Below are 72,089 nucleotides of genomic sequence, written 5' to 3'. Positions count from 1 at the left end.
ACTTCATGTTAGTTTTTATGACTTATTTTTTTGTTACAAATATGAATTTTACACTAAATCTTTAAAAATTAGTTTTACAATATTTTTTTTAATAGAAAATATTTTATCAGTCTAATTTTAACACATGTTTATTTACAGTTTTTATTTGTTGCATTCTATAAAAAAAATATTTTGTGTGTGTAACATATTTGTTAAAATAATTAGCACTATAAAGTAGGTGTATATTAAAGCAGGCTCCCTAATCTTTTTAGCTTAAACTTTTTAATATTATATTACTTGTATATTTTTTAACTATTCAATCTCTAATTTAAAAAAACTGACCTAATTGCTTTAGTTATTAGGATAATGACTAGGTTTTAGTGATATTTTTATTTTTTTAATAAATTTTACATCTAATTAAAAATTAAAATATTTTAAAGTTTTTATTAAAAACAGGGTTGCCACACACTCAGGGAACTCAGGGAATCTCAGAGAATTTTCAAACTGTAGAAAATCTCAGGGAATTTTGGCATTTTTCTTTTAACTCAGGGAAATTCAGGAAAGTTTTGATTTTTCTCTAAATTTCAGGGAAGTTTTTGAAAATCTCAGGGAAATTTTATATTATGCAAACAGTCTAGAACCAAGCACAGTTGAACTAAGTTCTGAATTGTTAAAATTTGTAAAATCTTCTAGGGCCCAATATTTGGCATATCTTGAGCAACAGCGCTTCGCTAAAAATGTTCCAAATAAAGGTGATGTTTTGAGCAAGTTAGGAGAACAAAAAAGTAAACTTACAAAGCAACTCAAATGTTTGAATAAAGACTATGACAAATATACTGCAGATGCCAACAAACAGTCTGATTTAGAAGCAATGAAAGAATTATTAGCAAGAGGAATAGCTGCTAAGGACAACGCAAATAAACTTGAAAATAAAATTAAAACTATTGATTTAGAAATTGCATACTTAAAAAAACAGTATTAAGATTTTTTATTAGGTAATGTGAAATTTTTTTAAAATCAAAATTATGTTTTCAGTTATTTAAAATAGATTGTGTATGAACATCTAAAAGACATAAAAAAAAAATTAATATTAGATTATTTTGTATCAGTTGTTAGGTATTAAGTTGTACTTTGATATGAGATATTTCTTTAGCTATTTCTTTAAACTTTCTTTTTGCAGGTTTTTTTACAATAATGTTAAGCTTTACTGCATTCAGAACAGTTGCTAGGAAAGACATACAAGTCATAATGAGGTTATTATGTATGCATTTAAGTGAGTTCTTCATGTGAAGTTATTATTATAGTATAATTAAATTTTGTCAATTAAAATGTCAAACAAATTAAACTTTATTATTTTATGTAGAAAGTTAACTAACAAGTTTACACAAAGTTGCGCAAAAAATTAGTTTTTAATTTTTAATTGGTTTAAACCTTTTAAGATTGAGTTTTTGAAAACAGTTTTTTTTTCATAAATATAATGCAGAAGCTTACACATACAACCTTCCTTTTATTATTAAAGAAGAAAAATGAGAATGAGGTATTAATAATTTGTGTTAGAAGAGAAATTTTTTTTTTAAGATTTGAAAAATACTCAGGGAAACTCAGGGAAATTTAAGGTTACCCAGGGAAATTTTTGGTCACTAAGGGAAGATTTTTTGGCTCAAAGAGTGGCAACCCTGTAAAAAGTTAATGTTTAAAACAGCAATTTTTATGGTTGTGACATGTTAAGTTTACAAAATAAATGAGTACTTGATCTAATAACTGAACAAATAACTAGCTATATCTACTAAAGTTTTCTAAATGTAAAGAAGTACACTCAAATATTTGAAAAAGGTTCCAAATGTTACTTAAATATATGCTACAAATTGTTAATATGATAGGTAAAAGATACAAATAAAATATCAGTTGTAATCAAATATAAACTTATTAATCTATTTTATAAAAAAATTTCTTTACGAAGTGTTTTTCATTTAGATTAAACAGTGAATGTTAATATATGTATTTTTTGTATGCTCTTATTTATGTATATAAATAACTGCTTTATATTGGAAAATTTCTAGGTATTTCTTTGTAGATTTGTTGACAAACATTTTTTTTAGTGCTGAACTTTAAAGTAATTTACTTTTGTATTTTTCATACTTTAATTAATTTAAAAGTCGTAATAAATTTTGACAACTTTTTATCCAGTACCCCAAATTAACTTCTTTTTTAGAAGTTAAGTCCTAAATTCAACAAAAAAATCAGACTTTTGTTTCAAAAAGTTAATTAGTATTACAAAGTCTTCTAAAATATTTATGAGTGAAACCAATAAGGAACTCCAATGAGAAATATTATTAGAATAAAACTATGTTACATAACAAGGCATTAAATTAAATTATTTATAACTAAGAAACAGGAAAGACACATATTCAGAATACTATTGACACTCAAAACAACTCAAGATATTTTAAACTTATGAAAACCTCAGGGTGAAATAGATTAATACAGGATATTGTGATGTTTTTGTTTAAACTCAGGATGAATCAGTTTGTATAAATAAACTCATTAGTTTATTTTTATAAAAAAATTAAAATACTTTAAATATTATGATCATAGTAATCTAGAGTGAGTTAGATTAATCCACGATGGATGACTCAGGATATTACAAGTTTTCTATTTAAATCAGGATGACTACGGCTAGTTTATGTCTTTATAAAAAACTTTGATAAATATTAGATTTCTAAATATTAACCCCAGTGTTTTCTTAATTATATTTGATTTAGTTACAATTAACTTATAGATATAATGAGAAACTCAGGGTGTCTCTGGACAGTCTATATGACCAAAAAAGGGGCAACCCTGTAAAACGGCTAAGAGTAACAGAGATAAATGGATACTACAAATATAAAATATAATAAAAGTTGCTTTAAAAAAAAATCACACAGTTAAGTATGAAAATATAAGTTAAGTGTACTGTAGTGGTAACTTTTTGTTGCTAATTGTTATTAAAATTTTTAGTTTAAAATACTGATATGTTATTTAATTATTATATTTGACTATGAAAAAAATATAATTTAGTACAAAACTTGATTTAAAAATTAATCAATAGGTTAAATAATAAAGTTTTTATTATTAGTAAATTTTCATAAAATTTTAATCAAAACTTTTTTGTACAATAACTGTTAGTATATAAAAGATATGAATTAGTTAATCTAAACTTATAACGTTAAAATCATATCAATATCGTTTTTAATATATTGCAGAACTGCTAAGTTTATTAAAATTGCACACAAAATGGACAAGTCTAATCCTGATAAACCTCAACCCATGGATGGAGTTGACGAGGAAAAAGAGTTCCTGAAAAAATTGGAATCAATGGCAACCACCTCTCCCGTGCCACAAGTTACCAAAAAACCTACTAGGGTAAAACTTGAAGAAAAATTGGGTGTATCACCGGTTGTCAGAAGATACAGGTGCAATTTCGCAAGCCACAAAAACAAACCTGGCGTTATAAAAATAAACAAAAGTATTGTAGAATACAGAAGCATGCCGTTGAATCAACCAATCAAAATCAGGGCTGTGAGTAGCATCGGTCCGTACGAATTGAGCCGCGAGTCGCCACGCTTCTCCCCGATCAGCAGGCCGGTTGGTGGCGGGAAAACCGAGAAGGTGTCTGACGTCAAATTGACCGCTAAGCAAAGCAGTTTTCTGAAGATGTGCCAGAAGAAAGGAGAGACGAGAATTGAGCAAGACAAGACTGCGAGAGTGTTGGAAAATCTTCATTTGTAAATTATTTCAACAATTGCACGTCTAGTAGTTTAAATGCAACAACAGTTTTTTTTAAAAACTGCACTTCTAGTCTTTACTAGCTCGCAATTGCTTGCAATTTTATTAGATAGTTAATACGCTCTATTACTAAAAGGTTAAGATATATTTTCATGCCTTTCTTCATTTAGTGTCTATAAAATTATTGTTTTATGTAAACTCAATTTAACGTTGTTTCTTTTTCTCTACAAAAGCTTTTTTCTATAGACTTATTTAGATCGTTGTATAAATGAAGATATTAGAAATAAAATTTGTTACCTCATTAGTGTTGTTTTTTTTAATCAATTTTTAAAAGTTAACTAATTTTCATATACAGAGATACGCCACAAATAAGAAACAATAATAAACAAAGAAAATTATTTTTCTTATTTAAATTCCTTGCATAACCTAAATTCTTAGCTGTTATATATTGCTTTTAGGCATTAAGTTATCATTTAAGATTAAAATAAGGACAGAGTATAAAAAAGACTATTTGTATTGCTTTGTTAAAATTGCTGAAAATTTTTCTAAGGCAAGTACAATCTGAATAATAAAAAACAGTATCCTAGAGAAAACAATGTCCGTGCAAACTGGTATTTCTTATAGTATTAAATAAAAACTTAGGTAGTTATCTGCTTTTAATGACTTTTTACTTTTAAGTAGTAACAGTTATGACTACTGATGAGTCCTAATTAGGACGAAACCGGTCTCAGTCTACGGAAGCTTGTGGTCTGATGATCGAATTGGTACGATCAACTCTTTTGTTAAACTTGAGATTGTCTCACGACGTACGAAAGTCCAGGTTTCTGTTCTGCAAACTTAAAGTTTTTGTCGATCAAGTACTAACAGGAAATATTTTGTACAAAAAAGCTAAACTTGGTTTGTACAAACCATCAAAAACACTTCGCGGGCTAGATAAACTAGGAGCGCAAAACTTTACCAGCAGATCTTGTTGTTTCACTAATAAAATTTCAAATAGGTAAAAAACTTTCAAGATTACCTTAATAGGTAATAATACTATGACAAAATTTCAATATTGTACTTGTGGAGTGTGATATAACAAAACCATAAGTAAAATAACAAAGTTCAAGCCAAGTTAATAAAAATAAAGTTATATTTCGAAAAATTCCAAAATAATAAAAATACTGCAATTAATGAATATTTTTTATATGCCGCCGTTAACTTAATATTAAAATTAAAAAGAGCAAGTTTACAAGTTAACTAAGTTTCATTTACAGAAGATACGCCTTAATTAAGAAACAACAACAAACAGAAAATTATTATTGTTATTTAATTTCCTTTTCATAACTTAAAATCTTAATAATTAAATTCTTAAAATATTCTTTCTTAAAATAAGGTCAGAGTATAAAAAAACTATTTGTATTGCTTTGTTGAAATCACTGTAAATTTCATCTAAGGAAAATACAAACTGAATGATAAAAAACAGTGTCATAAAGAAAACAATGACCGTGCAAACTGGTATTTCTTATAATATTAAATAAAAACTATAGGACTTGAGTTGTTATCTGCTCATAATGACTTTTTACTTTTAAGTACTAACAGTTATGACTGTCTGATGAGTCCTAATTAGGACGAAACCGGTCTCAGTCTACGGAAGCTTGTGGTCTGATGATCGAATTGGTACGATCAACTCTTTTGTTAAACTTGAGTTTGCCTCACGACATACGAAAGTCCAGGCTTCTGTTCTGCAAACTTAATGTTTTCGTTAAGTACTAACAGGAAATATTTTGTACGAAAAAGCCAAACTTTATTTGTACAAAGGCTCAAACACACTTCGCGGGCTAGATAAACTAGGAGCGCAAAACTTTACCAGTAGGTCATGTTGTTTCACTAATAAAAGTTTAAATAGGTAATATAAAGTATGAAGAACTTTCAAGATATCTTTTATAGGTAAGAATAGTATGAAAAAATTTTATGATTGCACTTGTGGAGTTTGATATAACGAAACTACAAGTATAATAACCAAAGTTCAAGCTAAGTTAATAAAAGTAAAGTTATATTTCAAAAAGTTCCAAAATAATGAAAATAGTGCAATTAATGAAAATGTTCTATATGCCGCCGTTAACTTAGTTTTAAAATTAAAAAGAGCAAATTTTTTTTCAAGGAACCATTTGATTGTATATTTTTGACAACGCTCAAAACAAAAAAAAATTAAAAATAAGAAGGTTCTTAAACTAACACTTTAAGCTGTTTATTGAGTTATAAATGATTCAAATCTTATAAAAAAGAAATTAATTACATTAACGCTTACAATGTTAGTCTATATATATTGTTTTGAATTATGTTTAAAACAGTAGATTAACATATTTATAAGGTGTAAAAAACAATGAATATCTTCTTGTAGAATAAAACTCACCATCACCATATATTTTGCTCAGTTAAACCAAAGTGAAGCTTATTAATATTTATGGTTTAAAGCGTGTCAAGCTAAGAAATATATCACTTGTAAATTAATTATTCATAAATGTTTTATTGCAGTAACATTTTTAACTGCTATAAATATACTTTCTGAATTTGTTTTAATTTTTATAGTTATTGATCTAAATTATTTCTGGGTTAAGTAATTTTAAATTTATTGAATGTTTTCAGTATTAAGAAATTACGCTTTGAATCTAAAAACTTTAACTCTAGTTAAACATCAATTCTTTGTATAAAGCGAAAACTGTTTAATTTTTATCATCAATTTCTATAAAATGCAATTTTTTAAATCACCATATATGATGTTAAAGGTTTTTGTACCTTATTTATATTAGCCATTTTCTACCAATCACAGACACAGTTGTTAAAGTTTCATCAAATGGTTTACTATCATTTCTAACTCGCTATCATTTCTAACCTGATCATTTCTAACCCGATCACTTCTAACCCGATCATTTCTAACCCGATCACTTCTAACCCGATCACTTCTAACCCGATCATTTCTAACCCGATCACTTCTAACCCGATCACTTCTAACCCGATCATTTCTAACCCGATCACTTCTAACCCGATCACTTCTAACCCGATCACTTATAACCCGATCACTTCTAACCCGATCATTTCTAACCCGATCACTTCTAACCCGATCACTTCTAACCCGATCATTTCTAACCTGATCACTTCTAACCCGATCATTTCTAACCTGATCATTTCTAACCCGATCAATTCTAACCCGATCACTTCTAACCCGATCATTTCTAACCCGATCACTTCTAACCCGATCATTTCTAACAAGATCATTTCTAACCCAATCACTTCTAACCCAATTAAACCCGATCATTTCTAACCCGATCATATCTAACCCGATCGTTTCTAACCCGATCATATCTAACCAAAAATTTATTTAGCTGATCTGTATTAATATATTAATTTATTTTTTTTAAGATATGGATTTGTTTTAAAAACAAATTAATCTGAACAATATTGTTTTTTTGTGAAGTTTAGTTTATTTTGTTTAAAATAAAACTTAATATTCAGATAGCTTTTGTTAAAATTTAATTGTTGATATTAATTATTTTATTTATTGTTTTGACAATAAGATTTAAAATTAGATTATTGATTAAGTGTAGTTAATTAGTTTTAAAAAGCATTAGAAAAAGTATAAGTCGTTTGTATTCTAAGGATTAAATATTAAGTTTTTATAGTCGTCAATGTAAGAAATATAATGAGTATCGCAGCGGTTAAAGTCTATTCTGTACTTTCTTTTGAAATGATTCTATATGGTTAATATATATTTTTAAGTGTAGAAACTAGATTATCATATTGCCTCTAAATTCAGGGAGAATTTATATGAAATACAGCTTTTTAAAAATATTAATATCAGCGTTTATGAAAATTTAAATAATACAGTTAATAAAATTTAGTGATTGTAAATATAATGGTGGTTTCATTTAAACTTAATATCATTAAATTCTAAGTTCTTTAAACGAAAGTGTATACTGTTTAATACAAAGCCAAAAGTAGAGGTAGAAGGTTTTTTAAATATTCAGAGCTTGTCATTTACTCGAACTGTGATTTAATTTTAATTCTTAAACCAACTGGTAAATTGTATATAAATATTAAGTGTAATTAAGTTATAATTAACTATAATAAACTTAACTATGAAAGTATAGTGTCGAAAACATATTAATACTCATTTTTCTTTTTCTTTTGAAATAAAATTTATGTAGGGAAAAATAAATTTACTTTTTTCATAAAAATTTAAAAGTTTTCAAAATTTAAAATTGCAAAAACACGATTATTCTCAAGATTAATAGTAAATATTTCTAAAATAGTTTTCTAGATATCTATTGAAAATTGTTGTTTTACAGGTTTTCAAAAGCATAAAAACTTAAGATTATTTAGCGATCATTGATATGAAATGTAAGTATAAATTATTAGAGTAAACTATATAACTTAAAAAATTATAACAAAATAATAAAACCATTTTGTATTGTGAAACCTATTATTTAGGTTTAAATTTTTAATGAAGATAAAACTCAACAAGTTTATAGAAATTTAGAAGTGCAAAAAACCACCGAGAATAAAGTCAATAGACTGCAAGCTGGCTTTACAGTAATAAATAAAAAATAAATATGTTTTGCGTAATAATCGTCTGGAAAAAAATTTGATCAAAAGAAACAAATAACTTAATGGAGGTTTTATAAAATTCTGCTCCTAATTATACTTAATTTAACTATAATTAATTTATTGTTCTATTTCAAAATGTTTTATTTTTAATATTTATTTTGTATTTATTTTCGTTATTTCAACTGCTTATAATAAAGTAATTTAAAAGAAATGCTTTTCAATTAAAGTACTAATTTAAGTCGCAATTAAAACATAAGCGAGATTTAATTACCCTCGAACTTGTTATACAAATAAACTTGTCTTTTTAACTATTAGTGTTAAACAATTTTTTTTTGCTCTAAAACTAATTAAGAATTATTAATGATGTGATTTCTAGACGGTCAATCGACATAACAACTTTTGCGGTTTAGTTATATGACATAACTGTTTTAATAGCTATTTTCTATTAAAAACCAGGCTTTTCCACTTAATATAACAAAAGTTTTTAACTTCTCCTAATGCTTGTTTGAATTACATTATCTTAATAGGCCTAAGCAAGTTGCATAACAATTTGAATAAGTTATTAAGATGAAACTTAAAACTATCCTTCTATAAAAGGTTAATACATTAGTAAGCAATAATAAAACATTTACGTCAGACTTTCAATGTAGTTTTTAAACCGTAATATAAAAGTGTTTGTATCTGAATATTACAATTGTAAGAGTTTACTTTTTAAAATTTGCTAATGTTAAAACTAATGTATTTACGTTAATTACAATAAGATCAAATTAAAATATAATTATCACTGCTTATTTTAAAATCCTACAAAGAAGAGTTCAAAATACTTTAAAGTAAACAATTTAGTAGATTGTATATGATTAACAATAATCGTCTCTTGAAGTGTATTGAAAATACAAAGAAAATAATAGAAAAAAACTAAAATTATGTGTAGGTAGAAAAAATAAAAAAATGAGGTAAAAAAAATATACTAAGATTATGTTAAGTTAATACTAAAATTGAAATTTATACTAAATTTACGTAACACATTAAAATCATTATGTTTTAAAGTAAGTAAAAGTTTAATTTTTTATTATTATTTTAATAACTTCATTAAGACTAGTTTGTTTTTGCATGAAATCCAGATAAAAAAATTAAAACGTAACATAAGTAAAATGGGTTAGAAACGATCGGGTTAGAAATGATCGGGTTTAATTGGGTTAGAAGTGATTGGGTTAGAAATGGTCTTGTTAGAAATGATCGGGTTAGAAGTGATCGGGTTAGAAATGATCGGGTTAGAAATGATCGGGTTAGAAGTGATCGGGTTAGAAGTGATTGGGTTAGAAGTGATCAGGTTAGAAGTGGTCGAGTTAGAAATGATCGGGTTAGAAGTGATCGGGTTTGAAGTGATCGGGTTAGAAGTGATCGGGGTAGAAGTGATCGGGTAAGAAGTGATCGGGTTAGAAGTGATCGGGTTAGAAATGATCGGGTTAGAAATGATCGGGTTAGAAGTGATCGGGTTAGAAGTGATCGGGTTAGAAATGATCGGGTTAGAAGTGATCGGGTTAGAAGTGATCGGGTTAGAAATGATCGGGTTAGAAGTGATCGGGTTAGAAATGATAGCGGGTTAGAAATGATCGGCTCCCCATCAAATAACTATAACTTTATAGAATTTTTTACAGTAATTTAATATATTTTTAAAGTTAACGTGATTTATAATGTTTTCAAAACAACAACTTATGCTTTCTTTTTATTTGTTCAGATTGTGTTCAAGTTTATGTGTGAAACTTAATATATGTTTTACCACTTTATTTTCGGCCAAATTCACCATTTTCTAAGATTGTATCGATTTAAACTAATAAACATTTCAAATTTAGCTTCATTTTCGCGTAAAAGGCTGGAAAATGTATAATTTATAGTTTTACTAGCTTAACTCATTAAATATAAAACATTGTTATCATTTTTTATAAACAGATTCACTTGTTTATTTTTAAAATGAACTAAGTTTTATAAAAGCTATAACAAATCGTAATTGCGTTAACTTTACAAAAAATAAATACTTCTAACCGTATTTATTTCTATATATACAATGATTAAATTTTGTATAAATAACTTTGAAAAGTACTTAAAATAATACATTTACAAATTATAGCAAGATTATTTTAAACGATAACTTATTAAATCTAAATAGAATGTAAGTTTAATCGGTACATTACTAAAGGAAAATATAAAATAAGTGGAAACGTAAAAGTTGTAACTAATAAAGTTTGATTTAGATTAAATGTTTAGCTTTTTTTGAAAACACAAAACAATGAATACTGAGATACAATTAAAAAGTTTACTTTTAATTTAAAATGTGATAGTGCTTTTAATAAAACAATAAAAAAAAAGTTTAATACAATACATTTGATTTAAAAGAGCAAACATAGCATTTAAAGATACTAAACAAGATAATGACTTTTATTCTAGAGCTTATTAAAATGATTTCAACAAAAAATAAATTTTAATGTTTGACGTAAGAAACAAAAAAAAAATTACATTTAATTTTATGTGGTTAAAGTAAATTTGGCAGTTTTGAGTTAAATTAAAGTTAAATAGTACAAATTAAATAAACAAAAATTTTGTACTTTCCAAAAATTATAAATGTTAGAGTTTATACTAATTTTTTCGAAATAATTTATAATTGGATAATAAAGCCTTTGTATTTAAAATGGATGGATTAACATATTCACAAGTAAAAGTTTTGTATTTAAATGTAGCTTAAATTTAGTGACCTTAAACTAACAGAAAAAAAAAAGATGTAATTGTGTTAAGTATTATTCAAACCAAAAGTTTTAAAAGTAAAGCAAGTTTTAATGGAAGTTTGTTATATTTATAGTTAGTAAGAAAAAATAAAAACCATTGTAATAAAATTTTAAAGTTGTTCTTTTCACTTAACCTTTATTGATTAAAAAAAGAAATATACACTGCTAATGAATGACTAAATTACTAGACAATATGTTTTTATAATTTATATGTAGAAAAAATAGCGTTTAAAAGTTATACAAACAAATAACTCTGTATGTATAAAACATCCTTATAAATAACTAAAACTTATATTCTTAATAGTGAAAGCTTTATCAAAAAAAGTATGTACATTTTTTTAAATTGCTTCAAACAAAATTGCTGTTGGTACTGTTCAGCGTCTGCACATCCTTGAAAAAAATAGACGTCCAAATTTGATAGACAAAGCCCCTTACTAGTTAATTACCCATGGAGTTTTTCCTCTCCTTACTAGTTATTAAACATAAATTGCCGATGTTTCTTACCCTGTTAGGTATTAGGAAACCCTGTTGTGATTATTGGCAACATCTTTTAAAACCGTTTAAAAAACCACTAAAAATACTATTTCAAACAAAGTTGTTGTTGATGTTGTTCTATTTGAAAATTTTACTATTTGAAAAAATTAATGGTGTAAAAATTTTTGGTATTTTTTAAGATAAAACAAAAAAAAATCTTGAAATTAAAATATTCATAGTAAACACTGAAGTTATGATTCTGTAAAAAAATATCAACTTGCAAACCATCGTTTTACAAACTCATTTTTATAACCGTCATCATTTTTATAAACAACTTTTTTTTTACCAAAAAACCCATTTATCTTCATCTCTATACTATTTTTAACCTCTGTTAATAAAAAACACTCAAAGGGGGCGATACTATCCACTCTGTTGTTTATTCGAAACCCTGTTGTAAACATTGGCAACAAATTTAAAAAAAGTAAAAAAAAAAACACAACAAATAATATTTCAAACAAAGTTGTTGTTGATGTTGTTCAGCGTCTGCGCCGATTTATCCCTCAACCTCGACGGGCTTTTCACTTTCCTCCTCTTCTTCTCATCTTGTCTCTTCCTCAGCGTTTCCTTGATCAGGAGCACGAGGAAGACCAGGGCGGAGGGAGCCGCGATGCAGAGGCACATCGTCATCAGGATGAACAGTTTCTCCTCAGGGGTCAGGTGGTAGTCGGCAGGATGCGGTTCGCTGACCACTAGGTGGCGCTTGTTAAGAGTCCAATCGAGTTCGCCGCGGTACGGCACGGTAGGAAATGTTTGAGGGTTTATGGAGGGAATTGGTTGATGATTGTTGTGTAGTAGAGGTGCTGGTAGCAACATTTTTTTGTTGTTAAAACTTATATCTGTTAAAAAATTGTTACAGACGATCGATGCGTAAAGTTAAACCTAAAAGTTTTTAATCCTACAAATACCTAAAAATTTCAATAAACTGTTCTAAAATAAAAAACTTCGATTTTTAAATTTCAGGTGGTTCTGAGTTTTTGTGAAGAAATGAGGCTAGTACTAAGATTTTCATTTTTACATAATTTTTTATATTTTTTAGAAATATCCCTGTTAAAAACTTGTTGAGATGATTAAGTTTGATTTAAACAACTTTAATTGGGTGTCTTAAATAATTAGATATAATAAAAGTAAAAAATAGTTATAAAACGTAGATGTTGTTTCCAAATTAATGTGTAGTAATGAGGCTGGTATTAACATTTTCGCACTTGTTTTAATTATATCTATACATTTAAACTTTACCTAAGTTAAATATTCAAGACTAAATTCTCAAAACTGTGTTGTACGACTCGACTAACTGAAATGTTTTTTGTACACCAGGTCCTTAGACAACACTTTTTACCGCTTATCTATCGTCCAAAAATATATATTTTATAATTAAAAATATATACTTTTTAAATTTCTATCACTGTATGTTTTTAATTATTCATAACAAGTATTTAAAAGTTAGCTATATTAAACTGTTAGTTGTAAGTTTTAGTAGAAGTAAACGTTTTTTTTCAAAGGTATAAAAAACTTTACATAATTATTAAAAACCATCTTTAAATTAAATTAACTAATCTAACAATTACATTGTGAAAAAATTCAAACTTAGTTAAACATACAAGATATTTTTCATAACATCTACAAAAATGTTCATTTAATTTAAAATATTTATACTAAATAAGTTTGCTCTATTGAATTGGAAAGAATTTTTTTATTTTTAGATGTCAAAAACCTTTTAAAATAAAAATTAAAAAAATATCTAAATTATTTTAAATAAGTTAAAGTCATACCACTTAGCCACGGTTATAAGCAAAGTTATTAAATTTTGTGGAAATTTATTGAACAAATTATCTCATCACTGACTTTTACTCATTTGTCAAAAAGTAGCACGGTACAATTGAAGAGATTTAAGTTTTTGGGCAAGCCTCAACTGTATTAATTACTTGTATTGCAAAATAATTGTTAGGGCCTTTTTGAGAGTTTCTATATACAGTTATAAACACCTACTAGAAGTACAAATATGCTTAATACATCATAAATTATAAACCAAAAAAATAATATAGTTGCTTTATTTACACACCAACTACCATTTTGTTTGCACTATACGTAATTTATAAAAATTCTAAAAAAAAAATTAGTTAATACTCTTAATAAACTGCTTAATTATTTTTAAATTTCGTAGCAAAAATGAAAAATATTTTAGCAAAACTTATTTACCTCTTTTTTTTTTGCTTTTTTAAAAGTGCTAACTAAAGAAAATTAAGCTCATAAAACAAATAAGGTAAAGCTTTAAACCAGATTTTGTAAATTCGAAACTCAGTAATAAATTCAAAATGTTTAAATTTTAAAATGCATGTTGTAGTTTTGAAAGCCTTAACTACTTAAAAAATATACTATCATTGTTTCTTTTGATTTAACTTTAAAGCCTTTCCAATTTTTTGTTTCTAACTGTAAAAAACAAGTGTTTTTAACTTACATAAGCTTGTAAAAAGTGCAAAATTGTTATTTGCGTGAAGAGAAATTGGTATAAACACATAATGCTAGTAAAAAATCGTGTGTTTTATAATTTCGTGGTATATGTTGTTCAGCTTTAAACTTTCTTTTTCAAAATAATTGATCTTTTTACACATGCTTTTTTCTTGAAATAATTTTAGTAAGTACATTTAACAACTAATAACTATACACTTTTTAGTTAAGGTATCTAGCAAGTAAAAGAAAATATATACAGTTTTCATAAAGTTAACTGAAAAAATGTTTAGTGATAAAATAATAATGCTCGAAAAATCATTTATTTATTAAAGCAATGAAGAATTATTAAATGCTAAAATTTAGAATAAATATCGTTTTTAATATTTATTTACAAAACAAAGTTTACTAATTTATTTGGTCTGAGTCAAAATAATGGTGAGTGAGGACTTAATACGACACACGTAAAAATATTTAATGAATTAAAATTTTGTTTTAAAGATTACAACAAATTACAAAATCATTTAAAAAAAAGTTTCGTTTGAGAGCAAAGAATTAAAAAAAAAAACATCGTATGGATTTGGCGTTAGTTTGTTATTAAAGCTTAAACTCGCTTAAGTTTAATTTTGAACAAAATATTCATTTGAATGCAAAATGCCTGAGAAAATTATCTTAACTTAGTTTCATAAGCATTAGATTGTTGACGTAATATATTTAAACTTTTTGAGCTACAAAAATCTGGCAAAATAAATTATTAAACTTTAGCAGCTTTGGATTTTTACCCAAAACTATTACATTTGTAGACATAATATAAACGTAAAGTACAAAAAAAATATTAAGTATTTTTAGTGTGTACATTAGGCTGTAAATATTGATATTATTAAATTCACTTGGTATAACTCAAAATGTACCAAACTGTTTTATATTTAAGAAAAAAATAATATATAAAAATTAACTTTACAGATATGAAGCTTATAATCTATTTGACACTTGATAAAGGCTTGTTAATAATACAAAAATTAAAAAAGCTCTTTTTTGATAATAAACAAAAAATCTTCTAAAACTTGCCTTTTTTAATTCTAAATGTTAAAAAAAAAACACAAAATGCATTTATCTGAAATGTAAACAAAGTGTTGTACAAATAATGTTCTAAGGTAATAACTCAATAAGCTAAGATGACTACTAACACAACTTTTTGCTACATTGCAACTAGTATTACCCTCAAACCTTTATTTTTTGTAGTTTCACAATTGTTAATGCACTAAACTTTAAGCTTATATATTAATTATACAACCACCAAATAGGTTGGTTCGTAGTCACATATGATTTACATTATTTATGAAGTTTAAAACTGTTTGAAAATTAAGTAGACAAAATATTGATTTTTAATGTTTTAAAAACTTTGATATTTTTCTAAACTTTGCTTAACGTGTGAAAAAGCTAAGTAAAGTATAAGTTTTCAGTAAAAATTTGCTAAACATGTCAGTTTTTTACAACATAAACCTTATTAATTATTTACTGTAAAAAGTGTGCCGATTTTGACAGACTGTCAATAACTATTAAGAAACAACTAATACTAAATATTTTTGACATGCTACGTTGCCTATTTTGTTAAAAATAAGTGAAATTCTAAGACAAAGTTTTAAGATTACGCTTAATACTCTTTGATAGTTCAAAAACTTTTTTTATAAAGTTAAAAGCTTAATTTTCAAATTACTTTGATGTTGAAAAAAATAATTTACAAAATTAAATATTTTAGGACTGTTTCAAATATTTTTTCTAGTTAACTAAAAAAATAAGTATTATAACAGTGCAAACATATCAAAGTTGTTTGTAAACTTAACTGAATAAATAAAACAACTTCTTTTTTTTCCAATATATTTCATCAATTTTCATTAGAAAAAAGTACAATTAAAACAACAAAGTAAGATAAATCGAAAACAATATATATTATATGAATATAATAATTAATCAATTAACTAATTCAAATTAAAAAGAATCTAACTTTGCATGACTTAATTTTCTAATAGATATTTAATTGGTTATAATAAAGTGAACTTGAAAAATCTGTACTTAAAATTAAGAATGCTTATAACATTAAATCTTTTATGTTGCTACTAACTCGTTTTTTGGATTACTTAAATGATATATATATATTTTTTTATAACAATATTATTTATTAAACGGTAAAAAAAAGCGCTTAAAAAGTTTGATCTAAGGACCTGGTGTACAAAGGAACCTTTCGGTTATCGAGTCGTACACCACATGCTTACAAAGTTTTTTACGAGCTATAAGATTTAATTTTTTATGATTTGAATATTTATATCTTGAGTAATAAAACAATCAATTAAACGAAATATGGCTGTGGTTGGTTTATGTGAATTATAAATCATAAAAAATCTCTAACAGGAGCTTTATATAAAGTTTAAAAAAAAACCATCTAAAGTCTAAACTAACAACAAACTCATAAAATTTTGTTATTTTAAATTAAAACTTAAAAACGTACAAAAAACCAGCATATGTTGCTTAGAATGAAACATTTTTCAAACAAAGCATTTAAATAACTGTTTGCTAGTGATGGTGTGTTTATAAAATACTATTTATTAGAGTTAAATCTCCTATAAGTGAGCGACTAAGGTAATTATCGATTAGTGAGCAAAAAAAGAAATTGTTGTTTTTATATACACATGTACATTTAATCTGGCACGTAAATTAAATATATTTTATATGCCAATAAAATCAATAATAAAACATTGATTACATTAACAACACGTATAACCTTAAACTGAGATCAAGAAAAGTTTTTATTAAACTCTATAAGCTTAGAAAGTTTGACTGAAATTAAGATAAATATTTTTGCTAATAAAGATACATATTTTTACTCTTTTACTGAAAAATCAAATACTTACATTATAACACCCAAATTACTTATTATTGAATAAATAAGTAAAGGGATTTTACAGCATATGCCAACACTTTCAACGCACGTAAGATAACCTATTTATATTTTAAAGTAAAAGCTGTAAAATCGATATTGAAACATGGATAAAAAACAAAACACGTAAAATATAAATGTGATAACGTTTAAATGAAACATTATTCTTAAAATCAACATCGTTTAAAGACATCTGCTAGTTTTATTTTTAATCTATTTTTTGTACACGAAATAATTTAAGTTTTAGCTTAAATACTTTAAATCTTCAAACGCATAATTTATACTATTTAATAAAACAAACGGTTTTAAAATATCAGTGCTACATTTGAATAGTACTTATAAATAAAATCATGTTAAGTTTAATTGCAATTAATTTTTTCTCAAAGTTTATACTTGTGCAGAATAATTTGCTTTGGAATAGTTCTACCTCATTTAGTAAGATTAGTAAAGTAATAACTATTTTTTAATAATATGGTATCCTTTTTACCTCTTTTTCGTTTCATTTTTGATTTTCTGTTGGTAACTTTTTTTTTACATTTACCATTAATGAAAGCTTTTAAACCATTATTAATTTATTGTTTTATATTAAAAATTAATGTATTAGTTTCTCAAATAGACAAAAAAAAACTTTATATAAGCTACACAAAAAAGTGTCTAAACCTACTAAAAAATGTTCAAAGCTATTACAGTTTGCTAAATAAAAAGAAATAAAGTACAAATTAAACTCATAAACCAAAGTACCCAATGTAACTAACCAGTTAAACCCAATGTAACCAATGTAAAACTAACAAGTTAAAAAAACGTTACACTATACATTAGATTCAAATTATAGTTTAAAATAAGCTAGAAAATTGTTAACATATGCTTCTTTTGTTTTGATACGAAGTCAAACGTTTTTGGATTTTTTTTCTGTACAACATTTATTTAATTCAGCAAAAGTAGTATGAAAACAGTAATCATTTTTTATTTATATGTTTTTTTATACCTCGTTTGAAACAATTTTAAAGTGCTAACTCACTTTTAAATAAAAAGAAAATTTATAAAATATTTGCTAAAAAACTAGCAAAATAACACAATTATCGATAGTATATAGTTTCTAAAGGTTGAAATCTTTTTAAATAGTCAATAGCTCAAAATTAGCTCTAGCGTAGGTATTATAAGAACTATTATTAAATCGTATAAAAAGTTAATACGGAAAAAAACTATCAGTAATGTGAAAAAAAATTTTTATAAAAGTTAAAATTTACCTGACCTTGGTGATTTTTTTACTATTTTACAAAGCGTTTGTTTACACATTTAAGATATGCATATTTTCTGCAAGCCACTACTTTATATTAATTAATTAATTCAAGTGTATTTGGAACGTTTGATATGAGTTTATGAAAGTTTTCAGAGATAATCTTTGGCAACTACTTTTTTGTAGTTTACTAAGAAAGCTTGAAACAAAGCTACTTTTAATAATTTCAAAAACTAGACTCAAGCTAAAACATGTGCGTGTTTACGTCTTTTATAAAACAACTAACTAATTCATTGGTTTAAGAAAGCTAACATAAGTAAACACATAGGTAACGAAAAAAAAAGCTCGTTCTTATTTATTTAGTTTACAAACAACAAAAATTTAACTTTAAATGATATGAATAAAACAATATTCGAACGTGAAATTTGTGCTTTTAAATTTTCTAAGAAAAAATAAATTCTTTTCAGTTTGACTTGTAATTCTTATAAATGTTCTGATAAAAAAAAGTTCAATAGATGATTCCCAAAAGCATGTCTGTTTCTTTAATCTGTTTAAAAACGCTCTTCATAAAAACGTGTTTTAAATAATTTCAGAGCATATTTTCTTGTGTATTAAGTACTTTGTTCAATATAATCGATCTTTATAACAAATACTAGTTTTTAGGAAGAACTCAATTTCTGAAAAGTGTTTAAAAAAGAAAGCTTTAGTCTCGTTATCATGTAAGTTTGTAAATAATTAGACAATTACAAGGCTTAACTTTGAAAAAAAGAGCAACAGAAAAACAAGAACTACTTAAGCTGGTAAACAAAGTAATAAAAATTCAAAACACCAAGCACACTTTAAAAGATTCTAATTGGTTTAAATACTTAAGGTTGTTAAAAGATTAGTATCATTTATGTATTTTAATTTTTTTCCTTACATTCATAAAGCTATATTTTCGAATCAAAACTAGTATAAAACTTTTAGCGCTCTTAAAAATGTAATTTTTAGTTTTAATTCATACTGATATGTATTTAATTCTACATATGGGACTTAAATTTTCTTAAGATGCAATAACTGACAATCTGTATTGTCTTTTATCGCATAAAAAAGTAAGTCCTTTGCTTTCTATTATTAAGATGATTTACTTAAAAATATATTTAATGTAAAAAAAAACTTTTCATACCTCATTTTAAGATTTTCATTGACGTTATAAACATTTATGTAAATCATAATTTTACAATGTATTTAAAATGAAGGATCTTATAATAAACAAGAATAAAAAAAACTAAGAACTTTTATTAGGTTGTTTGAGTTAATTGCTATGTAATTAATATTAGTTTTACTAAATATATTCCTTACTAAAACATTTTTAATAATATCTATGTTGTCTTAACAATAAAGCATATTTATCAAAGTTTTTTTTTAATAACTTTTTTTTATATTACCCTTTAATAGTATTAGCTTGGTTATTACTTATATTGATTAGTATTATTATAAATGTACAGCTAAGTACTTTTAGGATACAGAAAACTTTACAATCAATACTGTAAGAAAAAAACAATGCAACTACAAAAATTTAAGATTTGTGAGACACAAAACATTTGTAATCCAAACAATCTGTTATCTTTAAAATAAACTAAATTTTAATGGCTTTTGTTTACCTTTATATACTACAAACTATTTTAAACTTTACTAGTAAAGTAAACTAACTTTATGAAAAAAGGGTATAACAAAAGTTTAACAAGTGTCTGCTATTTTAGCACAAACCTTCTGAAAGTTTCTTTCTTTGAAATCTGATTAAAATAAATCATAAACATTTAAAGCTTTAAATAAAAAATAATTAAATTAGACTAAACTGTGGTTTTGAGACAATTTAAAAGATTAATTTTCTAAAGTTCGGCAAAAAAATAAATTTATTGATCAATTTTACCTGACCATTTGAACTTTTTTTTCTGTGACAAAGAGTCTTATGTATCTTAGTCTGCAAGCAACAATAATATTAATTATTTACAACCAGTTCAATTTTGGAAAGATCGGTATAAGTATTTTAGTGATTAGATAAACAGTAGCAATTTCTTTGATTAAAGCGTTCTTGTGTTAGAGCAACAAATATTTTTAAATTATGGGGTCAAGTAATTATTAGACTAAAAGTAAAGTAAATTATATATTACATATTAAAACTATAATTAATTGAAGATTTTTAAAGATTTTTGTACTTAAGTTGAAAAAAAAGTTTTAGCTTGACTTTGCTAAAAATGTGAATAACAAAAGTATTGATTATCCATATCCATATCCATATCTTTGCAAGTAAAAAAATTTTTTAAACACTAAAAATTTATCCTTCCGAAAAAGTATAAAAAATACTAAAATTTTTTTTATTTTTACCCTGGTTTTTAATAGTAACAAATGAATTAAAACAAGTAGCTCATGATGAATTTGTCGAGTAAAAAACTACTATAAACTAAATTATGTTCTGAATTAAAAAAAAAATTCAACTTGAGTTAAATTTACTTCTAGTATTTATATTTCACTAATAATACCTTTTCTTAGTTTTTCAACATAACTAATTCAACCAGTTCAAGTAGAGTTCAAAGTCTGCCTTACAGACTTACTACTTACTTTTTACCGTCAAATGACGTGATAAAAACTAAAAAGACTAAACATGTGTTGAACAGACAGAAAACTTGTTTACTTTCCTTGTGAGAGCTTTTTTTAATATAACTATTTTTTTTAGTTTTTGAATACCTTGTTTACATTTTTTTTTTATACGTTTGAGTTTGTTTTCATTAATTAGAAATTTTTGTTTTATACTAAGCTTATTTCAAATTAAACGAAACTTAATTAAATATGTACTTCGATTACATTAGATTTAGTTTAAGACTAAATAACTAAACTATTGGTTAAACACTATTTAGATATAAAATATTAAAATACTTTGATATGTAGTAAAAACCTGTTGGTTTTTTTTACAGTTTGAGCTTAATCATAAAAAACAACTAACACTTAGTTTTATAGTTTACTTCATTTATAAAAAAATGACTTTCCACTTTAAATTTAGCAATATATTTATAAACAACGATAAATATAATGAATAAGAAAATAAAATAACTTTTTTGATACAAAATCATGTTTTTAAGTTACATTTGTTAATTTTTTATCTTTAGAGTTGTTAAACGGTCTTTACTGTTTTAAGTCGGATTTTTCTTAAATCTATTCTCATATACGTTGATTTTTAAAGCGACTTTCCTTTAGTTTGATTTTGCTTAGAATTAAATCTTATTGTTTTAATTTTCTAAAGTTTGTTTAAGTCAGTACGTTTTCAATTAACTAAATAAAGTTGTTTTTCCAACAAAAGCATTTCACAATCGTATAACTAAAACTTATAATTTTTGAAATTTTTACAAATTTCATTGCAGTGAATTGTAAATAGTTTGATTAGTAACACTAACTAAAATATTGATAAATTCGCTAAACTGCATTAATTTTATTACGTCTGCCTCAGCAAATCAACTTCAAGTGTTTTGTTTTGTTTGTTTTATAATAAAACTGAACGAACTTGATTGAAAATAAAACACGGAAAAGTGTTTTATAATTTCATTATATAAACAGTTTAGTTTAAACAAGCATTATGTAGTTGACGTAATTAAGTTAAGGGTTTCTAGCTACAAAAATTTGGAACAAAAAACTTAGAAATTTAACTTTAGAAGTTTTCGCATATTAGCTAAATCTATCATATTTTTATACATAATAAGGCAAGAAACATACAATCAAGAAGTTTATAGGTTTAACTCTTGAGATTATTAAGTGTACCAGGTCTATTGCAAACAAGATTCAAGTTTATTCTATACCAAAAAAATGGGTACTTGCCAAATTTGCACGAGCTTACAAAGCTGCACGAAGATACTTTTGCACGACGACACTTTTGCACGAGGAGATAAAATTGCAAGAAGATAAATTTGCACGAAGATGCTTTTGCGTGAAGAGTCACTTTAGCACAAAAACACTTTTGCAAGGAGACAATTTTGCGTGGGTAATTTTTTTTTTTTTAATTTTTTTTTACTAACACTTTTACCCCTAACCCTTACCTTCGGTTGGTAGGTTATTTTTTTCTGGTCTTTTTTTTATATTTACTTTTTTATTTTGTATCTTTTTTTATTTAATTTTTTATTTTTATTTTTACTATCACTGTTACCCCTTTACTGACCTTTACCCTCGGTCAGTAACTTTTTTTTATTAAACAATTTTTTATGTTTTTATCTGTTTGTTTTTTGTTTAATTTTTTTCTCTAAATTGCAAATTAGCGAAAATAGCGAAATTGACTGTTGGTGCAAAATCGTCTACGTGCAGTTTTGTTCCCTCGTGCAAACTTGTGCTCTCACGCAAATTCGGCTTCGTGCAATTTTGTACACTTGTGCAATTTAGTCCCCTCATGCAATTTAATAACCTCGTGCAATTTTGTCTTCGTGCAGTTTAGACCCGTTACCTCAGAAAATTGTCGGAAGATAAAAGATAATTTTCACACATATTGAGCTAATAACCTTATGAAGCTCTAAAGCTTTTAATAGTAAAAATAAATAATTTGATGACAAAAAAAGTTATATTATTTTATCTATCTATCGATAAAACCTTAAAATTAAATAAAAAATTTTCAAATCAAAATGCAATCAAAATGTTCTTGGTAATAACTCAATAAACTAATACGGCTCATAGAACTATGGATCATATACGCTATATTTTTTTTAACTAAATTTAAAGCTTCTGAAAAATAAAGCATACAAATATTGATTTAAAACGTGTTAAAACTTTTGGTAATTGTCTAAACTTTGCTTAAATGTTAATGGGTGAAAAAGATAAGCATATATGAGTACTCTGTCAAAAACTGCTAAGTGTGTCAGTTTTTTACAAAAAAAAAACTTTATAAAAAGGAAAACTTTTAGGAAAACTATATAAATTATTTATTGTAAAAAGCGTGTCAAGTTTGACAGACTGCCAATTGCTATTTATACGTCACAAACGCTAAACATTCTTGACATCTTACACTGTTTTATAATCCCCGGCCTGAGTTAGGGATTCCCTTTACTAATTAGATACTATATAAATGGTAAATATAAGGACTTGTAAACTTGATACTATAAATCTTATAAAAGTAAGAATCTAGAACACATGGTCCATTAATGACTATAATATACTACAATTTAAACTTAAATGAACAGCAATGTGAAACTAGTCACTAATTAAAACACTTAGTATAAGAGTACAAATATATATTTCAATTAAAATAATTTAATCAACTGCAAGCGTACTGTAATAATTCAACAACACACTGTAAAAAATCTAGCAGCAACTAAATAACGATTGTTTTGTTGTACATTAAACTTTTACTAAAACAAAAAACTAATACATCATTTTTTGGTCTTTAAAAATTAATTATGTTTATTAGAAAAGTAAATTAATTTAAGTCTACTACAGGAATTGTTTTCAAGTTTAATTGCATTTAACACGTTAGCTTCATCAAAATAAAACAACAAGCATTAAAACACTCAAACCAAAAAAAAACTCACTAACTTTGAAATTTCTAAAAATGAAACTTACAAACGCATAAAAACATAGCATACGTTGTCCAGAATAGAACATTTTTCAAACAAAGCGTACAAAACGCTTTACTAGCAAAACTAGGTATAGATTATATTTACTATTCATTAGAATGCAACTCATTATAGTAAAGCGACTAAGATAGTTATCGACTAATCGATAAGTAAGCGACTTCTATACTTACTATACATGTACATTTTATGTAAGGCGTAAAATAATTATATTCTATAGTTTAATATAAAATTAATTACTTTAAAACAATCTGTTGTAATACAAATTAAAATGCATAACAGGAGATCTATTTCAAATTTAGCAATATTTACAATGTTTGCATCATCGAAATATGCTAACAAACTTTAAAACATGCAAACTAAGAAAATAAACACAAACTTAGTGTTTTCTAAAATTACAACTTACAAACATGTAAAATTGAGCATATGTTGCTTAGAATAAAACATTTTTAAAACAAAGCATTCGGGTTACTATTTACTAGTAATATTGTACTTCTAAAAATTACTATTTAACAGAATGCGGTTTCCTATAAGTAAGCAGCAAAGGTAATTATCGATTAGCAAGCGAAATAAAACTGTATTATTTGTATATATATACATGTACAATATACTTGGCGCGTAAATTAAATATATTTTATATCTTAGTATTAGCCATGAAAATCAATAATAGAATATTGATTATATTTAAAACACGTATAGGCTTAAACTGAGATGAAATTCAATGTTTATTAAACTGTATTAGCTTACAAAGCTTGACTGAAATTAAATTAAACACTTTTGCTGATTAAATATTTAGCGCCCATACTTTTAATAAACCATCTTTATAGACAAGTCTTCAAATAGAATTTTTGTGCTAATTATGTACATGAGTACATATTTAAAAGATATTATATAAAAAGTATAATAACTGTAAACTGTTAAAAACAAAAATATTTACCTTAAACTCCGTATTAATATTTAAGTATATGATCGAAGTAGTTATTCCAAAACTATGTTCAGTAGTTCACACATTTGTTCTTGACTAAAATTTTGATGCAAAAAGTTTTGATAAGTTATATCATTAAATCTTTTTTTTTAAATATTATTTATCAATACATTTGTTTTGGTAATTTTCAGAAATTGTTTATTTATGTTTCATTTTGAATTTTATTTGTGTATTCTACTCAATTTTTTAGGTATTGTTACCTTTTTTATGAAAAATCAAATGCTTACATTAGAACACCCAAATTACTTATTATTGAACAAATAAGTAAAGAGATTTTTACAGCATATGGCAACACTTTCAACGCATGTAAGATAACCTATTTATATTTTAAAGTACAAGCTGTAAAATCGATATTCAAACAAGGATAAAAAATAATACACGTAAAAGCAAAATGTGATAACGTTTAAATAAAACTAAGTTATTCATGTCAAAATTGTTAAAATTCATATACATCTGCTAGTTTTATTTCAAAATCTAATGATTCGAACTTTAGTTAGCTCAAATTTTAGTTAAAACAGCTCTAATTTCCAATCAAGTTATACTAGTTGACAAAAAAACCTTTAAACAAATTAAAACTATTTAAAATAAATATAAGTACTACTTATATCTAAAATCATAGACAATTAAACTTCAATAACTTGTATAACAACTTTACTGTACTGTGGTGAGTTTTGTAAAGTATGATTGTTTTCAATAAATTTGTATTTTTTATTCTTTATATACGTTTCGTTTTAATTTTCTGTTGGATAATAATTTTCTTTGTTACATACAATACTAATGAAAACTTTTAAACATTTCATATAGTTCTGTTTTAGAATCAATAAATGAATACCTCAAGTTACCCAAGCTTGATTATTATTAAGTTACCAGTTTTGCACAGTTACTAAAGCTGTCCAAAATGTGCCTAAAACTATTTATAAAATCTAAAAATTAACAACTACAAATTAAATTCAAAAATAAAAACATAAAGTATAAGAGTTAATACTAACAAGCAAAAAAAAAGAATGTTTTCATATAAACATATTTACGTTCAAAAAAACCTAATAAACAAAGCTTGATGGGTGCTTTTTTTGTGTTGTTGAAACTAAAAACTTGTTTTTTGCACAACATTTGTTTATCTTAGTTAAAACTTATTTAGAAAATATTTTTTTATGTTTATGTTGTAATACGTTTGTAATACAGCGTTTCTATATTTTTCTCATTAAATAATACATTTATAATTAAATATGTACTGAACCAATTGTTTTTGCACTCAAATAAATGAAACTTAAAAAAAAAATTTTAACGTTTAAAGTAATACTTTTATAGTTAAAATTAAGTTTCGAAATATTAGAGTCTTTTTTAAATAGTCTTTAGCTTAAATTAAGCTCTGCCTTGAGAATAATTGTGTATAAAAATGTGTAAAAGTTCATTGCGGAAACTACAGTAAGTAATATCGTTTAAAAAGATTGCTATAGTGGTATGATTTATCTGACCATTGTGATTTTTGAGAAAAAGTCTTTTGGCACAATTTGTTAGATTAATTTTTCTGTGCTAGCCATGTTATATCAATTATTCCTTACCATTTGTATTTGGAAAGTTTAGTGTGAGCTATATGAAAGTTTATAGAGATAAACTTTAGAGAACTACTGCTTTTTAGAATTTATGAACAGAGTTATATATGTCAACCTTTTTGTATAAACACTAAGCTAATTTTAATAATTCCAAGAACACCATTAAACTAAATTAAGTTAAGTCATGTACTAGTTCATATTTATTCGTGCTTTAATTCAACAAAAGTAAGATAGATAAAAAAGTAGGTAACAAAAAAAAAATTTCTAAGCTCTTAGCTAATACTTCTTTTGTTAGTTTACAAGCAATAAAAACCTAACTTTTAATGTTATAAATAAAACAATATCTGAACGTGCAATTTGTGCTTTTAGATTTTAGAAAACGAAATAAAATTTTAGAAAATATTGCAAATATAATATTTTCAGTTTAATTCAGCTATATATGTTCTGAAAAAAAAAGCTTCAAAAAAAAAACGTTCTCATAAAAATTAGCATAACCTAAAGTTTTATGTTTTTTAAATCAGTTTAAACACGCTTTTTACAAAAACGTGTTTTTATAACTTCACAGCATAATTCCTTGAGAGTTTAATATCTTGTTCAAAACAATCGATCTTTATAACTCTTACTAATTTCTAGAAAGAAGTAAATTTGTTTAAAGTTTTAAAAACGAAAGCTTAGTGTCGTTCTCGTGTTAGTTTGGAAATAATCAGACAATTACAAGGGTGCTTAAATTTAAAAAAAAGAGCAACAGAAAAAAGAAAAACGACTCAAGCTGGTAAATAAAGAAATAAAAACTCAGAAAATCAAACATATAAAAAAAAACCCTGCTTGGTTTAAATACTTTAGAAACTTAAAGTAGTTGATAAAAGACTAGTATCTTTAAGGTATTTTTACCTTTTTTTTTACATTCACTGAGCTATATGCTCGAATAAGAATTAATTAAAACTTTTAGTACTCTTAAAATTGTACTTTTTAGCTTTTATTCATAAATATTTTTACTTATTTATTTATAAGAGACTTTAATTTGCTTAAAATACAATAACTTACTGTTAGTATAAACACGTCGTATTGAAAAAAAAATTGTTTGCTTTCTACTTTTAAGACGATTTACTTAAAAATATATTTAATGTAGAAAAATAAAACTTTTCATTACTACATCTAATGTATTTCATCAACAGTTATAAACATTTATGTTGTTCATAGTTTTACAATGTATTTAAAAGAAAGGAACTTATAATAGATAAGATTAGAAAATAAGTATGCTTAAGTTATTTTAGTTATTTTCTATGCAATTGTAATAACTTTATTAATTATCTGGCTAACTAAAACATTTTTTAGTTATCTTTGTTGTCTTGTTAATATAGAATATTTACCTAAAGTTTTGTTAATCAATTTTTCTATTATACGCTTTAATAGTATTAGCTTGTTTAATATATATTTTTTGATTAGTTTTATGATAAAGTACAGCAAGGAACTTTGTAGATACAGAAAACTTTGCAATCAATACCATAAGAAAAAAACACTGCAGTAGTTTTAAACTACAACTATCTCACATTTCTAAGATAAAACATAAACACCTTTGTGATCAAAGCAATCTTTTATCTTTTAAATAAGCTAATTTTTAAGCTCTTATTTACCTTTATATACTACAAACTATTATGAATTTACTAGTAAAAAAAAATTAACCACCTAAAAACGGTGTAACTAAAAGTTTAACAATAGTTTGCTATTTTAGCTCAAACTTTCTGAAACATTTCTTTCTTTTAAATCTGACTAAACTAAATCATAAAAAATTCAAAGCTTAAAAAAAACTTTAATTCAATAAGACTAAACTGTGGTTTCAAGACAATTGAAAAGATTAAATTTCTAAAAATGAGCAAATAAATTAAAGTTATTGATCAAATTTATCTGACCATTTGAACTTTTTCTCTTTGACAGAAAGTCTCATGTATTATAGTTTGCAAGCAACAATCATATTAATTATTTACAACCAATTCAGTTGTGGAATGGTCAGTATAAATAGTTTTAGTGTTTACATAAATATACAGGAGCAATTTCTTGTATTAAAGCGTTCTTGTGTTAGAGCAACAAAATACTTTTAAATAAAAAAGTCGAGTAATTGTTAGACTAAAAGTTAAAAAAGGAAAATATTTTATATACTAAAATAATAATTAGTTGAAGGTTTTAAAAGATATTTGTTCTTTAGGCTCTAAGCAAGTATTTTTTGCTTGACTTTTCTTAAAAATGTAAATAGAAAAAATATTATCTATCTATTTCTCTTTATGTTTGCAAATAGTGTAAAATTTTACACACTAAAACTTAATCCTTTCAAAATAGAACTAAGAAGTTAAAATCTGATTGAAATAAATCATAAAATATTCAAAGCTTTGAAAATCTTTAATTCAATTATACCAAACTGTGGTTTTTAAGCAACTTGAAAGATTAAGTTTCTAAATATGGGCAAATTAGTTAAATATATTAATCAATTTTTATTTGACCATTCGAAGTTTTTCTCTATGACAAAAAGTCTCATGTATTCGAGTCTGCAACTAACAATCATATTAATTATTTACGTTCAGTTTTGGAAAGATCAGTATAGCTTGTTCTAGTGTTTACACAGATAAACAATAGCAAATACTTGCATTAGAGCAACAAAGTGTTTCAAACTATGAGTAACTTTTAAGCTAAAAAATTATTTTAGTTAAATTAATAATAAAAGTGACACATTTAGGAGACTTAAACCACATTTAATTAATGGTTTTTAATTAATATGTCTATCTTATTCAGGAGTATGAATTAAAGTAATGTTTTCAATTTGACTTTAAATGAATATAAAGTAAAATAAACGGTGTCTAAATATTACTTTTGTTTATATCTGCAAACTATTTAGTTTTATACGCACTAAAGCTTCATATTATTTAATAAAAAGTAAAAAATTACTACACCTCTTTTAATTAAAAAAAAAGTTTTATCAAATAGTTAAAGTTTATAGATATTTATAAAATAAATAAACTCCCAAATACTCAAATCAATCACTTCCGAGTTCATTTTATTCAGTTAATTTAACTAAAGTTCAAGGTTAGAGAATTTTTTTTTACCGTCAAAATACTTAATAAAAACTGAAAACAAATAATCTGAGTCTAGACTAAACATGTTTTCAACTCACATAAAAACGTGCATCTATATTTGTACTGTAAGCCTAATGTTTTTTTCAATATAATCGATTGTTTCTATCTTCTGAAACAATAGTTTAGTAAACATTCAAAATGTAAGTTGAAATATTTATTTGTTTTAGTTTGAGAAGCAAAGTCTGAAAAGTAACGTGAAAAACAAGTTATAACAAACATGTATACTGCTTTAAATGAAAATAAGTATAAACAGCATATTTTTTCTTAATTTTTTTGCAGCATTAACCAAATTTAATCATTTATTATTTTGATTACATTAAATTTGCCATATGACTAAATAGAAAAAAAAAACAAAATATAAAACAATTTTCGTTTAAAATAATTATCAATTGTTGAAGTTTCTAAAAAGTAAATAACAAAAGAAAAAAAAAAAGATTAAGTTAATTACTTATAGGTTATAAAAAATTTACCAAACGTCCTTGTTATTAAATCATTAAACTTTTTCAAAATATAATCAGTCATATTATTCAATATTTTGACATGTTTGTTGTATCATTACAAAAAAAAAGCATCAAAGTATTTAAGTTACGTAAGCTATCATATATCTTTTTATAAAAACTTCGTTAATGTTGAATCCGTTGAGAATAGTTCATTATTTTTAATTTAGACTACTTTGATGATAACTTTAAATAATTAATTAATAAACATGCTCTACTATTCAATATTTTTTTATACACAACAAAATTTTGATTACAAATAAGGAGATATATAATCAAATCTGGCTGAAATTTATGTTAAACTTTAAAAACATTTCTCAGAATTTTAAAAATAAATCAAATAACATGGTGTTAAAGCAATATAATTTATTTTAGTTAATGTATTGAAACTTTTAAACTTTAAATTGCTTTAATTGGTAAAACTTTTGTTTAATTTATAAGTTTTAGGGTTAGTAATTCGTTGAAAATGGATTTATTTAGAATCATGTGTTTCAAAAAACGCAGAGTTACTAGAATGACTTGTTTTTGTGTTTTTGAAAGTGGTCCCAAAAATCAAAAATAGTCATTTGCTTTTTAAAGAATACCCAAAAACAAAACTATGTTTAACGCGAATTTATTCAAAAAAACTCACTTATTTTTAGATATAAACAACAAAGATAAGATGTTATTCTATTTAAGCTTGACTTAAGATTTCTTATAATTATTAGGCAAAGTTGAGCAAAATATGTATTTTATAAACTATATGTGTAAATTAATGCCTATTCTACAAAATATTTTCGTACAAAAGTGTTTACTTATCTAATCTTTTTGGCTACTTTAGCTATTTAGTGTAACGAAACGTATAATGCTTTAATCTAATTTTTATTTGTCTGCGAGCCAAGTTTAAAATACTTATTTACTATCGCTAAAGTTTGGAACGTTATACATAGAATATTTAAGCGTTAAAATAAATAAACAGAAGTATTCACTTATATTATGATATCAAAAAGAAAAGATTAAATGGATAATAACTCTGATCATTTGAATTTTACACGCGTAAAATATTAATCTTTATTAAGCAAAACTTACTCAATATAACTATTCCTGTCAATTTTTTTTAAGCCTTTAGTAATAATTTTAGTTTCTATTTATTTTAGACTAAGTACATGAATAACACTTTTAAGTACCTTAATAGTTCTTTTTCAACCAAAAAATGTTTATGCACTTATTGATTAGCAATTACTGACCCTTTTTATAATTTCTCAACGATATTTTACATTTGTCAAAAAATATGTGAACAAAGTTGATCAAAAAAAAAAAGAAAAACGCTGTTTGAAACTTAATCAAAAGTTTTTTGTGTTTTGAAATTAAAATTTAGTTCAAATAATCAAAGTACAATAACATTTGCTTTAAGATAACTTATTTCAACTACACCATCAACTATTTTTCGAGCTTTACTATGTTTAGAAAAAATATTGTTATTATGTAGTAGTTTTACTCTAACTGTTAACAACTCTAATGATAACTGAAATATCAAGAGTTGCTAAAGAAAAAAAAAACCCTGACTACACGTTTGTACACTTTTTCTAAACATAAGGTATATTTATGAGTTTAAAATTTTTCTATACAATCGATCCCTCTAACACACTTGAACTCTTTTTTAATTAAAAAAACTTACTCACTATATTTCAAAACTAATTTTATTTTTCTATAACGCTTAAGTATTTAAAGTAAAAACTCAAGCACTGTTAACTTCATAAAAAGACAATCGAAAAAAAAAAAAAAAATTAAGAGAGACAAAACTTAAAAAGGTTGAGCCTTGCCTTGTAAGCTACGTAAACCTTATTTAAAACAAAATCTAAAGCTTAAAAAATAGAAATAAAAACCTATAAAGATAAACGATAAGTTTTTTGTCGTATTGCTTAACATAAATTGAATTTCAAAGTAATAAAAGTAATAACAGCTTTGAACCATTCTTTTTGAAAGAAATAGTTTGGTGACTTTTGAAAGATCTCTTAAGTTAAGTCTTATAAATCCAAAACACTTTATCAAAATATATTTTTAACTTATATACATGCACCTATATTGAAGTAGTTCTACATTTTTCAGAAAAACGTTTTAAAAGTGTTTGAAGTAACAAGAGAATGTTGACCAAAACTATTTTGAAATTTATTAGCAAATATCAATAAGTGTTTGCATTATATAATATGAACAAAAATTATCTACATACTGTATCAATTAAAAGCTGATTTAAACAGTCATTTTTCAACAACCATATAATTACTTTTATTTTTTGTCTCATGTGGTTCGCAGTTTAATCTCCAGTTTGAACATTGATTTTTAATTATAACTATTAAACCTTAAGACAAAAACTATTTTATTACTAGAACTAGTTAGGTTTTTTCTTTAAACCTTTGTGTTTTTTCGTTTGAAAACACATATTAACGATTGATAGTAAATAAAGCTATCATAGATGATCAGAATTTTTAGTTTTTTAATCTTAGCTGAAAACTTACCCTTTTAATTCATGAGTATAAGATTAAATATGGTTTCTGTGTGTAAAAAATTAAATATTTTTTCAATCGTTAGTTTTCTTCTATCCAATGCTACACTTTGTTTTCTTCTTCTAGTGATAAACAAGCTAGTCTGAAGCATAATCAATCATATTAGTTATTATTTTTTGAAATATGTTTTGTATCTAAACATACTGCAACATTAAGATATTCTTTATGCTTCTGAATCTTAGTCTTACACGTGGTTAACGTTTTGTCCTTTGAGAATTACTTTTATACTTTATTTTGCACATAAAGTATGGAAATAATATGTTGAAGTACTTTTACTGATCAAAACATTTTACATTACTTATAGTTACAATTTATTATTAAAAGATACCTTTTAGTTTAAAAAAATGTGCTGTTTTATTGAAAAATTTTGATTTTTTAAGTTTTCTTAACTAAATTGAACAAATCAAAACTAATGTTTTATAAAAATCAAATCGAGCTGAGTAATATTTTTATATAACCAACATTTATATCTAACAACGTCTTAAACTTTTGAAATTTTATTTCTTATATGTTTAGAAAACAATATGTAACTTATTATTAAATAAAGCAAAGTTATTACTCAAGATTATAAAATAAGTTCAGTGGACTGATCAATTGTGTATTTTTTAAGCTGACTTATAAAATGTTTATTTTATTAAAATATGATTAAAGTTTGACAAAAGAACATGTTAATATATCAAACATTGATATGAAATAAGCTTCATATTAACATTAAATGTAGTTTAATTTATGAGATGAAAAATTGTGCTTGGATTAATTGTTGTTTTACTTTGAACAAAGATGCTGCTTGTTTTTTTAGACTGCATTCATTACAAAATTTTTTATTAATACCAAATTTTAAAAGTCAATAAAAATTGTTAAGTGAATAGACATTGCATTGATAAGTGAATATTTGCTTCCACTTCAGCAATTCTAAAATTTTGCTGACTTGACACTTAAAAGTGGTTCAGTGAAACAGGGACTATTTTGTATTAAGCTATATACAAAAAAGCAACTACCATATTCTTAATTCAAAAAATGTTGAAAAAGACTTAAAAACTATTATCATATTGTAGACAGCCATGTCTAAATAACTGTATAGGTATAGTATGTATTAGCTTAAAAGCGTAGTTTGTTGTCAAATTTTTTTTGATTAACATAGTTTATTTAAGTTTGCTTATAGCCATTTAAATGTAAACTTATTGAAACTTGACTACTTTTTTTTAGCTGTTTTTCAACCTAAGACACATTTAAGCATTTCGTTTGAAGTGTTGAAACATCTTTCTAAAAGTTACCATTTACTAAAACTACTACTATGTGAAAAAATAAGAACACTAATAAGTTTATGGAAATACCTTTTGTGTAACAAAAGTTTGTCAGTGTTTATTAAGAAAATTGACTAAAAAAGCATATTTGGCATTAATGTAAAAGAAAAAAACAAAAAATTGATTGTGGTCAAATTAAAAAATAACAAGAAATAAAGTAAGCTGTGTTAAACAGTTATCTAAAAAACATATTATTATAACTATTAAACAGAAACAAGCTTATTTTGAATAATCTACAAAAGAAAAGAAATAAGAAAAATTAAATCAAAATATACTCTAGTCCTAACTGTCTTCAGTACGTTTAAAAATTCCTTTTATTACAATACAATTGTTTTATCGTGACAAATTTTCACGATGGCAAGTTGTTAAAGTGAAAACAAATTATTTTAAAGACTCGTGCACTGATCGTGTTTCGTGTCGCTCTTTGGAATTCCAGTGACACTTCTTATCCAATCGTAATACGCGTCGACTTTGACGTAAACACCAGGTTTATGCTTGAGTGCGCACCCGTCACCGAATGACACAACTCCGTAGGTTATCCACTGACAAGAACTGCATCTCTGGCACATCAGTGGTCCTCCGCTGTCACCCTGTGAAACATTAGTTTTATTCTGTAAAATGCTAGTATGCGTTTACTTGTAAGTTTGTTTATCAACTTTGCGCTTAATAGTATTGTTCTCACGGTAAACTGGCTTATGGTTATTTTATTTTACAAAAAAGTTAGCTTATTTTAAATAAGGTAAAACACTTCAACACATTTACTAAATTTTATTTGTCATCATATTAAATACTTCTTTATTTAAAAAAATCATTTTTCATGTACGTAGTGTTCAACGAATTATGTAGGTTTCAAGCTTTTAAGTTTTACTTCAGTAACAAAAAAAGTTTTACAGAGTTTTCTTAATTAAATTAGCAAAATAATTTCAAAAACTTGTGAACTTTCACTAGAAAGCGTCTTATCTTAATTTTATTTTTCTTATGTTAACCAACTCAAACCGTCAATTCAAAATAGTTTATAGTAGCTTTTCAAAAATATAATTAAACTTTTGCATAGGTTACAATAAAAAACTGTGTAAAATTAAACCAAGTAGAGTTTTGAATAAAAGTGCTTTCAAACTGAGAAAAGTTTAAATTGTATTAAGAGTACTAAATTTGTTTCACAAAATGTCAATCATAATTGTGAAAATAGTTTGAAAAAGCTAACAACAATGTGCCAAAAAACCTTAAATTGCACTAAAATAACGAATATGTCACAAAATAGGTGAACGAGCCATAAAACCGCTCTCACCTACTTTTTCATATCGATCAACTTTTCAAAATTGACCATATTTGACGGTAAACCAACCTGACACGTGTCCAGCCCGCCCTCAATCCTTCCCGCGCATTTCATGGTTGACTGCTTGAAGTTGCTGCCGTACGCTTTGCTGCACATTTCATCTGGTAAAAGTCTTATTTGCACCTCCTGCATCAAGTTTGTGTTTGCCTTCAAGTTTCCGACTGTTAAAGGAAAACGTTTGTATTTACATCAGTACTTTGAAGCTGAAAAATTAAAAAACTAGAAAATGCTTTTTATTTTGGTTCATTATAATAGTTGATTTTTTTTTGATGTTGATACATTTTATACAAAGAATATATTTTGTTATTAAATCTAAACTTTAAAGCTGAAGAATTAACAAAGTTAAGCATACATTATATGTTTCTACTTTATAATAATTGATTTTGTTTTTCTTTTTGAAGTCAATACACTTAACACAGTTAATATGCTTTAAAAGTCGTGTTATATTGCATTTATTTTCTTAAATATATTTAACCTATACTTTAAACTGTCTTTATTGGATGTTGCCGACAACTGTTTTACAGTTTTTTATCATGTTTAAAAAAATTACTTGTATAAGTAAGTACATTAAAGATTTGACGACGACAAAAAGAGTTAGTTTAAAAATAGTTACACAAATATACTTACGTTTTCCCCACCCAGCGGCCACACAGTTGGTATCGTCAGGTAGAATTTCTCCTTCAGGAAGGCAAATTGGTTTCACGTACGAATTGTAGCGAGGTGGCTTCGTCAACTGTATGTTATTCAGTTAGTTGAAGTAACAAAACTACCTTAAGTTATAATCTTTTGATAAGAGAGCCTACTGAGCTAGTTTAAAGTGTTAATGTTGTTAATTTGCTAATTTGTCTTGAAAAACGTTTCATATATTTTTGTTAAATTTTCAGTATACAAAATGACGTAATAATGCATGAGTACAATATTTCATACCAAAACGTTAAAATAAGCCCTATATGTATAGAAAGTTTAAGAACATTTATGAAATTTTACGATAAAATTTAAAATATCAATTTTCAATATTTAAAAATATTCTCACTTTCAAAAGAGCGATGTCATTCAACGGGAACTTGTAGTCTTTGTGGACAATTTTGCTCACTTCGCTAGTTTGAACGAAGAAGTTATTTTCTACAGTGTCTGTAGTGTCTATTGTTCCGAACTTGATTAATATCGTGGATTCTTTTACAGTTGTGCTGGAAATAAATTTGATATCTATTAGCTAGAACAAAAATATAGCTCGCATTATTATTTGAAATATAATTTTAGCTTTTAGATTTTTGCATGTATACAATTAGATGAAGTAGTTTCTATAAAACGAATAAAAACGCATATAAGCTCAAAAACGGCAAATGTTTATATAGAATTTATTAAATCATTTAAAAGTAGAAACCAATTCAAAATAATTTTTAAAGTTCTAAACTTTGACACTTAGGTCAAACCGTAGTATAAAATAATAAACACCTTATTTAAATAATTTTGAACAAAATACAAAGATATTTATTACAATTTTAGTTTTTTGTTGTAGTTTTGGATAAAATTTCTTGAATTAGACCGCCAAATAAACAAAATAATTTCTACTTTGTTAAAGTTATATAAATGTATTGATTTATTTTTTAGTAGTAGAAGTTGAAACTTTGCCTAACCGACGTAATCTCGGCGAGCCACGTAACGTTGTTTACGTAATAATTCCGCCACATCATTAGTTTGTCGGAATCAACAAATAATATTTATATTAAAAACGTCGTTGTAACAGTTTTTTATATTTAAAAAAAAAATCACAAACAAGTATAACTTTTTTTAGTAATTTAAAAGTATAAGCAGTAAATTTATTCAAATATACTATTTAGCTATTTTGTAAAAATACAGTGTATAGTAAAATGTAATTTTAAATGCTTTCCAGGAACATTGCTAAATAAGAATATCAAAACACTACCTTAAAAATTGTACAGCTTTTTATTTGTTATTTCAACAAAAACTGAATGCTTAAAAAACATTTTGAAATAAAGATATTTTGCTTCATCATGCAATCTTGAACCGAAATAACATTTAAAGCGTAAACAATGTAATTACAACTTTCATCGTAACTTAAGTGGCATGTCAAACCGAATTAAACTAAAATGTATTTATTACTTTTTGAGTTAAAGCAAAGCGATTTGAAAGAAAACAACAAAAAAATTTCTAAAACTTTAGTTTGAAACACAAATTGAAATAAACAGACTTTGGAAGTTGCTGTAACTTAGTTTATACTAATTTACTTTACGTAAAAATTTAAAATTAATTTACAGTTATATCATTAATCTAATCATAATTAAAACAAACTTTGTTCCATACACAACGCAATGGGCTGCAGTAAGAATCCATTCATTGTTGATCAAAACGCCTCCGCACCACTGAATGCCGTTTATCATAATTGCTGCCTGTAATTATAAATTTTATGGTTTAAAACAATTGTTTCAAGCAAAACAAAATGAAAATACGTCATGAAAACCAATGCTGGTTCAATACTTATCGTTAATATTGTATATATTTTAGTTTTCAGTTTTTAAACGTTTTGTTTTTAGTTTTCATACACTTTGTTTCATTAAAGGTTTTTAAGTAGAAAATGTAATCAGATGTAAACAGCTTTCTGTCTAAAACGTTTGCTAAACGCATTGCAGACGAAACTTTTGCCGAAGTTTGATGAGCATGTTAACTCAGGTTACAATGCATTAAACATTACAGACAGTGACAAGTAACATTGTTGATATATTAAGTTATGGACGAGATAACTTAATTAAACTTAATTAAAAGTTCAAAATACTTCAAAACTCTATAAATGAGAATGGAATTGAACATATAGAAATAGCTAAACAATCTACATAATAGCATAAAATTTGTTGTATATTTTGAAATACTCTTCGTAAAAATACAATTAAACTCAAACAAATAATAGCTTTATGAAGCAGAAATGTAGCTAAATATTAAAATCAAACATCTACGCAAAAAACTTAAAAAAAATACTTAAAATTGGTAATAAAGAACGAAATAATACCGAGTATAAGTATGTTTAAACAGCCTAAAAGTGTTTTAAAATAAGAATCAAATTTAAGTAAAATTATTTTAAACACAACCATAAATAGAGTTCATACATCGAAATAATACATATAAGCGAGCGTAAATACATAAGAAATATTTAAATACATAACAACTATATTTTTTAACAGTCTGTAAATAGAAACTACTTGTAATATCATTAAACAAACAAACAAACCATCCAGGGGAATCTTTTCGGTGCGCTCTTTTCCCCTCCCACGATCCTGCCGATCAGGTTGCCCACTCCCGTTTGCAAGGAGGAGGACCCGCACACTCCGTCATCGCTCAGCAGTGGTGTGACGTCACAACACGTTACGTTGCGGTTCCCGTACCTCTTATAGAACGGTGCGGTGCAAGTTTCTGTTGAGTTTATAAAAATTGACAGTTCTCTTGTAAAAAACAGAAACTTGTTAGTTAAAACAATAAACTTGTAGAAACCCTTTTGTAGGAGGTAGTGGTGCATGTCTCTGTTTGCGCGAAAATAAATAAGTTTGTATAAGTTTGTAATTTAAATATAGTTTTGCAGGTGCAGTGCAAGTTTCTGTAGATAGGAATAAAAAAAATAATAAGTTGCTTCTCTCAAAAATTCAGAAAATAATTGGTAAAATTGAGCTACTTTAAAACGTTCCTACAAAGATCTAAAAATAATCAATTTTTTGAAGGCATGTTAATCACTGTTAAAATGAGTGTAAATTTTTCGTTGTTACTAGTTTATAACCATTTAAAATATGATGTAAAACTGGATTTCCTTACTTTCTAAATCAAAGAAATTTAAAAGTAGCTGTTTATAAACCTTTAGGACAATCTCCAAGGTTGCAGTCCCTGAAAGATGAGACTGAAGTTGTCGGAGTTCTTATTTGAGTTCCCCACCCGCAGGTCCTAGAACATTCACTCCATTGATAACTAGGAGCTGTATTTAAACAGAATTAAATAAATTGAACAATATAATAAGGTTTTAGCATTAAAGATTCAGAAATGAAATATTTGCTTAAAACAATAAATAAAGTTAAATATTCAAGCTATGTAATAAACTTTTTAACATTACAAATCTAATAAACAGTTTTGGACAAAATATATTTAATTATTTTTTAATTTTGTTGCGTACTGTCTACATGTTTGCAATAATAAAAAAAATCATGTATCATAAAAGCAAATTATGTATTAGCTTAGTCCAAAAGCACTGCATACATAGCAAATATTAGTTAACAAACCGTATAGAATTTTATGATTTTACCAATTAAAATTAACGCATTCTTATAAAAATAAATTAAATAACTAGTACAAGCTTATTTATTTTTTGTACGTATTTGCATTAATTAATAATATTGAACTTAGTGTTTCCACTCACTCGGGCAATAGCCTCTAAAGCAAGCTCTTTTCTTGGTATCTGCCCCTGAACACTTGGACCCCGAACAGGATCTCGATTTTGATTGCACCCCGACCCCACAAGTTTTGCTGCATGCGGTCCAGTCCGTCCATGGACTGTAAACTGACAGCTGTTCTGTTACTTCCTCTTCTGTTAGAGTTTATAACTTTTTAAAGACACGTTTGTTTTCAATTTCAAACATTTTTGACTACTTTTGTTTTAATATTCAAGTTAACGCAGTTTTCTGAGATTTTTTAAAACTGTGTTAACTGCCGTACAACAACAAAAAGTTTGTATGAAGAAATAAAAGTATTAATATCATTTTGTTGTTAAATAAATTATTTTATTGTGGTCAGTATATTTTAAAGCAAGCAAAGTTTGTTTTTGAGGTAATTACAACAAAAACGTTTTATTACATAATTTCTTCTTTTAATAAAAACGCATATTTGTAGAATTTCTGCTTAGACTAGTTTCAAATTTTCCATTTAAAATAAACCGCATTTAGCGTCGTTGCAGTTGAAATTAAAATACTGCTTTTTAAAGGTTCGATTGACAAAATACCGCGACATTAGAATTAAATAAGCAATGTTTCTTTTTTTAATAAGTTTTCTTTGTTAAATTTCCGGTCAAAAATATCGCCACATAACAAATTATAAAACGTAAAAAGCACTTATGTCATTTTAGCTTAACTTTCTTTTTTTTATTCAATATCAACATACCGCAGTTTTAATTGTAACAGTTAATGCTGGTCAACGACAGACCACGTTTTAATATATAAAAGCGATTAGCCATTAATCGAGTGACAATCCATAAAACCACCATGTTAATTAGTAACATTTATATAACAAATGCTATATTTCTTTGTAATTTAAGTTTAGTTTTTTATTCCAACTAAAATAAATCGCATATAGTTATACAGCGCATAAGCAATTTACTACTTAACAATTGTATTAAACAAGTGACGTTGAAGGAAGGTTGCCGCATATTAAGCACTTTACAAATTAAAAATAGTAGATTTATTTTAAACTTTAGCCGAGTTATTTCCAACTTGAAACAAACCGCATTTAGCGTTGTAGCAGTTGATGCTGGTGGACGAAATACAAATAAATACACAATATCTCATTATTCTTAGCTAAATTATTCTATCAAATACTTTCCAATTTGAAACAAACCGCATTTAGCGTTGTAGCAGTTGATGCTGGTGGACGATATTCCCACGCAACTGTCACCCCCCAAACATTCCCGGATGTACTCCCGTTTCCCGCTGCCGCACGTCACACTGCAGGGCCCCGATATCCACCTCCCCCAGCTTGCTGTTTCTGTGAAAATAAATAAAAATTTTAAGTTTAAGTTAAAACAATTTTGGAAACCAGTTACCGATCAGAATTTTTGTAATCTTTTTAATGGTAGCCTTTTAATCAACCTTAACTGTTTTATGAGTTTAGCATTGCTTAAAACTAATTCAAAAGTACAAAAAGTGTAGTCAAAATACGTAATATTTTATTCTTTGGAAATCTTTTAACCTCATTTTCTATTTCTGTGAACTTAGTACTACTTTTTATACAACAAAGAAGCTTTTAAAGTAAACTTTATAACATAAATTAGTTTGAAGTTTACAAATGTAAATAAGAGTCTTAAACAAAAATGACAACTTTTGCTTCTTTCAAAATTACAAAGTGATGTGTAACTAAACTTCGTAGACTTTATTTAGATAACGACCAATTATCAAAATATAATTCGAACAAACAAAGCTTTTTATTCAAGTTTAATTTACTTAATTTCTTTCCAGTGCTTTAAACTAAATAAAATTACAACTGTACAACTTTAAAAAAATAAATTTGTAATATGAATCATTTTGAAAATAATTGATGTGAATTAAAATTCTACTTCTTTCTAAACTGCTTAGAAATGCACAAAGTAACGTGTGCAAGAAACTTATTACACATTTAGATTTTTGACCAATTATTAAAGCATAATTCGAACAAACAAACTATATACCACAATCATCATTCTTGCAAGTGACTGTTCTTTTCAATTCATCAGTGCAATCTCCCCTGATGCAAAGTCTGACGTCATCTCTGGTCCCTTCCCCGCATGTGACACTGCACTTCCCGAAACTCCAAGGACTGTACACTGCTGGAACTGTTGTAAAATGATTTGTTAATTTTAAATTTAGTCTCATTACTTAACATAAATTAAGAAGTACTAAACTTTATAACTAAAATGTTAAGTTGGAAGAAATAGCTTTTAAAGTTTAAATAGTCTTGTTTTTAATTTATATAAAAAAGCATAAAGTACAACAGCCTTATTGCTTTAAGTTTATATTTTATAAAGTTAGTAAAACATACTTTGCAAGGTATCATAATTCTAAGGGTAAATTGTTATCCGCAAAAAAAAAAGGATAAAATAGTTTGCTGATTGCAATCGATCAGTTTATATGCGATGTAAACTGAACAGAAACTTTTTTTTTATTGAAAGTTTTTGGTTCAAAAAAATATTTTGCTATGTTTTCTTAGTTATACAAGCATTTCTAAAATTATCTAATATTTTCGAAATAATGATTAATCAATAAACAATTTTACGTAACTATATTTTTTGTTTTTTGCTCTTAGCTAGTTATTGTCAAAAATCGCAAATCATTACTAGTTTAGTTAAAAAAACTAAACACGTACCTTGCATCATATATAAAGCACAGTGAAGCAATAAATGAATTAAAATGCTTATAAAAAATTATGCACGATGTTCAAAAATAAAGATTTTTTTAACAAAATACACAACTTCACGCAAACTTACTCGGACACGGAGGTTTGCTGCAGTAAGTCTTTCTAGTGCTTAGACGAAATAAATGTTATAATATATCAAAAAATTCAAGCATGTGTACAGCATAATCATAATAGTTCGTTTAAAAGTGCATACAGTTTCGAAAAAAACTTACTCGGACAAGGAGGCTTGCTGCAGTAAGTCTTTCTTGTCTTTCCACCTTCGCAATTCCCCCTCAAACATGTTCTTGTGTCCGTTTGCTCACCAGTGCCGCAAGTAACACTGCATTCGCCAAGTTTCCACTCACTCCATTCTGTGTTTAGTATGAAATGTTAACGAAAAAGTAAACAAAAAAGTACAAAAAATACACTCAAAATATTTGGTCCTGAGACCTGGTGCACGAAAAAACCTTTCGGTTATCGAGTCGTACACCACGGATGGTACCTTTTAACGTCTTGTCCAGGACAGTAAAAAAAAATAATATTAACAAGCATAAATATACTGCAAGTACCTAACTTCCATTTTCCCCACTCTGTATTTAGTATGAAGTAAAAAAATGTGAAGAAAAAAAGTGCTAGAACTTTTTTATCAACATTAACAAACATAAATACATATTCTGATCGTCCTGTTTTTTAAAAATATATATTTTATAAACACAACGAATATAAGTAAATTTAGTGTTTACGGCCTTTCAAGTTTATTCTTTCTTTGTCTTTGCATTAATCCTGTTCTTATGAGTTTAAGGTATTTAGACGAAAGACGATAAGCACTTAAACTGTGCTTTGTTAGAATTAAGATAAATTATGGCTTTTCAAACTTAGTTCGTTTTCCTTTGTTCTATTTATTTAAATTTTAATAATATGTAGATTAATTGGTTTATAAATACCTATTAGTTTAGCTTTGTTTAAATGTTAAATTTCAAAAAACTTAACCAGATGTAAACGTTCAAACAGATAATAAACTTTTCTTGGTTTTAAGTTAAACCGGCATTTTTGTGTCAAGGCGTGAAATTGTTGAGCAAAAAGTAAATTTTTTCTGTCAAAATTCGCTAATCATGTCAGTTTTGCACGGCAATTATCTACAAACGATTATAAATAATTCAATTTTGTTGCGTGCCTGGCTTGAAACACTGTCATTTGTACATTAATAATACATATACACTTAATGATTTCAAAACTGTAAGTTGCTTATTTGTAAACGTATAGTACCTCATTATGTTTTTTAGTTTTAAAAATAATTGTTCTACCATGACTTTGAGTTTGTGTAAACTTAAAATCTTATATTTTTCACTTGTTTTCCTAGCCATGTTTTGTAAAATATCGCAAGTATATTTTAAAATCTTTTAAGTAGTAACTAATTTTTAAGTAATATAAATTAAAAACAAACATTTCTGAATATTTTTATGAGCCAACTTTTTTTATGAGAAGTGACAAAGTATAAACTAAAATAAAAGTTTTTTTAATGACAATAACGTTTTCTAAAATTTATTTCATTTTGATGTGCGAACTAAACGTATTTTTTTAGAAATACACTAAAACCCCCTAAAATTTTTAACAAAATTCCCAAAAAATACTTATCTATACTTTAAACGGAACTTAATTTGAAATTTTAGGGAATTCGCTTTAAAAAGTATCTATAATATCTTCACTTAAACTTCCCCACAAATTATTGTATCAGCTTACTCTTTTTGTACAGAAATAAGTCGCAAATGGCTAAAAACTCACATAATTTGTCAAACATTGCTTTATAACGACGTATTTTCGAAAACAATGACATAGGAAACGCAAAAAAACACCATATTACATAGAGTGTGGAAATATCTTATTAAAGTCCAATTTAAGTTTTTAAGCAGTATTAGATTGTTCTGAAATATTTCTTTGATATAAAACAGTTTTCGTTTTCTTAAAAGCGATTTTAAAATTTAAAATCGAAAATTGCTTAACAGATCTACAAAGTTAGTTTTTATGCAAGTAAAACCTAATTTAATAGAACTATCAAAGTTTCTATGTGGCTTTTAAATACTAAAAAAACTTCAAGCAAAAAAAATATTTTCTGAAAAAGTCATAGCACTGATAAACTATACTAACAGGTGCAGTCAAGTTAATTTCGGTTAGCAGGACAAAAACTTAAAATTTAAACTAGTTTTTTAACTTAAACTTAGACTATTTCTATGTACAATTTTCAACTAGCAGACTTTGATATTAGAATTTAAATGTACAAATCTGTTAAGTTTTTAAATCGTGATCATTGCGTTTGCATGAAACACCGTGTTGAATAAAACTCTCAATCTGAAATTGTTTAATTAATGTTTATTTGCTTCTCTTTATTGGAACTATAACTCCCTATAAAGTTAGTACAATTAAATCTATTAAGTACTCATAACAACCTGGACAAACAGCGATGTTGCACTTGACTATGCGTGACGAATCTCCCTCACAACTACCTGAAGTGCACACTCTAGTGTCGTACCTGTTTCCGTCCCCGCACGTCCTGCTACACTCACCCAGTTTCCATGCGCCCCAGACTCAAAATATATATAAAAAATTGAAGTCAAAAAGTTTAAAAATGTATGTAAAACATATATTAATAGTCTTAAAACTTTTTAAAAGCTTTGTAAGCTAATCACATTTAATAAACATAAAAAAAACGTTTTGAAATATTAATGTTTTTGCACAGTTTTTTACGGATTTTGCGAGTTTTATAAAAGTGCATAATAAAAATAAAAATCAAACACCATAAAAAGTACTTTAGTCATGAACATTGTCCCATAATAAGTTTTAAAGTTGTGCTTTAATTTAAACTACATGTTAATCACAACAAGCAAATAGCATAACTCATAATCAAATATTTACTTATGTTGCAGATCAATACGTTTTTTTTTACTAAATTTTTAATCAAAATGTAACTTAGTTTTTAACTTTTACCTGGACAAGTTGGCTTCACGCACTTGACACTTCTCACCAAGCTGGCGGTGCATGTTCCTTGCAAACAAGTTCTTCTGTCAGTTCTAGTTCCCTCCCCGCAAGTCACCGAACAATCTCCCATGACCCATGATCCGTATAACGCTGTTACTGAAATAAACACAATTATATTGTTTTCAAAAGTTTATTTGCTAAAATAATTCTGTTAAACACGTTTTAGTTATTGTGTTCTATGTTTTTTACAAGTTAACTGTGTACTCTACTAAAGGCATCAATTTAGCAATAAATTGTTCAAAGTTCATAAACAATGTATAAGAGTATACAAGAATAAGCTGGAAGTGATTTTTCTACCCTTTCATATAGTAGTTTTCATTTAGATAAATTTCAAGGTACAAATATTATTATTATTATTTAAAAAAAAAGCTCTGGGTTCAGTTTTTTTATTTGACTCATTATACTAATATTAATTCAATCCGTTTTTTTAAAAACTAGTACCAATTTTACTTAAATATACTCTGAAATTCTTGAATTTTCAATATGTAACATTTTTGTTTTTGTTTATATTCTCCACGCATGAATGAGTTTTTAAACAACAGTATAATTAACTAAAATTGTTATATGCAGTTTCATATTCTATTTTTGCTTAAAAATGTCGCAATCTCTTGCCACCGAAACCGGTCGCGAATAAAATATACAATTTGCATAAATCTATTTACCCTTTCATATATAAAACTTACTCGAACCTTCACAAGGTTGCTGGTTGCAGCTGACTTTCCTCTCGTCACTTCCCTGACAACTTCTCTCCATGCAAGTCCTCCTATCCGTTCTAACTCCTCCTCCGCAAGTAACAGGGCATTCCCCGATCACCCAAGAACTCCATTGCAAAACTTGAAAGTATTTTGAAATAAAACATATTTAACATTAGTTTACTTTTATTTATTTTGTAATTATGAATTTTGTTTTATAAGCGATGATTTTAGACAAACTTCTTTATTGTGTGTACTAAGTAATATATAAGTTTAAATTTTTTGAATTGAATTTTTTTTTTTTAGTTCATTTGTATATCATATTGTGTTTAACTTGTGTTTTCGTTTAAATATAATAATAATATGCTGTTTCAACACATAAAACTAATTCTAAGTTGCTTAAAGTGGAAAAGACTTTTCTGAATTACAAAACGCATGTTTTTCAATAAAAAACAGAGTAGTCTTACTGCTGTTGATATAACTGAAACAACAAAAATGTTTCAATTAAAATAAGTGTGGTTTAAAAATAGTCAAACATATGTAACTGTTTTTAGTTCTATATAAATAAGGATGACAAATACTGTCTCATCGTCAAAAAAAATCGTTAGCATTACACCTACCTGGACACGGGGGTCTGACGCACTTAACATTTCTTGTTGATATTCCCTTGCAGGAACCTTGCAGACAAGTTCTTCTATCTATCCTCACTCCCTCTCCACAAGTAACTTGGCATGCTCCTATTTTCCATGGTCCCCATTTCGATATTACTGTTAAAATAATAAAATAATTTTTAAAATCTGAAGTAACAATATTAAGTTTAATTTAAAATAACTATTGAAATTAAGGTAATAAGTTAAAAACTTTTAGTTAAAGTTTTAGTCTACACTATTTAAGTTCAAAACGACTTTAAGACAAATATAAATGGTATAAAATAATCAAAAAACTGAAAAATATCACATAAGTAAAGTTTATTTCTTAAACAACTAACCGGGACACTCCTTATTGGTTTTACATTTGAAGTTTGCCACTTCTGGACCAGGGCATGGTTCCCCCAGACATGTCCTCGTGTACCTTTTCAACCCTTCTCCGCACGTGACACTGCACTTGCCAATCTTCCAATCGCTCCAACCGGTCGGCTGGTTTTCTGTATTTACGAAAGAACTTTTTGTTACTGTTTTCATATGCTTTTTTGAAAAAACGTTTGTATCGGTCATTTTATATGTTTATTGCACAGTAGTAGTACTACAAAATGAAAAAGTCCAAAAACTGTTAAGTCACCAACTAAAACTCTAGAGAAAAATATTCATTTAAAACCGAATTTTTTATCAAGCTGTTGCACGAAACAGTTGTATAAAAAACCAATTATGACGACACAAACATAATACTTAAATTATTGACTTAGTTTCCTGTAAACAATTTAAAAAAAACGTTGTACAAAATGCCAGACAAAATAGTTCAAAACTTTTAGCATTAAAATAAAAATTATTTTCTACTGAAGTTTGCACACAAAAATCTTCATATAAACGATTATTACGTCACACCAACCTACACACTCCTCCTCATTGCAGGGTTTCAATCTCGACGTTTCCCCATTGCAAACGTTGAACAAAACAAACAATAAAATTATGACGTAATAACGACTATGACGTCACACCAACCTACACACTCCCCCTCATTGCAGGGTTTCAATCTCGACGTTTCCCCATTGCAAACGTTGAACAAAACAAACAATAAAATTATGACGTAATAACGACTATGACGTCACACCAACCTACACACTCCCCCTCATTGCAGGGTTTCAATCTCGACGTTTCCCCATTGCAAACGTTGAACAAAACAAACAATAAAATTATGACGTAATAACGACTATGACGTCACACTAACCTATACACTCCCCCTCATTGCAGGGTTTCAACCTCGACGTTTCCCCGTTGCACACGTTGAACATCCTTCCCCGGATGCACCTCCTGGTTTCCCGCCTCATTCCCTGCCCGCACGTCCTGCTGCACTCACCCGCCTCCCACTTTGACAGGTACCCCACCAGTGGCACGACTGTAAAGTATTGTTTTAATTTAAAATATTAATTAGTTTGTATCTGGGTCAATGTGTGATGACGTCATTGGGATTACGAATAATAGAAGCAACTTTTTTATTTATAGTAGAAGGATATAAGCGTGTTAAAGCTGCAAATAGGACTTTAATGAAATATGTTAAATATCTTTAAGGTAGTTTGTGTTTATCCAAACCCAAATAACCACTTCACGCATCGCAACTAGCTCATGGTAGTTATTAAATGTTTTAACTGGATATGTTTATAAAAAAAATCTTTTTTTAATTTATGTTTAAAAACAAAAATTTGTTACACCCACCGCAGTACTCTTCATCCCTGCCGTTGGGGCAGTGCCTCTTCCCATCACACTTCCGGTTCATGCTGATGCACTTCTTCATGTTGCTGTGGTTCGGGTAGCAGTCGAACCAGTTTCTCCTGCACTCGCTCTTCTTCTGTATCTCTTCCTCCTCCTCTGGATAGTAATCCCCCTCCTCTTCAGGGTAGTAGTCGTCATCTTCTTCGTAATTGTCGTCATCTCCATTGTAATTGTCCTCATCTTCATTGTAATCATCTCCATCGTCATAGTAATCTTCACCGTCATAACTACCCTCGTCTGTTAGTTAGTTGTATGTTAGCAATTGTTTTAGCGTAGTTTTCTTGGTGTTTTTGTTTTAAATGAACTTTGGTGTTTTAAAACCATTTGATACTTTTTAGTTGTTTCCACCTTAGGGTAAGACCCAAAGTCAAAACTGACGCTAAAAAGTTTTTATAGTAACACAGTCATCGTCGTTGTGTTGAAAAACTAAATTTTTTAAACCTGAAAGTTTGAATAGAAAAGAAATTAAATATAGTTTGTAAAATTTTGATAACTGCTCTGTTATGCTTGTCACTAACAAACATTGATACATTTTTTTATAAATGTTCGTTTGTACTTTTACCTGAAGCATAAAGTATGTTTATAGTAATAAAAGAAACAATTTAGTCAATTTAATTCGGTTGCACTTTTTATTTACTGATACTTTTAAACTTATTACCTAAGCTATGTATATTAGTTGTTTTGCATCAAATAATTATTAGGTTTTATACCGTTAGTTTTTTCTATTGCTTTGATATAAAGTTTTAAATAGTTTTAAGCATTTTTTTGGAAAAAAAAACTAATAAAATATCAAAATTTTGTTTTGTTTTATTATAGTTTGTCAAATTTATTTTCTTTATTTAATGGCTTCAAGTGTTTAGCCTAAGCGATAAATAATAAAACGTTTTCTGGATTTCATCAACCACATTAAAACAAAGTGAGTAATTGAGCTAAACTTAAACGTCCTAATTTAAAAACATTTTATTTTTTAATCAGTAAAATTATTTTAAAGTTATTTAAATATTTATTCTATTTAAAAACTTTATATAAACGAATATCTTTGTTGTATTATCTACCAAAATAGATGCTTTTGAAGTTTTAAATTTAGCAGTTTTTTTTTATGATTTAAAAAACTATTTGTAAATAAGTAATGAATACATCACTTTTGTTTAAAAAACAACATAAACACACTTTTTGATGTCAAGCAATCAATAAAACTTACGGTCATAATGGTCTGTTTTGCAAACAGCAATTAATGTCGTTGATAGAAGTACAAACAGTAAACATCTTGTAGAAAACATTGCTAAACTTATTCGATATAAAATGCTGTTAAAATAAATAAAATTACTTTATACTGAAATAGCTGCTAAGCTTTATTACTTTTGCAAAAGCTTTTTCAATAAATACAGAAGAAATTAAACCAAAAAGTTTGGTTAATATTTAATTGCGCTTTAAGCCTAATTTCGAAATGTAAGTTCAAAGTTTTTTGTTAAACAAATTTTATCTGGTAATATAAATCCACCTAGTAGTTAAGTAAAAACTTTTCGAATATTTTTTCTTTAACAATTTTAATTAGTATCAAATACACGTCTTGTTGCTTTAGTTTCATTAAAGGTTTTTTTTTTGATAATTGTGTACTAAGCAGTATATTAAACAAAGCTTATACATTCTGCCATCTGTAAAAAAAAATATAACTATCAATCTCTCTGTATTCTAAAATCACTATGATAAAAAACTTGTACCAAATAAATAGCAACCACTGATTTTCTTACACGCTTTTTGGAATTTAGAAAAAAAAAACTAACTAAAAAACAATTTTATTTTAATCACAAAAGTTTGTAACTTTTACATTTTTATTTTCAGTCTACTACAAACAACGAAGCTGAATCTAATTACGCATCGCGTACTAGCGTGTTTGCTGCATATACCTATCAAGCACGGAAACATGTAACAAGTTTTCAAAGATAATCCAATTCGCCCACGGGCAAAATGTGAGTAGCGGCTATCAAACGGTCTTCAATAACCTGCGCGCATGATATTATACACAATTTAAATATAGGTTACCTTATATTAGGCATGGGTTCCCAGAAACATACAGCGCTTAATAGCTGCTTGAGAATTTTTACGTCATTAAGTAAGTATACAAGTCATGTGTGTTGTTTTACCAGTATGATAAGTATTATAAAAAATCATAATCTGTGTTAAAGGATGTAGCTGCTAAAAAGTGCAGTCGAGAACTAAACACAATATATGCAATATTAAAATCGGGAGGTTTTTTAAACAACATTTTTAAAAGGGTGTCTTAGATGTTATGAAAAAAATATTTATTTCATCCGGATGTTTCAAGTTATGATTACTATTCTACTAATTAACACAGACTAAAGAGCTAAAAATAAGTAGATAAATACTTATAAAATAAATAGCACAAGACAGTTTTGCAAAAATTAGTTATAATTTTTTTGAATTAATATCAACATTTTGTAGAACATAAAAAACTTTTTAAACATAGTGTTTTGCTTTTATTTTTCATTTGTTATAGAAACTTAGATTGTTTAAAACATTATTATTAAACTTACTTTATATTCATATGATAAACTGAACAATGATTTTTGTAATTATTTTGGTATGAAAATGAACATTATTTTTATAATAAAAATTCAAATACTTATCTTTTTAAATTCAGTGCTAAACATTTAAGTAATTTCTAGTAACAAGTTATTTTATATACAAGCTTATGTGGAATTAAAATTAAGTTCAGAGCTTAAATTCAAAGAAAGTTTAGTATAGAAAAGCAACACACAATAAAAATTTGATAAAAATAGACTATAAAAAATACGATTTATGTGCATTTTATCTTAAATGAAAATTTATTAAACTCAACTATTTAATAAGTCTAAAGCTTATTAACATTTAATTTGGTTGAAGGTTTTGTTAATTTTTTTTTTTAAAGATATATAAAACTTGTTAAACGCGTTGAACAATGATTTGTAATTTTTTACAAGTAGAATAAGTCAAAATATTTCTTCATGTCCTTTTATAACGTTAAAAATTTAAGTAAAATATTTTGAAAAGGTTTTTGATTACCTTCTCTTATTTTTGATAAAATTTTTTAAATTTTAACGTTATTAGTTAAAAAATTGTTTTAATTTTTGCATGCATACTTACATGTTAAATCATAGGTGGTATTACCGCAACTAATTTTATTAAAACATTCTGGTAATCTCGCGGTAATAAAAGTCCAGAAGTTGTTTTTATTTTAATTGCAATAATTTATGAAATAGTGAAAGATTTAGCAATTGTATGTACACTTTTGAAATAGCTGCATTAAAAGCTAAATCTAATACTTTTGTGTTTTATAGCACATATAGAAGAATTAAATCACCTTATTGAAAAACAAAACACAAATTTTTAGTGTAATAGATTATGTGTGCAAAAAAAAGTAATAGCCAAAGTATGCTGTTTAAAGTTTTGATATTTTACAAAATAATTTAATTCATATTTTTCTTTAGTTTACATTTTTGTATTTACTTTACTTCACATGTTAAGTAGTATTAACATTCAAAGTGATTAAAATACATAAATAAGTACTTTGAGTTATTCTTGTAGTACAACACATAAAACTTAACCCTGATTTATTTACAATTTTTTTTTCAGTATAATAGCTGTTTAATTAAACAAAATAATATTTAAAACGACTGTATAAACAAAAATTAAAAATTGTATTAGTAAATGATCTATTGTATACTTTTTTGCGTTTTGTAAAATAAATCGTATTTACCAACTATTGTATTATTATATTTTATTATTAAACATAGCAATACAAAAAAACTTTAACATTGCTTTTGTTAAATAATATTTAATTTTATTAATTTTTCAAAACAACTGCTACGAGTTATTTAGTTTTCAGCTTTTTTTGAACAAATTTAAGTTATTTGTTTACATTTCTTAAAAAGTATCAATTGTGATGGTAAAAATAAATAAAACTAAGTGTATAATAAATAAAAAGGTTTTTAAACGCTTAGTAGTATATTTTTTATGTATTATTTATGAGCATATGGTAGTACTTCAAAGTAGGCACGCGTTTACATTGAAATATTTATAAGTTTTTTACTAAATTCTGTTTCACAAAACTTACATTAGTTCGACACTAACTTTAAAATTCTTGACAGAATTAATTTTTCAGTTTAAACATAAAAGAAACTAATAATTTTTTTTATAAAATTGATCAATATCTCTAGTTATTTTTATACCGTCTCATTATCTAAATGTGTTAATTATTCTTCTTAAAAAATTGAAGGCTGTTTTAATAGATGACATATCTTTTTTACATAAAATTTTATTTGTTACTAATTATATAGAAGATATTTTTAGCCTTTCATTAAAAAAACAAATTTGTTATTTTCTTTTTGTAATAATAAGTTTATTTAAACAGTTAATATTTTATTTCAACATAATTTGTTTTAGCTGTCTTAACTTAGTACGTCGGTAATCGTGTTTTATAGAGTTTCCCTAACTGTTTAATGTCAGTTTAACTGAATTAGTTGTGAACAAAAGAACGATTAAAGCTTTTTTTCAACTATTTACTTTCAATCAAGTACGCTTAGTTTGAGCTTAAAACTAGCTACTAGCAAAAACGATTGAAGTTTATTTGGTTATAAGCGTCAAGTTAATTGCAGTTCAAGCGATTGTAGTTTAGTTTTGTTTTACAAGTTATTTGAGTTCAAGCTTTTATGCCTAAGCCAAGCTGTTTTAAACGTTTTTAGTGTTAGCTGCTTCAAAATGCAAGTTTAATTTAAGGAGATTTTTAAGTTAAAACATGTAAGTTTGTTCGTGTTAATTCAAAAAATCATCAACTTTGATTTTGCTTTATTGCAACCTTTTAAATTTTTCTTGTTAAAATTTGTCTTAAACAACTAAAATAAGTAAAAAAAAATGTTGTTTAATAGGTTCATCGTAAATATACAACTAGAATTTCAAGATAAGTTTTAAGCACTTAGTAATTTAGAAAGAAGCTTATAAAACAACTTTTTGAAAATGAAATGTGATTTATCAGTATTCGTTAAAAAATAATAATTAAATTAAATAAGATTTCTATAATTTTTGTATATCTTTGAGTTAACCGAAAAATATTTTATAATTAGAGCTGTTATTGGTCATTTTTATTAAATAACTTTTGACTTCTGCTAAACTATATGAAATTTTGCTTAAAACTATACTATAATATTAAAAAAAAATTAGTAATTAAATATTGTTTCATCAAAAATTTTCTATTTATTACTAAATATGTTTAAAGATTTTGATATATAATCTTCAATAAAGCTTTAAATCTTTAAATATACCATTCTAATTAATTTTTAGTAGTTAAACTAAAAGCTGAAAGTGATTTAAGTAATGTGGTTAAAAAATTTACGTAGTTCGCAGAAACTAAACACATTTAGTATAAGTTCTGCTTATATATGACTTAAAAAACTAAACCACACTATTAAGAACAAGACAAAAAGACAAATTAGTTTTGTATTTTTATTTTGTAACTAATGATTTTTACACTAAAAAATTAAAAAATCATAATGACTTCTTTAATCTTTTTAAAATTTAAACTTAAAATCTTATACAATTTTTTTTTATTTTTAATGTTTGCTTCTTAATAGAAATTTTGCTTTCAGTGCAATACTTATTTACAAACTCTCTTACACTAAATAATAGTTTTTTTTTTGTTTTTACAAAACGTAAATTTTTTTTTACACTATCAGTCATGTTTCTAAATAAATTTAAAAACAAGTTTTTTAACTACATATAAGTAGGGTTAAACTTAAATAAATTTAAATATCAATCTTGTTATATTATGTCTGTTGATCTACTTCGATAAACAAAAAGTAAAAAAAAATCTAAACTTTAAGTAAATTCTATTGTTCATATGTAGTTTAAGTTTAAATTTTATATTCAAACACTGTATTTAATTTTGCTACAAAATTTATTTATGTTTATACGCTTTTTACGTAATTAAAAAAATAAATTAAAAATTTAAGAAATTACAGCGTTCTTTAGTGATTAATTGTTCAAATTTATCATCAAAACAATACATGTATAATAAAGATAAACTATTCTCAACAGACACAACCTTAACCAAGCTTTAATTATAAAAATTTTCAGTAACTTTTTTTATAAAATTAAATGCATTAATACACAAAAATTCCACAATTATTGACTGATATGACCGATCATGTTTCATCGTAGTTTACTTATGTTATTTTTGAAAAGACACAATTTTCTTATGTATTTTTAGTTTTAAGCTTTTTTTTAAACATTCTTTCATTATTTAAAAACTTAAACAAGATTGATTTTGTTTGTAATTTAATCTTAATATAGTTAACGCATTTTTGATTTTTTATTTGTCTTCTTTATAGTAAAAAATATAGATGAATGTTAGTTCTGAGCTTATACTTTATTAACTAAAGCTCAAAATATTAATAAACTAGCTTTTTAGATGCTTGAATAACAAATCGATAGTATCAAAGAAAACATTGAGTTTACATTACAAATACATCTGCACTTTTTGTGTCATTTCTTAACATGTTTGGAGCATATTTTCACACAAATCATAACTTTTCTGTTTTCTTAAAGTTTCGTTTTTACTGTTAAATAAAGGTGCATGTAAGAACAGATTATGAACTCTAGTTGATATAGAAAAATATAAAGACTTATTTTTTTTTATTTAACATTTAGTTCGAGCTAAACTTACTAATTTAAATTTACTAAACTTTTTTAATTATGAAATTATTAAGTTAGGTTAAATATAACACAATTTCAGGCATTATAGTTTTTACTTTGTATCAATCGGCATATTTATTTTTTTAACATAATACAATTGACTTGAGCTTTATGCTTTTATTACCAGAGAAACAAAAAAGGTGTTTTAGTTATACTCTATAAAGTTACTTATTTATTATTCTTTTTCAAAAATCAAAAATTATAAACTTATTTTAGCAACCACTCTACTAAACAGTTTTAAAATAGATAGCTTATTTCCAAAACGGTCAAATGAGAGTAGTCGCTACTGTTTATATTAATAAACACTAAAATTATTTATACTGATTTTTCAACAACTGAACGTAAATAATTAATATGATTGTTGCTTGCAAACTATAATACATGAGACTTTCTGTCAAAGAGAAAAAGTTCAAATGGTCAGACCAAATTGATCAATAGATTTAGCTTATTTGGCCATTTTTGGAAATTTAATCTTTAAAGTTGTCTTAAAACCACAGTTTAGTTTAATTGAATTAAAGTTTTTTTTTAAGCTTTGAATTTACTAGGCTTTGAATTTTTTATGAACTTAGTCAGACTTTATAAAAAAAATCTACGCTCAAACGACAGATATTGTTTTAACTTTTGTTAAACTTTGATTTTTTTATACAGGTTTTTTTCAACTACATTTCAGTTATTTTGTAAAATTATGGAGTACAGAAAAATTCAAAAAATAAATTGCTATAGTAGATACTACGTAGATAGTAGTTTTCTTTTCAAAAGCTTATTTGTTTTATTTAAAATTTTAGATATTTATGATAAAACTTGTTATGTTTTTATCATATTTGTTTTTCATAAGCTCTTATTATAAGTTTTTATTATAAATTTTTTGCAAAGTACTTTGTGTCTACTTAGCTCAAAGCTAAATATTTGTAATATTAATAATCGAAAAGTAATTTTAAATAAGTTATAGAGAAATAAGTTATAAAAATATTAAAAAATTACTTAGTCATATAGTCAAAGTCATATAAAAAAAAACTAAAGCATTAGTTAATTTAATAAGGCTTGTAGTAGAACAGAAAGTATTTGAATAACAACTAATTATATCTTTTAGTTATTTTGTATATATGCATTGTATTATAGTTACAATTACTTGAGTCTACATTATAAATTTAAAATCAATGTAAATGTATACTTTTACTGAAATTCTTCAAAAGTGAGAAAAGTTTAGCTACAAAGTTTAAATAATTTAGTTATTTTATTGAGTAAAATAAGAAATTAAGATTAAAACAAACGATCTGTTAAAAAATTATAAAAAATCATATCCATATACTAACATTTTTATTAGGGAGTTGTTATATGGTTAACAAGATTCTTGTTTCGAATTTAGGACAATAGTATTTAGCTAAACAAGTTAAAGCTAAAAAAAGTTATTAAACAGTACTACAAAAATACCACAACCTACAAGAAACACAAGAAATTACAGTTACGCTTTATATCAGTTATGTACAAACATTTCGTAGTGACCAAAATTTTCGATTATTAAGCTTTTATTTAAAAAATAATAAATCTAAGTTTGATCTAAATAGAGTGCAAATATTGTTTTTGTTTGTGAAAAATATAGCAAATGTATACGATTTAAAACGATTGTAACATAATTTACTTGGTTTAATTAAGATTTTTTATAAATTTTAAGTGTAATTTTGATATTTTTATTGGTTCAACAGCTTGTACTACGTAAACAAATTATATTACATAAGTTTGAAGTTGTTGAAGTATGCTAAAAAATTAATTATATGAATAATGAGACGTTGTGGGGCTCTAATAGCAAGTATAAATTTTTTATAAAACTTTTAAGTGTTTGAAAAACTGAGTATACTATACTTATTTGCTTTATTTTTTATAGTTATTCGAATGAGTGGTTCACTTCTTTTTTTTAATGAAGACTACAATAAGTACTACTGTACAGTTCAATATTTTTAATTTATATTCTTTTTAAATTTGTTATTGGTTATAAAACACTATTACCTTTAATAACTTTTTTTAGTGAAATTTTATAACCTCACTGCTGTTTAAGCTTTAAATATTATATTAAGAATAATATTTGACCTCAGTCCATGCTTTTGCATATATTTAACTAAATCCATGTTTTATTATTGATTTGGTGTTTTTTCCAAGGTACATCAATATACTTATTTTACTCGCCAAATAAGTTTTACACGTGGTACAAATATCACCGTTATATTTGGCCTATAAATCGATACATTTTAGTTTCTAACTTTTAGAAAATTACAATATTAAAAAAAAGAAAATACATACAACACTACAAGCAAAAAGAGCATTGCAATACTGAATCTTACGCTTGCTAAATATTTTATCTAAAACAATATTTGCCGGTTTTTTAAAGTTGTTGTAAGTGGTAGTTGCTAAAGAATTCAGTGTATCTTTTATATAATTTATCAAACTGCAAGTGGTAATTTTTATTCACTTTGAGGAAGCATATTTATTTAATGTATTATTTAAAATTTTAGTAATTATCATTTTTAATTTTCTATTTAAATGCTAAAACCGATTAGTTTATCACAAAAACTACTTGTTTTTGTAATCAGTATTTATATTTTAAGAACTTAATTCAGTTCTGTAGTTATTATTTATACCCCGGTTTTTATCAAACCGTCATCAACAATTATATTTTTTGAAAAGTTTGCAAGTTTTATTAAAGTCTTGTTTTTTTGTAGCACAAACTTGAATTTAATAACAAATGTTTTTATTTTTACTAACATAAAAACGTATTTGAATTTTATACAATAAGTAAAACAGAATGTCAATAGTTGTTAGTTGCTGTTCACTATTAATGCAATCAGTAGTTTTTAAAGCACGAATTTTATAGTAGATTATATGTAAGTCAATTTGCCACGAAGTTTTAAACTAGATAGAAAATGTGTACTTTACGTTAATTAATCCCCTATTTACACTAGATAAAGTTTAAAAAACGAAAACGTTTTATAATAAATAATAAAGAAGAAGTGGTTGTTTTTTTGAACTGTGTTTAGTTGAAACTTCTACAACATATTCGAACAATGAAAACGTTTTTGCAACTATTTTAGGATAAAATAATCAGTTTTGAGTTTGTATTGTAACCAGAGCTACAAATACTTTATCCAATAATTTTTAGAGAAATAATTACTAATTTTGCATTTGAAAAATCTAGTTTAAATAAAAAGTTGGGTTATCTCCTTTCATAAGTTTTTTAAGCTTTATATAGTTTTAGATTACTTATACTCACTTTTTTTACTAAGACGTAAAAATTATGAGTTGCGTTTAACATTCGGTATAAAAACGTTGTTGGACTAATAAAAACGTAACATGGCAAATAAAAAGTAAATTTAGTCAATTTATCTAACGTTTACTCGTTTCTCAAACTATGTCGCCTAATCTATAACAGTTTTAGTGTTTCTTTAGCATTTTAGTCTTTTTTCACGTTTATTTAAAAACAATCTTACAATCAACACAGTGCAAAATAAAAAAAGGTCAACGAAATGATATAGTTTATTTGCTTAAGAACAGAATTTTCTTTTTCTTAAATTATTTAATGAAACACCAAAGCATTTAAAACCATTTTAGCTTCGGATTAGTTTACTTTTACTTTCTAGCTTAAACCCGAATGACATTTAAACCGAAAATAAAGTTTTATTTTAGTGGAAATTAATTGACATGCTTAAGCAATTAACTTTAATTGCTTTTGCTGGTTACTCGTTTAAAGCTTAAACAAACAGACTTTGATCGAAAATAAGGACCAAAAAGTTTTGCTTTATTTATCATTTTAAATAATTGAGTTAAGCAGATTTTTAAAAGACTGACGTTACTTTGTTTATAAAATTTAAGTTACTTACATTCAAAAACAAGTGATTTTTTAATTTTACTTATAAAAACGCTTAGTCTGTAAAAATACAAACTTTTTCATTTTTGCCTTAAGAAGTTTTGTAAAACGATATGATTAATTGTTCGTATAATTAATTTGTATGCATTTAAGGTTTCTTTATTATGATCATACTTTTACTAAACAAAATAGAACTTATATTTTATTTATTTCCATGTAACTATGGATTAAAATAGCGTGAAGTTTTATACCCTGTTTTATAGCATTGGGTCTCGTTTTATACGTTAATTAAAAAAAGGAAAAATTTTAATAGTCAAATAAGCTGATCAATAAGTTAGTCTTATATAAGTATAACAATACTATAAATTGGTTTTAAATCGTTGATAAACTAATAGAAATTACTTGAGTTTTCTCTATATTTTAGTTTCTCTAAAAATCGTTAAAAAAAAGATATAGAAAAAAATTATTTTGTTTTTGTTTTGAATTTACTTAGTTTTAAGTATTTTTTTTTAACTGTATGCACAAGTTAATTATGTGAGTTGCAATGTGTAAAATGTTTTTTAGAGCTAAAACAATACAATAGTAAATAGCTATTCGATACTTATTTCCATTTTAAGTACTAAACTTGTTTTTTATAGTTTTTTTGAAACTGTTTTTTTTTGTTTTTTTAAAGTGTTTTGTACCATATACTTTTAATAAAAAACGAATATGTTTTTTAGTTTCTTATACAATTTATTTTTAAATTTTAAAAGTAAATTATAGAACATATTGCATTTTGTTACATAAAAATGAATATGACAGACAAAAGTTTGCGTTTCCAAATAAATAATTTACTTTATTACTTGTACTTTAAATTTTTTTAAAACAATTTTGCTAATATTTTCACACTAGAGTTTAAATTTAAAGTTTTATTATATCTTTTCCAGAAAAGTTTGTATTTTAAAATGTATATTTGTTTAAGAAAACGATAATTTAATGAATTTTTAATATTCAGAAATGTAGCTTAAGTTGAGAGACATTAGTTGATAGAAGAAAGCTTAAAATAAATCTAATTCGAATTCACTTTTAGAAATTTTCGAAAAAATTAATCTTAAATTTTTTTTTTGTTTCAACAAATTAGCTATTAATATTTTGTATCTGATATACTTTAAAAATATGCTACTTACTATAAATAATTCAATAAAGTAAAATAAACCTTAGCATCATTTCATTACATTGTTCGTTATCTTCTTTATTTAATAAACATTGTCTACTTTTATACAGCTAATAGATATAGTGTTAGAAGATTTAAAAATTCTTTTATGATATATAATACCATTTAACACATCTCTACGAAAGTTTGACAGAATAACAAACAAGTTCAGTTTAAGCTTGTATGTGTTTGAAATCTAATTCTTATCTATTGATTTAGTTTTTGAACCAAGCAAATAGGAAATGTATATATCCTAAACGAATGTGCAACAAAAATGTACTTGATAAATTTTCATGATCGTAGACAAGATAAATTTCTCACATATAAAAGATAATGTTTTAATTTTACTTCCTTTGGGTGAAATTTAAACGAACAATACGTTTTAAAAGTATATAGTTTAGACGCCTTTTAAAAACTAAGTCCTTTTTTCAATTTGTTAATTATAACTACTGTGTTTTTTCTTTATATACGTTTTGACTTAAATTTCAATTAACACTTAGTTATAGTTTTATATTAAGTTATGAATTGGGCAGCTAGGTACAAAATGATTCAAAATGAGTTTATGTTTGCCTTTAACACACCAGAGTCAACTTAATTATGTTTTGTTAGGCTTTTGTTTTCTTGTAATCGGCCCATATGGAAGCTTTGCGCCTGAGTCAATTTTTAATATTTTCAAAATAGCGTAGTAACAATAAAATGTGCTTACAATAGTGCTAACCAAACTTTAATGTTTCGAAAACTAGCTTGTGCTAAAAGATCGATTATATTGAAAAATGTTGAACATGGAACATAATATACTCGAAATTATAAAAAACACGTTTTTTGTACTGGTATAATGTGTTTATACTGGTTGTTTTTCACGCATGTCAATATTTACTATATTTTTACAAGTTTTTGTTAGTAAAAAAGATTTGGTTTTTTATTATAGTTAAAAACAGAAAGCTTTTAAAAGCGTATTTATGTCAAGTCGAAGCGAATTTTTTAAGGTATTTTATACTTTTTAAACTGCAAAATGCTTTTAGAAATAGTAACTATAATAATAAAGTTACTTATGTATTTAAAAAAACTAATTAGCGTTAAAAAGATTGACTGTAATCGTAAAAACATTGAACGAACACAAAAAAATACTACTAAATTATAAAAAAACACGTTTTTGTACTAGCATAATGTGTTTATACTGGTTATTTTTTACATAAGTCATATTTTTCCTATGTTTATGTTTTTTGAGTTTGTTCAAAATGTACAGGTTTTTAACGTTACGCAACTCTTGAATTTTTTTTTTTGAAATTTAGGAAAATAAGTTGAAAAAAAGTATATATATAATGGCTTGAAAGTTGGAAACTATATGTGAAAATCAGTGTGTTTTATCTTCAAACTGCAGGCTTCGATAGTTTTTTTTAAACTGATAAAGCATTGTTTTAGTTCAATATAAATATTTTTTTTATTTTTACCTTACTTTGTACCATTATCTACGTATTGTTTTCGTGATTGTATCGATCGTATAAAAAATGAGCTTTTTAAGTACCTTAATATTAAAAAGAAAAAGATGGATAGACTTTAATTAAGCTGTTAAGTTACAGAAAAGTTTTATTTTAAATCAATTAGTTTTCAGTGCTAATTCACTCTAATAAATTACTTGCAAATGTTCTTATCACAACTGGTTTTCATTTTGACATGTTTGCAAGCTGTGTTGTTACGTATTCAGTTTTTATTAATATATTCAGTTCAGTATTTAGTTTTCTATTTAAGTTTTTTTTAATAAGTTTACAAAAAAACATTTTTTATCTTTTTGTTATGCGTAACTCATCAAGATCATAAATAAGTTTATATGCGTTTAAATTTAAGTTCACTTAAAAATATTTAAACATATATTTTACTGCATTTATGATATTTTTTTTTACAATGACAGGTCAACCATATTATACTTAAATTTTTCTTCTTCTAAACGTGTTTTAATAAAGTTTAAGATTTTTATTTATAACAATAATACTTGCATGCTTTTAATATGTGTACTAAACAAATTGACACAGTTTAAGAAATCACTATGTGTAAGAAGATCAATTGTATTGAAAACGTTATTTAAAGCAGAAGAAAGCACAATATAAATTTATTTTAAAAATGATTTTTGTACCGATGTTTATTTTAGACAAATTATTATTATTTTTAGTTTTTTTTAGATTTTGGCGATATAAAAGCATTGATCTCGGAAGCATTGTTTTTAAAATTAAAATTTAGATTTGTTTTTGGTTGCTAAGTACTTAATTCAAAGAAAAAAAACAGTTAATTTAATAAAAAAAAAACTTAAAACAACACAGTTTTAAAATAACTAGACAGCTTTTAGTAAAAATAAATATATTTTAAATATGAAAAATGTTTGTTTTAAGTGTAATAGATGTGTTTTGCAGAGCTTATTTTGCTCAAGAATCGAGATAGAACATGATAAGTTTTAAGTTCGTTTTAATTTACACTATTGCATATAGTGTCGAAAATTTTAACAGTAATACTACTTTTTAAATAAACTAGTCGTTTTTTCTGTATATTTCTCACCAATTACAATTGTAACTATGAAAACTTATATTGTGCAATTAGTGTACAAGTTAAATATTTTAGAAGACTAAATTTTACTACGTTACGTATAAAAAAATTACTTTTGTATTAAATTAATTTAATCATATAATATTAAATGATTAAACAATATTTTTAACGGATTGTAATTTATTGAGAAATACGAAGAATGATTCATCGAAATAAAAGAGTAGTTTTAAATCATTGTGTTTTTAAATCCACATTTATTTGTATGAAATAAAATGTTTAATGTTATCACGTTATGCATAATATGATACTCTGGTAGTTCCATCATTACTAATAATGAAAGTTTTTCTTTAAAAAATCTTATTTTTCAATTAGTAGAATATAGAACAAAAAAGTCGATAACCACACAACCAATTACGAATTTAACTGCTTTAGAACCGTGCTATTTACAGTAATTGCTTTACTTTTATCTCTAAAACCCTGAAAAATCAAAAGTAAACTGTGCCAAAATTCAAATGAATAATTAATTAGATTGTGGCTCGCAGACAATCGTAATATCTACAATTAGACCGAGAGATTTTTCGTACCAGAAATAGTTTTTTAATGAATAAGATAAAATAAGTAAATGAACTGATTTTTCACTTGTAAGTTTTAAAGTTTTTTAAAGTTTTATTTTCTATGAAATATCTTTTCTACTGCTTTAAATGCATTTCTTTTAAGCAGTTATTTTTGCTCTTGTTTACCGTAGATTTTAGTTGTTTTCGTATACGTTTTACTAAACTTTTTTTTTACATGAATCGATTTATTACAAAAAGCTCGTTAGTTAAAAAACAATTTCACTTAAGATAATATAAACTTTTTAAGGTAAACATTTTATTTCAAGTAACATTGGCTGGGGTTACGTTTTGATCCTACATTAAAATATTTATCATCTGGGTAAGCTTTAATCCTTGTTATATTTATTTTATGTGATAGTATTGATTTGATAGATTGTACCAAAAAATAAATAGTTTATACTTCAAACAACTAAAAATTCATTCTGTTCAAGTAAAAAAGCTTTTTTTATTATTAATTTTTAATAGTAGTTCTAATTAAGATAACAACGGTTTCGTCTATTGTTGTATAAGCCAGACTATTTTCTATTAAAAATTTGCTTTAAGATTAATTATGATAATTCAACAAAATGTAGAAAAAGAGTTTAAGTTTATTTTTAAACTAGCTAAAGTGTTTTTGCTGATCACTTTTTTTAAATTTATAAATACTTATTTTTCTATTAGTAATTTAAAATAAAAATTTAGTCAAAAACAAGTTTTTTTTTTTTTTTTTCTATTTAACACAACATGACTATAATACTTGCACTGAAGTTTTTAATTTTTTTTTGTTTTTCTTAACCTGATTACAAGCAATAACTTAGTTAATTGATTATTTTTGTACTGTATGCCAAAATACCATTAAAACATTGATAGAATAATACAAAAATAACAAGAGTACGCAAACAAAGTATTTGGGAAAACTAGTGTGTTATGAATATCGATTATATTGAAGCACACATTGAACTTATTTTATGAAATATATGAATTTTAAGAAAACGTGGTTATACCGAATATTTTTCACGCAAATCATAAATTTTCACATTTTTTGAAACTTTTTGACAGTGTAACGAATCTTTGTTTGGAAAATACATACTTTTTTGTTTCAGTGCCAGTCTATATATACTTATTTTTTTTTTCATTTATTGTTGATTTTTTTAGTTTATTTAGTACACTTAAATTTCTCTCAAAGACATTGTCTTTACTAAAAAAAAAAATTCAAAAAAGTATAGAAAAAATTCATTGATGAACTTCTATTTTTTAAGTTGAAAATAAACGGTTTAAAGTTTGATAGATGTATTTTCTATAACATTATTTTTAGTTAAGTAGAAGTTTTGAATCGAGTTATATTATGATGAGCTGTAAGTTTAAGGCAGATTTTTATTGTATAAGGTACCAAAAAACTTAAAAATAACAGCAATATTTTTGAACTAGTTAACTGTTTTTTTGTGTGTATTTTTCAGCACACATAATATAGAGTATAAAAACTTATCTTATGCAAAAAAAGTATAAATTAAAATTTTCTCTTAGACTATGGTTATTGCGTTGTGTAGAAGAAAATTATTTCAACAGCTCGTAAAAATGTTTATTTCAACTTTAAACAATTAAAAAATATAAAGATCGTTCATCGATATAAAAGTTTACGTTTAAAAACATCTCATTTCTTAACTCAAAGTATGAAATGCAAAATTAAATCATTTCAACCACACAATCAATTATGAATTTATCTGCTTTAAAACCGTACTTTTTACACTAATTGCCTCATTTTTATCTCTAAAAACCCTCAAAAAGTAGAATCAAACTGTTTAGAAATCCAAATGAACAATTAATTCGATTGTGGCTCGCAGAAAAACGTAAACATATTTGATCTAACCGTGAGACTTTTTGAAATGTATAATTTTTAATGGTCAGATAAAGTAAGTCAGCTGTTTTTTACTCAAGATACAAAATAAAAAATTAATATTATAAACCCTTAACAATTTTAAGAACTTTTTGTAAAATACCTTTGATAATTTTTTAATCTTTTAATTTTTTTAAACTAAATTTGCTGTTATTTACCGTAAACTTTATTTCTTTTCTTATACGTTGTTCTTAACGCTTTTTCACACCAACTAACTCACAATAAAAACTTCATTAGAGAGACTTAGGCTCAATTTACTATACTTCACCTTTTAAAGGTTGAAATGTTCTTCATGTAAAATTGGCTGGGATTACGTTTTCATCCTACATTAATATGTTTAACATCTGGGTAAGCTTTTACACTTGCTGTATTTATTTTATGTGAGAATATCGATTTAATGGCTTGTACCAAAAAATAAATAATTTATACTCCAAACACCTAAAAGTTGCACTTTGTTACAAGTTACCTTTTTTTCTTTTATTGATTTTTTTATAGTGTCGTTTTAGATAACGACGAATAGTTTTATTGTTAGTTTTTAAATACGCTAGATGCTTTTGAGAAGCTTGATATATATCTTTTTGATGAACTACTTCGCTTTACGTTGAAAAAAAATTATACTTTTATTTAAATTAATAAAAGGTGTGCCTATTTTTGCACAAACATATTTTTATTTTTTTGATGATACAAAATTACTTAGAAGTTTATCACTAAGCTACCACTCTATTACCTAAATAAGGCAAAAGTACCAAAAAAAAACTAATATGTCTACTGAAGACTTTGTTAATAGTTTTTTTGAAATATACGTAAATGAATATAGAAACTTTGTTTAACTTTCTAACATTTTAAGCTATGATAAGCTTTGTTTAGGTGAAATAGTGGTATCTTTATGATAAACTTCTAAGTAATTTTAAAAATAAAAATGTGTCCTTTCTAAAATACACAAACCTTTTATTAATATAAAAAAGTAAGATTATACTTTATTTTCTACGTTAAAGTTTTGTTTAAGTGAAACAGTGATAACTCAGTGACAATTTTTTCAAATAAACTTATATTAATTAAGGTCTCTAACTTTTAAAAAGAAATTAAGACTTTAATTTATTTAAATTTCAAACTTATGTTACTTGTTAACAGTTTGTTTTTACTTAGTAGTTTGTAATATATAAGAAAACTTAATGAAAGTAAAGCAAAAAGTTTTTACTTTTTTCTACCTATCATGTAAAGATTGCAGTTTTAAACAATTAAATTATGTCTTTTATCAATTTTTTACCTGAATAAAGCAATAAGTTAACATGAGATTATTTTCATACCATTAAAAAACCATTAAAACATTGATTAAATAACACAATAAAATACAAACAATGTATTTCGAGAAGCTAGTGTGTTATAAATATCGATTATTATGAGGAATATTTTGAACTTAGTTATGAAATATATGAATTTTAAGAAAACGTGTTTTTACCGAATATTTTTCACGCAAATCATAAATTTTCACATTTTTTGAAATTTTTTGACAGTGTAACGAATTTTTGTTTGGTTTAACACACTTTTTTTTTTCTTACAGTGCAGTTATACATATATGTTTGTATTTTCTAGTTTATTAGATAAAACTAAGTTTGTTTCATAGAGATGATTAGATAAATATACAAAAAGGCCATTGAAAGCAAGTTATTAGTTGTGAAATTAAAACATTGGGCTAGTGTTAAGTTTTTGTTTAAAATCTGAGCCAAAGTGAAAAACATTAATTTTGCGTTTTTTAAACTTGAAAATAAAACATGATAAGTTAATGTTTTTTTAGCAAAAGTTATGATTATGATTTATAAACAAATTTTTGTATATTTCTTTACTTACATTAAAAAATAAAAGTTATCGACAAAGTCTGTAGCGGATATGTTAAAATACTTTGTAGCATACTAAATTATAAATCGATAGTACACTTTAAAAAAAATATTGATTAAAATAGATTGTTTTTAAAAGTTTACTGTTCAACCAATATTAAAAAAAAGAAGTACAAGATGTAAATAAAAAGTGAATAAAACTTTTATTAGTACTCAGACTTTTAATTTTTAAACAGTTTCATAAATAACTCTGTTTTTTTGTATATGTATTTTTAAACTTTTATCTTTGTACAAATGTTGAGTTTTATAAATTTTAATACTATATATAGTTATAACCTTAAACAGTACTGAATTTTTTTTATCGTTTGACGTATTAAAGTTTAATTTAAGTTAAGCTTTTTAACATTCTTTTTTCATTTACTTCAAATTATTAGTAAAAAGACACATACTTCGAAAGTCTTTTCTATAACATAGGATTTTATTTTATGCAATAAATGATAAATCCTTAGTTTATTCATAAAGAATTTTATTTTAAATAGTTATTTTTAGTTTTGATAATAGATTGAGCAGTACTCTTTCTTTATCGAACTAACACACATAAACATGTGTTAGTTTAATAAACAATTAGTACTGTTTAAAGTTGTTATTATTATAATTCCATTGAACTTGTTTCGCTAGGATTTTTATTAGCAAACAATTATTATTAAATTTTGAATAGTTTTATTTTGAGTTTTATAAATAAAGCTTGTAAAAGTTTATTGTTTTAACTAACCATCAGTGTTGTAAGATTTTCTTTATTATTTAACACACTTTTTTCCAAATCTTTGATATCAAACAATAATTGAAAAATATGAACTAAACGCGTCTATACTTTTTGTTATAACATTTTAAGATTATTTATTGATAAACTTAACAGATAGCTTCAATTAATAATAAATAAACGTCTTAAATAACATAGTAAATTAGAACAGATTTGAAAAAGATGTTAAAGCACACCCAATTAAAAAATTCAATCTTATCATTTTAACAGGAAGACTATCAACATATATAATAATTTAGACAATTAAAAATGTTAAAACTAAGCGCGTTACTCCACAACAACTCAGAACCGCCTTCAACTCCTTACAACCCGACATTCCCGACGGTACCGTACCGCGGCGAACTCGAATGGACTCTTAATAAGCGCCACCTAGTGAAAGTCAGTGAACCGCATCCTGCCGACTACCATCTGACCCCTGAGGAGAAACTGTTCATCCTGATGACGATGTGCCTCTGCATCGCGGCCCCCTCGGCCCTGGTGTTCCTCGTGCTCCTGATCAAGGACGCGCTGAGGAAGAGACAAGATGAGAGGAAGAGGAGCAAAGTGAAAAGTCCGTCGAGGTTGAGGGATAAATCGGCGCAGACGCTGAACAACATCAACAACAACTTTGTTTGAAACATTATTTGTTGTGTTTTTTTTTTTTTTTTACTTTTTTTTAATTTGTTGCCAATGTTTACAAAATGAGTTTTAAATAAACAACAGAGTGGATAATATCGCCCCCCTTTAGCTATTTTTTGTTAACAGAGGTTAAAAATAGTATAGAGATGAAGATAAATGGGTGATTTGGTAAAAAAGAAGTTGTTTATTAAAGAGGGGCAATCATAAAAACGAGTTTGTAAAACCCTGGTTTGCAAGTTGATATTTTTTACAGAATCATAACTTTAGTATTAATTATTAATACTTTAATTTCAAGATGTTTTTTTGTTTTATCTTAAAAAACACAAAAAGTTTTACACCATTAATTTTTTCAAATAGTAACATTATATCTTTCTTATATGAATATATAGTTAGTAGTGTGGTCGCTATGAGTTTACTAAATCCTTTTAAATCTTATATAAGATCTAAAGTCTTTAAAGGATGATACCATATCATAGTTGAAAAAACTTGGTATACTTACAATTCCCTCCAATCTAATTTTTTTCACTTACTTTTTACCTAATTTTTTTTAAATATGTTTTCTGTTAGTTTTTTACTATCACTGTTACCCCTAACCCTTACCCTTGGTCGGTAAGCGGTTCTCGGATTTGATCGGGTGGGAATTGTTTGCGGGTACGAACTGAGCGGTTTCCGAAAACTAATTCTAGCTAGATTTATACAAAGGTACTCTACTAGCGACGTTTTAAGAAAAAGTTTCATTGCATTTCTTCAAAGCTTCTATAGCTTTCTTTTTTGATAAGAGACAAAAGCTCTTTGAAATTTTAATCTTTGATCTTACATTATTTTAAAAATGTTTTTCTTTAAAACTTAATTTTTTTAAAATTTATATACCGTTTCTTTTATTAATTTTTAACGTTTTACTTTCAAGTTTTATAACATTTATCAACTGTACCTGTACAGCTTTACTTTAAGAGATTTATTATTTTTTCGTTAATTTTTATTAAACTTTTATAATTCGTCCAACAGTTCTGAAACAGTTTATGATTATTTATAACAAACTATATTTAGAGCTTTTTAATAAAATCAATTAAAAGTATGAAAATTTTATCATTTTATGCAGATTTGCGTCGGAAAAATTACCGCCATAATGAGTTTTAATAATCTGTTTTTAACAAGTTTTTAAAAGTACAGCATTTAATGTTTTTACAGTTTTACTTAAAATTAGCTAGGTACTCTATGATAAATTAAATTAAGTAACCGTTATTTACTCAAACCCTGTCAATTTAATCTTTACCAACTATATGTTCACTTTACATAAAAGTACTTTCTTGCGTTTAAATTAAACATAGTTTAACAATATACTTTAACCATAATAAGTTTTATACTTGTAAACGAAAATCGTTTATTTTTTAGATTTTTTAAAGGACTTCTTTTAAATTATTTTAAGTTCAGATAGATTTAGTGTTTTGTTAACGAATAGATTCTTAAAGTTTTTGTGTTGTTTTATTAATTCAAAAAACAGTTTTAAATACTTATAAAATGTTTAGTTATATTACTATAAGCTGTTATCATGTAAGTTTTAAATTATTTAATTAATCTGTATCTTTAATACTAACCATTATTATTTATGGTAAATTATCTTGTACACACAAAAAAAGTTATCTTGAAAACAGTTTATAAGCAATTTCTTATAAAAAAGCCAATTCGTAAAAAAAACACAAAACAATAAAAATTTATTTATTATAAAAGTTTTAAAGTATGTATAGGTCAGTATACTATAAATTCTGAGTTATAGTCTCACAAACTTAATAAAACCTAGAACCTATGATAAATAGCAATGAGAATTTTTATACGAAGTTTATTAGTAATTAATTTTTATTAAGTTTTATAGCATTTGTTTGTTTGATATTCAATCAGTTTAAAATGTAAAATTACCTCTTATTGTTAGAATATCAAACATAACAAAAACCAAACTGTTAGGTAAAATAATTGAACGTTTATATATAGTATGTCTTAAAGTACGAAGTTATAAATTTGCTGAAAATAGAATGTACCAATAATAAAATAAAGAATCAGAAAGTTCTAAGAACAAAAAAATCGATATTTTTTTATTATACTTATTTACATGTTATTTGTTCGCTTCAGATTAAACCAGTTGCTCAGTCTAGTTGTTGCTGTCTTTTTCTGTTTAAAAAATTAAAAACTAACCTAATAAAAATTTTTAAATAATAATACTTCGTAACTGTAATATTATTAAAAATTTATCCATTTTATTGTAGCTTTTAGTTTAATTAGCTTAACAAAGTTTATTTTATTTAGTTCTGAAACTGTATAAATGTTTTTTAACTTTTTTCAAAACTTACTACATCAATATTCAATGATGAGATGGAATGAATTCCAGATGGACCTACAAAAGTAGTAAATTTATTATATAAATTTACTGGTAATACCTTATATATATGACAAAATATTTATTAAGGTAATTTATATACTTTTTTTCCATTTTTTTCCAATAAATTTAAAGTTTGTTTACTTTTATCGTTCTTTTTTATTCTTAAAAACGTATAAAGTAAATATCATTTTAACGTAAAAGTTACAAAAATATATTGGTATGTTTAGTAAAACACAAATACAAAGCTTTATACTTTATAGTTTATACCAACACAAATCTTTTTATTGTTCAACAGCACTATGCAAAAAGTATAAAAGTTTATAACTAAAGTCGTTAATTCAATTTTTATATTTTTTGAACTTTTTAAATTCATGATAGCTTACCAAAGTAGTCAGTAGTTTTTAATGGGGACTCTACAAGTTTTTCTAGTTCTCTAAACCAAGAATTTTGAGTGGCAATGTTCTCAGCATACAGCATAATGCGGCTGAAAATTGAATAGGTACAGTTTCGATCATAAACGCGTATAATATTACTCATAACTAACATGTTATATCTGAATGTATTTAACTTGCATAAAACGCAATAGATAGTTTAAACTTTAAAGTAGTGTTTTGTTGAATATTTGTATTAACAACAGTAAGTTTTTATATAACACACTTTAATAAAAAAAATTTAATTATAATACCTAAAAACTACTTTAAAACTAGTAAACCTTTAATTTTTTGATTTGTCTTTTTTTTTGTAAGTTAAACAGCTTAATTTTCGTTATAAAAACTAAAACTATACAAGTATAAAATTTAAACATAAACACTAACATATTTTTAGTACAAATTGTTATTCCGTATCGGTGAGTGGTATTTGTCTCTTTTATATGAATCCTTGATCTAGTTATGGACTTTATCTTTGTTTTACTGATAACCATTTCCCCAATGGGGTGTGATGACTGTAAAAATAACTTTTATTAAATATCTATTTCGTTATTTTTTTTTATTTAAGTAAACCTATTTTTGTAGTTTATACTTAAATACACTAAATTTGTTTTTGTTTATTATTTTTATTTTAGGTGTTTTTAAGGAATAAAAGATAACTGATCAATCAACTTTTTTACAAAGAAAGTCGTCATAAATTTATGTTTATTTACATTTTAATAAAA

The 72,089-nt window shown here is 25.4% G+C and overlaps 1 protein-coding gene across 2 annotated transcripts; it reads right to left on the bottom strand.

The window, feature by feature from the left end:
* Nucleotides 1-33,831: 33,831 nt before the first annotated feature.
* On the bottom strand, nucleotides 33,832-49,776 carry LOC145843966 (uncharacterized). Of its 2 annotated transcripts, none has more exons than XM_082951260.1 (19): nucleotides 49,677-49,776; nucleotides 48,419-48,712; nucleotides 47,934-48,101; nucleotides 47,038-47,193; nucleotides 46,670-46,816; nucleotides 46,041-46,190; nucleotides 45,307-45,453; nucleotides 44,769-44,906; nucleotides 42,558-42,695; nucleotides 41,621-41,764; nucleotides 40,795-40,941; nucleotides 39,605-39,772; nucleotides 39,050-39,166; nucleotides 38,435-38,616; nucleotides 37,504-37,601; nucleotides 36,224-36,377; nucleotides 35,818-35,923; nucleotides 35,200-35,351; nucleotides 33,832-34,444 (listed from the first exon to the last, which is right to left on the bottom strand). In XM_082951260.1, exons 1-19 carry the CDS (start codon nucleotides 49,753-49,755, stop codon nucleotides 34,241-34,243), a joined length of 2,889 nt encoding a protein of 962 aa, XP_082807386.1. In that variant the 5' UTR covers nucleotides 49,756-49,776; the 3' UTR covers nucleotides 33,832-34,240. The 2 variants fall into 2 exon arrangements, with proteins under 2 accessions (XP_082807386.1, XP_082807387.1); XM_082951261.1 differs by having other exon boundaries at nucleotides 33,833-34,444; nucleotides 46,047-46,190.
* Between the last annotated feature and the right edge of the window lie 22,313 nt (nucleotides 49,777-72,089).

Source organism: Thalia democratica, chromosome 9 (assembly GCF_965202585.1).
Source record: "Thalia democratica chromosome 9, ktThaDemo2.hap1.1, whole genome shotgun sequence".
Taxonomy (NCBI): Eukaryota; Metazoa; Chordata; class Thaliacea; order Salpida; family Salpidae; genus Thalia; species Thalia democratica.
Note: the sequence above shows the minus strand (reverse complement) of the source record. Positions and strands in the feature narration are given on the sequence as shown.

Coding starts and splice junctions, on each gene's coding strand:
- LOC145843966 (XM_082951260.1), bottom strand. CDS start 49,755: ATGTTTTCTACAAGATGTTTACTGTTTGTACTTCTATCAACGACATTA. Junction 45,454..46,040: donor GCAACCTTGTGAAGGTTCGA/GTAAGTTTTATA, acceptor TGTTTATTTCAG/TAACAGCGTTATACGGATCA. Junction 36,378..37,503: donor TGCGTTGTGTATGGAACAAA/GTTTGTTTTAAT, acceptor ATTTATTTCCAG/CACAACTGTAAAAGAATCCA.